Source organism: Mesocricetus auratus, unplaced genomic scaffold (genome assembly GCF_017639785.1).
Source record: "Mesocricetus auratus isolate SY011 unplaced genomic scaffold, BCM_Maur_2.0 Super-Scaffold_100007, whole genome shotgun sequence".
Lineage (NCBI taxonomy): Eukaryota > Metazoa > Chordata > Mammalia > Rodentia > Cricetidae > Mesocricetus > Mesocricetus auratus.
This window is the reverse complement of record NW_024429191.1, coordinates 50,674,532-50,745,944: the sequence shown is the minus strand read 5'-3', so window position 1 is coordinate 50,745,944 and position 71,413 is coordinate 50,674,532. Positions and strand designations below refer to the sequence as shown.

At 47.9% G+C, this 71,413-nt stretch overlaps 1 protein-coding gene and 2 long non-coding RNA genes across 6 annotated transcripts; 2 read left to right on the top strand and 1 right to left on the bottom strand.

Moving 5' to 3' along the window:
• Positions 1-23,112: 23,112 nt before the first annotated feature.
• Wscd1 (WSC domain containing 1) lies at positions 23,113-64,200 on the bottom strand. 4 transcript variants are annotated; one of them, XM_040749063.1, is made up of 9 exons: positions 64,183-64,200; positions 53,320-54,003; positions 47,053-47,167; positions 45,148-45,332; positions 41,881-42,002; positions 30,481-30,640; positions 29,290-29,454; positions 26,563-26,763; positions 23,113-24,103 (listed from the first exon to the last, which is right to left on the bottom strand). In XM_040749063.1, exons 2-9 carry the CDS (start codon positions 53,735-53,737, stop codon positions 23,751-23,753), a joined length of 1,719 nt encoding a protein of 572 aa, XP_040604997.1. In that variant the 5' UTR covers positions 53,738-54,003; positions 64,183-64,200; the 3' UTR covers positions 23,113-23,750. The 4 variants fall into 4 exon arrangements, with proteins under 4 accessions (XP_040604997.1, XP_012967218.1, XP_040604996.1 ...); XM_013111764.3 differs by lacking the exon at positions 64,183-64,200 and adding an exon at positions 62,776-63,035; XM_040749062.1 differs by lacking the exon at positions 64,183-64,200 and adding an exon at positions 62,450-62,470.
• Positions 37,906-40,578, top strand: LOC121141394. Its single transcript, XR_005878288.1, has 2 exons — positions 37,906-38,263; positions 39,073-40,578. It is a non-coding gene; the product is annotated as an uncharacterized LOC121141394 (long non-coding RNA).
• LOC121141395 lies at positions 42,145-44,361 on the top strand. The gene is made up of 2 exons (XR_005878289.1): positions 42,145-42,458; positions 43,720-44,361. It is a non-coding gene; the product is annotated as an uncharacterized LOC121141395 (long non-coding RNA).
• Positions 64,201-71,413: the final 7,213 nt, after the last annotated feature.

Genomic DNA, 71,413 nt, shown 5'->3' with positions numbered 1-71,413 from the left:
GTCATACCAAAAATATGGCTTTGTTCTCACCTTCACATGCTGGCAAACTCTTCCATACATATATTTCTAGAGAGAAGACAGAAGTATCTCATGAAGCCTTGTCCTCCATTCTTGATGTGATTCCTTCACCAACAGTCCTATCTTCCTCCTGTTGGCCAGAAATGAATGTGGACACATGGCTGCTCATCTCAGCAAGGGAGTCTGGAGAGAACTTTTTTCCAACCTGTATTACCACCCCAGTGGAATCCATGGGTGCTGGGTAGCAACTGGCTATATCTGCATAGCATCAATTAGCTTCTTTGATTCTTAGAATAAGCCCACATTTTACTTGTGACTAATGTACTTTTATGAATGAGGGATTAGTGGGACAAATGGGTTTAGTTTCTTTTAAAAAAGTTTATATATCCATTGATTAGAGTAGCTGGGGATAGCATGCTTGTCTGTGACTCTCATGGGTCCATTAGAAGCCTGAGGGCAGGACTATGTTTGTATCATTTTGCTTGTCTTCCTGAATTTGCATCACTAGGTGACCCAGGATGATTAAGTGCTTTCTTGACATTCTAATGAGAATCTAAACCTGTCTGTCTCCATCTCAATACAGAATGGAGGTCAGAATGACCACTGTCCTGGCATGATATCCCTCTTGGCCCAAGGTATCTGGGACTTGGGTTCTTGGATTCATTTTTGTTGATTGCCAGCTTGGCCATGCTGAGTTGAGCACAAGCAGACTCCACAGGTCTGTTTGGGGGAGTGTCTTTGGGAAGTTGTGAATGTGTTTCACTGGGTCCCATTGCTGGGTGTGACTGATGCAGATGATGTAAGACCAAGTGATTCCCCAGTCAGTCCTACCCTATTACAAGTGTGTTTCATTCACACCTTCCAGGATGGTGCCCAAAGCACACTTATTACAGGAAAATAAATTTGGAAAATGTATTTGATGTCAACATATGGTAAAACTGTCTTTCAGTCCACTTCTTTGCTGGCTCATATAATCTGCAAAAGAGAAAAAGGCAAGTTTGTAATTACTATAGATTTTAAAAACATACACAGATAATTGCTTCTGATGATAAACAAGGGCAGTTGCTAGAATGATCATCTCATCTATACTTGTTTTGCTTTGGGATAAGAACTACGGCAGGCATCTTGGTATGTAATTACTTGTGCACACATCTTTTGCTCTCATTTAAAGGGACAGAACATGCCTCATCCCACCTGACAGCCAAACTTAACCTGTCATGGTGTCTTTGCTAAGTCTTAGCACAAGTGCTCTTCATCAAACGTGTGAATAAATGCAGGAAGGAAGACCAGAAGCTTCTGGAGGAGATAGTTTAAAATTCTGAAGGGAAAGTATTCCTTGTTTGTGGTTACTGTATATGGTTAACTATCAGTCTCAGTTGACATTTGGACTTGAAAGGGTGAGGGTTTAAGCACCTAAAGTAGTAAAGTTGTATTAGTTAGTAGAAGTGTTGGTAATGTTGCATAACAAACATCTCCCAAACTCAGTGATGTGAGTAAAACAGGTGTATACTGTAAGAAAAGGTTGATGTAGATGTTGCCTGGTGTAGCTGGGCTTGGCATCCTTGCCTCCAGGGTCAAGGCAGGTTCAGTCCTATTCTGTGAGCTCCTTCTGGGGTCTAGTATGAGTGCCAGTGCCTTACTGGCAGATGATTTCTAGTGGATCATTAGAGCATGGTCTGAGAAAACTCAGTTGCATCTAGACATTTCACATCCCTGATTACATTGCATTTGCCAGCTTATGGCTGGTATAAACAAGCTGTACAGACTCTGTGAAAGTCAAGTCAGAAAAAGGCTATTCTGTAGATTACTAGACTTGGACTGAGTGTGAAGTAAAAATCCGCAAGACAGAGAAGAGGCTGGGGAGATAGCTCACTTGGTACAGTGACCTGAGTCTGATCTCCTGAGAGCCAGTGGGGCACCATATACTTGTAATCCTTGAAGGAGACTGGAGAATTTCTGGGACTTGCTGATCAGCAAGAGTAGCATAATCTATGAGCTTCAGATTTAGTGAGAGACCTTGTCTCAAAAAATATAGTGAGGAGTGATTGAGGAAGACACCAAACATTACGCACGCATGCACACACGCATGCACACATGCATGCACGCACACACAGGCATACTTGCATGCACACACACAGAGAATAATTGAACTCTATCACAAGGGAACCTCTAGAGACAAAGAGAGGGGAAGTGGGGAAGCTCCATCTAGGTTACAGGTTACTGGGTTAGGGGTCTTAATATCATGAAAGGGTAAGACCCAGCCTAAACCATCACAAAGCTCCCTCAATGTAAAACTGCCACAGAAGCATTAGAATGTACTCATTAAAAAATCAGAGGCACAATTTCCTGAGTCACTAGCTCTGTTGATGAGAGCGAGAGCAGAGGTGTGGTTGATGGGCACTGATGAGATACCCACTCTAGCTCTGAGACTCCATCTACCTCAGACCAGCTCATCCCTTATGCTGATGGTCCTGCCCCAGATCATGCCATCCAACTAAGATTTTCTTCATGGACACTTACCACATTTTGGTTCTAATTGTCTGCGATCTGTGCCAGTCAGCCAGCCTCTTTCTGAAATAATCCTGTGTTCTTGGATCCTACCTCCTGGTCCATATCTGTGTTTCCCTCCTATTTCCCTGAGCATTTCTTTTCAGCATTATTTCTAGGTTCATTCAGATGTCATGAAGGAAAATGTTGATGACTGAATGAAAGAAAAGATGCACTTGGCAGTCAATGGTCCAAGAACCCTTGCCTTGGAAACAACCAGGTCTCCGTGCTGACCATGCCTGCTGTGGAATGGGATATAGTGAACTCATCTACACTGACAGCCCTGTGGAAACAGTGACACCAGGCCCCAACCTGAGTTACAGCACTGACATAATGTTCAAGCCAGCACCAGCTTCAGTGTCATCTCCACTCCCTTCAGAGTTTCTGGGTGGCTTTGTGCCTGACTCATCTGGGTCTCTCACAGGGACCCAGCTAGGGTCTGGCAAGCTGGTGTGCTGTACTGATGCTTACAAGCCTCTTCTCTGTGTAGAGAGGAAGATAGGTATGACCTTGACCTATAAGTTTAAGCTATGCTTTCTGCATCCTGGTCAGGACTTCAGACCTGTCCTTCCTCCCCATCTCTCACCACCCTTCACCTGCCTGCCTCACAATAAAGTCACTCCCATGTTAGTCTGAATGAGTCTATCTCTTAAAATAGCTGCCTTCCTCCCTGCTAGTCCCATCCCTTTCATCATTCAGGGTTCAGCTCAATGCTACTTTGTACAGAGAGTCTCTGATTTCCCACCAGGAAGCAACTCACCTCTGCACTTCTGGAGCCCGAGCGCGGTTACTGTCAGCCTGAGCTACTATCATCACTGCCTGCTCCTTGTCTGCTCACTTGATGGATTTCCAGGTCATACAGTTGGGATTTGTTTCAAATTTTGATTTATCCTCAGAATTTAGCCCGTGATTCAAATTGAACAGGTTTTTTAAATGAACCAGTAAATACTTGGTCAACAAATTGGGGTAGAGGGTTGGTGGGGAAAAAAATACCTGCCTATCCCAAGCTTGTACTTTGGGGAAAGAGAAGGGAGAACTCATGTTTGTTGAATCCAACTCTTTGCAGAATTATTTTGTGGTCTCTTTCATTGGGCCAATTACATTTATGAAGATAAATTATGACAGGCTAGAACCCACTTGCATGGATTACTGTGTGCTAACTACATAATTAGCGGCCTCGTCTAGGAAGGGAGTTTGTTAGATATTTCCATAAGAAAAAAAGACATTATGATCCATAAAAACAATGAGCAATGATAATTTCATTTTTATTGGTCATTTAAAAACATTCACTGATAATTCTCCCCATGCTTAATAGGCATATGTTTGCTTCCTTCAGAATACACCCATAAACGCGTCGCAAAAACACTCTTACATAATCGTTCAGCCTCGCTTCCATCATCAAAGTCTTTCAAAGACAGAGAGCATGGGGTTCATCAAGGGCATTTGAACAGGTGGTTCCCATTACCCTGAATCAGAGCCTAGAATCTGGGCTAGGCCCAGCACCAGCAACCACATTGTTGTCAAGCCAGAGGCGCTGCACACCTGAAAGCTCTTATCCCCTGGCTTTCATTTGAATTAGCAAACAGCCAGGAGCTAGAAACTCTCCTGTTCTATGATAATCCTAAGGCCTCTGAATCCTTTCAGAAGGCCTGGAACCCTATGCCAAGACAGAGGCAGGTATGATATACTGCTTGACTCAAGAACCAGAGGCTGGCAAGTGAATGAATGAGGGTGCTCGGAGGCTGCATGGACCCAGTTGGACTGGCTGAGACCTCTCAAATCCTATCCCTTGAGATTCTGGCAGAGACTTCAAACCCACTGCCACTACTTCTTGGCTCTTTTGGAAAGAGGACCTGATTGTTGGCACCCTGGGAGCTAGTTAGCAGCCTCTCGTGTTCAGAAAAACAACGACAAAAGATGCTTTCATGTGTTTCCAAAAACACTTCAAGACACGGTTTCTATATTCCTAATGAAAATTAGATTCTCCACATGAAGTGTGTGTGTGTGTGTGTGTGTGTGTGTGTGTGTGTGTGTGTGTGACTGCTGGACTCAAGATACACTTTCCCATCATTACAAGGCCAGCAAACTATGGAGGATAAGGGCATAGAGTTGCAAACTGGCAGTTCCTCAGAAGGGCTCACTGGCCTTGGCTTTGGGAACATGCTGATTTCGTTCTAGAAATGATATTTATCCATCAATTATGCTTTGAAGTGTTTAGTTCTCCCCCTCCTCCCCGTGTATGGTAAGGGTATGTGTGCAGACACCCATGAATTGTGTGTGTGTGTGTGTGTGTACACGCACGCACAGAGATATCTTATATGTAAATGTATGTATTTGAGAACCTATCTAAGTGAAGCAGAAATTCTGTGTCTGTATCTCTGTATGTGTGCACATGTCCACACACTAGTGTATATGCATGTCTGTGTTTGTATGTGAATGTGCATATGTGTGAACGTGTGGGTTTGTGTGTGAGACTAAAGGGTTTGTGTGTATATGTAAGTGCATATGTGTGTGTCTTTATGTTGCTTGTCAGTCTCAGTGTTTCTATTACCATGTCACCAGAATTCTCCCTTTGCAGAGCAAGTGGGGCAGAGGGCACATGGGTGACACTCCTGAGGCCTACTCCGAATATCAGATGCCTGGCGCTTGTTTTTGTGTTGCCCCTGGATAAGCCCCAGGTAGTGTCTACTTCCTGATCTAAGTGTGTCTGACAGTTTTCTGTGGGACTTGAAGTTTTACAGATTGTTGTCATGGTTTTATCTCCCTAATTCCTGCATCAATGTCCTTGTTTCCACCAGTGCCCATGGTCCCTTGCTTCAGAGGAAGGTTTGCTCACCATCCACCCTTTCTGTTCTCCTCTGCATCCTATTAGATTCCTGACTTTACTATCTTCTGATATTGTGTAACAGTCTTGGGTGACTTTGCCCTGGAGGATAGTGTAGCATAACCTAATGGAATCCAGGTAACCCACCTCTGCTGGAGCCAACACAAGAATGAAATACCCCTCTCCATATCCCTTGGAGTGCTTTTAAAGTGATACCCACTGGTGTGGCTGTGAGGGTGAGTGCCTCCATGGAACTGCTCCTAATCAAAGAGAAGACTCACCTTCATTGCCTGGATTCCAGAAAACCTCTTACTATAGTGAGTAGTACAGATGGCTTCTCTAGCTGGTGACTTTTGTCTTATTACTTTCTTTGATTGTTAACATGTGTCTTATTCACCAAAGGGTGAGTAGCAACAAATGAAGGCCAATGGTTACTATGAAAGCTGCTATTTTCAATGGGACCACTGGGCATTCCGTTCCTTAGCAGTTCCTTATCAAAGTCTGTCTGATATCTGCCTCATGGGATTGGGTTGAGGACCAAGGACATTCACATCCTAACTCTCCATAAATGCCATCTGTTATTATTGCAGTTGATGTTGTCACTGTTCCTGAGTGACAATAGGGGTGAACAGCATGTGTCCTGCCCGTGAGGAATTCATAGTCTAATTGCCAAGGCAGATATGGAGCTAGAGGCGTAATGATGGAAATGAGACTGTGGGGATACCACCGGAGACCTTCAATTCTGCCTGAGAGAGAAGAGGCTCTGGGGGGGGGGAGGGGAGGTAGGTCCATTCGGTTCAGACTGTGAAGGGTGTTTAAGACTCAAATGGTCCCAGAGGGGAAAAGGGCATTCTAAGCAGATAAGAGATTCTAAGAGAGCTGCCATCTAGACTGACTGACTAAACAGACTGACAAAGAATACATGGGGAGTTACGGTCATGAATAGGAGGCTTATGTGGTCTTCTTACAGAAGGTCTCCAGTGCCAAGCCAAGTGGACCTCTGAGTTTTATTCTACAGGCCATGGCAGTGGCTCTAGCATCTTAAGCAAGGGACTCTGGTCACTGCCGATGGTGAAACCTGTCATTATAAAAACTAAACACATTTACTTAATACTGAGAAATACTTGCAGGATTGAGGCCAATTTGTTAGTCCTTCGGTTAGGTGGGTTGCTGTCTAGCAAGGGTCAAGAAGGATGTCATTACAGGGGCTGTGGGACCTTCATGTCCAGAGCAGGCAGCAAACTCAAGCTTAACAAGGACCGCGAAGAAGAAAGAATTTAACATCACTTAAGATTTCTCCTATTTCTACAGCTCTGGTAGGGGTGGAGGGGTGGGTCTGAGGGATAAATTACAGTAAAAAAACTGAGGCACATGAGGTGACTCATAGAGGAAGTGACAACCACATGGGTCCGATTTTTGAAGCCCGATTTCCTCATCTGTTAAAAGAGAGACAGTTTCACAGAGCTACAGGAAGGGCCTGTGAAGTAAGGCATAGGAAGTCTCCATCTGGATGCTAGGTATACCACAAATCCTTACTAAATGGCAGCTATTACAAAATCCAATCCACTGAACCTCTTAGAAGAGAAAGTGGGAAGTACCCTTGAACAAATTGGTACAGGAGACTGCTTCCTGAACATAACCAGTAGCACAGACACTGAAACTGACAATTAATAAATGGGACCTCCTGAAACTCAGAAGTTTCTGTAAGGCAAAGGACACAGTCAACAAGACAAAACGGCAGTCCACAGGATGGGAAAAGATGTTCACCAACCCCACATATGACAGAGGGCTGATCTCCAAAATTTACAAAGAACTCAAGAAGCTAGTCTCCCAAACACCAAATAATCCAATTAAAAAGTGGGATACGGAACTAAATAGAGAATTCTCAATAGAGGAGTCTAAAATGCTTGATAGACGCTTAAGAAAGTGCTCAACATCCTTAGGGAAAGGCAAATCAAAACAACTCTGAGATACCATTTACTCCTGTCAGAATGAGTAAAATCAAAAATACCAATGACAGTTCATGCTGGAGAGGATGTGGAGAAAGGGGAACACTCCTCCACTGCGGGTGGGTGTGCCAACTTGTACAGCCACTTTGGAAATCAGTGTGGAGATTCCTCAGGAAAATGGGAATCAGTGTACCACAAGTTCCAGCAATTCCACTCTTAGGCACACACCCAAAAGGTGCACATTCATACAATAAGGACATCTGTTCACCTATGTTCATAGCAGCATTATTTGTAATAGCCAGAACCTGGAAGCAAACCTAGATGCCCCTCAACTGGAGAGTGGATAGAGAAAATGTGGTACATTTACACAATGGAGTACTATTCAGTGGAAAAAAAACAATGGAATCTTGAAATTTTCACGCAAATGGATGGCACTAGAAGAAACCATTCTGAGTGAGGTAATCCAGTCACAAAAGACAAACATGGTATGTACTCACTCATATATGGATTTTAGACGTGGAGCAGGGGATTGCCATTCTACAACCCCACTGCCAGAGAGTCTGGGAAACAGGGAGGACCCCAAGAGAGATATGCATGATACCCTGGAGAAGGGGAATGGGACATAATCTCCTGAGAGTATTGGAAGCATGGGGGGAGGGGAGAGGGAGCTGGGAGAAAGAGATGGGGAGAAGAGGAGGGGAGTGGAGGACATGAGGGAGCAGGAAGGTTGAGTTATGGTGGGGGGTGGAGAATAGAGGAGAGCAGGATGAGAGATACCATAGTAGAGGGAGCCATTATAAGTTTCAGGAGAGATCTGGCACTAGTGATATTTCCAGAGATCTACAAGGATGACACCAACTGGCAATCAAAGCAATAGTGGAGAGGCTACCTTAAATGCCCTTCCCTGATAATGAGATTGAGATTGTATGCCATCCTAGAGTCTTCATCCAGTGGCTGATGGAAGCAGAGGCAGACACCTACAGCTAAACACTGAATTGAACTCCTGGAATCCAGTTGCAGAGAGGGAGGTGTGATGAGCAAAGGGGTCAAGACTGGGCTAGTGAAACCCACAGAAACAGATGACCTGAATAAGGGGGAGCTCAAGAACTTCAGACTGATGGCTGAGAGGCCAGCATGGGACTAATCCAGACCCCCTGAACATGGGTGTCAGTGAGGAGGACTGGTAATCTATGGGGCCTAGGATAGTAGTAGATCAGCATTTATCCCTGGCATCCAGATGGACTTTGGGAGCCCATTCCACATGGAGGGATGCTCTCTCAGCCTGGACACATGGGAGAGGGCCTAGGCCCTGACCTGGATGATATGACAGACCTTAGAGACTCCCCATGGAGGGCCTCACCCGCCTTGGGGAGTGGAGTGGGGATTGGGTGGGGGTTGGGGGGGTTGGGGGGCAGGAGAGGAGGGGAGGGAGAGAGAGCTGGGATTGACATGTGAAGCAAGCTTGTTTCTAATTTTAAAAAAAGAATGCAGCAATTAAAAGACAAACAACCAAACAAAGACTGTTCACACATGCCTTCTAATCCTCCTTGTCCTCACTCTCAGCTATGCTCTGAGCAGGGCATGTCAGGCTGCAGGATGCTCTACAGGACAGAGAGTGCAGCCCCCTGCCAGGGGCTTAGAGTCAGAAGAGACCAAGGGGTGTTACCTATCTTTTAGCACTTCTCCTAAGAGGCCAAGAAGTGTCTTTTCCTTCTCTTGGCCCTTTGAAGTATGTGCTATAAACGGTAACAACACATCAACCACTCTCTCCATGAATATTTATTGAGATAGCACTTTTAATACAGAACCATTTGAAAAGTGAATCTCTGAGGAAAATCATGTCATTTGCAGCCATTGATCTTAAAAATATTTCCGATGAATGCACTTGCACTAGAAATATGATGCCCTGCTCTTTATTATTTATTCTGAGAGAAATCATAGATTTGGCCTCCGTGCTTTTTACAGGCTGAAGACTATTGGCCAAACCATCTCCTGGACCAGATTCAACTTTTGTTCTAGCCTCTGGTCTGTTAGTACCTGTCAGTTTTCCCCACACTGTCTCTGGGACTCGCAACAGCTGGTAGAAGGGAGACTGAATACACACTCCTGACAGGTGACCCCGAGAGCAGGTGGTGAAATCATCTACACAAGAGCCAGAAGGGTTTTGAAAGTCATCTTGTCCAGTACCTATCCTCGAATGTGAGGATGCTTTTAAAGATTCTCTCAAACAGAGTTCGCTTCACCACCCTCCCACTGCACAGGTCAAGGTTAAAAGAGAAAGAGCCATGAGGTCTGTGTGGGGCTATGAATGTCAATAGCGGAAATACAAATGGTTGCAGACATTTCAGCGAACACCACATATTGATTACTTTGAAAACACACATGCCCTTTGAATCTGCAGTTTACTTTCGGGACTCCAGCATTTAAACAACCCTGTGGAGTGAGGCTGGCTGTGGCCTCAATTGTAATGAACCTTATTTCAACATCATATATCAGCCTGGATATACATCCGGACAGAGGTGGTGGGTGACCAAATCGTTCCCCAATTCTGCAGACTAGTGGTCTCAAGCCAGAATTTTTTATTGTGATTTGACGAGAGTGCACACCTCCAAAATACAAATATTTCCTTGCATGTATTATGCACATGATGAACAAACACAAATCAGAAATTTTAAGGAGTTGAGATAAAAGTCAATAGGGGTCAAAGTTTGAATACGTTTCTCCTTGTGCCAGTGGGGTGGCATATCAGAAATCTCATCTGTAGAAGGTTATGTATGGTCATATGTCCCACTAAGTTCTATCAGTATTTGTAGACAGAGGTAGATGCAGACTTACGGCCACTTGTTACCACAAACATGTTATGTGAGTTTGTTTGGCTGCAGAGAATGGAGTGAATGTTACTCCTGCTTATTCTCTTGGGGGCTGAATAGGAAAGTGAGAAAAAGACAAATTTTGAGAAAAGATTTTGAAAGGTTACTGAAAATGAGAAATATTAATAAAAGATTGCTAAATGAAAAGAAGTAGAAACTATGAATAGACAGACTGATGCCTATAATCCCAGCACTTGGGAGGCTGAGGCAGGAAGATTGCCTGGCTCAAGACTAGCCTGGGCTATATACACAGTGAATTCAAGACCAACCTGATCTTCAGAATTTGGCCCTGTTAAAAAACAAAACAGAACAAAACAAAGCATCTATGAATCTATGGGCCATTTTAGCTCATCTTGGTAAACTAAATTAGCATGAAAAGGGATCTGAGAGCAGCGTGGAGAAATGAGGGGACTGACTTGATGAGGTGTCAGTACTTGTCTTATATTGGGATTGTCATTTTAGGATTATAGGTAATGTCTCCTTCTCTCAGCACGGTGACACCATTTATCCTGCAGAGACCTCAGAGTGACCATGTGACAGGCTCCATGCCATGTGTTCATTTCACACAGCTAGAAAACATGTCAGGGTCTCTCAGGTTCAAGCTCATGTTACCAATACTAGAGTCCAGTTGCTTCATCCTAGGCTATAGTGCTCCAATGGTCCCAAGAACTCTGTCCAGGGAGACAAGTCACAAGGTCAAATCCAGTGTCTGGTTACAACCATGTTCTAGTGACAGTCCCAGGGGAAGGGGAGGATGTCTACCAAAGGTGCACAGCCAATTAATGGTAAAGTCGGTTCTAAAACCCAAGGCTCTTGAGCCCCAAGTGGGAAATTTCTCACTCAGTGGAGTTACTTCATTTTGTATGTCCTAGGGCTAGGGATACTACTCTGAGAATAGCTCGCTCATTGATTGATGAGGTCAGGGCAAGCAAGAAGAATTGACATGAGCATCTCTGGGAAAGTGGGAGAATAACTCATTGGGCAAATGTACCTTTCTAAAGAGTGAGAGTAGGTGAAGGTGTCTGTACTGGTTAGTTTTTCTCAACTCCACATAAAAAGTCATCTGGGAAGAGGGACTGCCTCTATCAGCTCAGCCCGTGGGCACCTCTGTGGGAGGTTTTCTTGACTGATGATTGAGGTGTGAAGGCTCAGGCAACTGTAGGTGAGGCCACCCCTGGAAAGGTGGTCTTGGGCTCTAAGAAGTAAGCTGAGCAAGACATTGAAATCAAGCCACTAAACAGCATCCCTCTATAGTTCCTGCCCTGAATTTCCTCAATAATGGACTGTAATTGGGATGTATAAGTCAGATAAACCCATTCTTTCCCAAGTTGTTTTTTGGTGGTGGTATTCATCAGAGCAACAGAAAGCAACCTAGGGCAGAAATAGGAGTGAGACCTATTATCATATTACTGATCTCTGCTGCCCTGACAAGGCAGAGCTACTCGAGACAAGGATGCTGCTTCTATCCTAGCTAGAACAGGATAAGTAAGGTAGCCATATGTAGCCCTAGTGACACCAGCACAGCAGGACGGGCCAACACATAATGTCAGTTACTCATTTCCATCAATTGCTCTTCTGCAATTGAAAATATTTATAAATTTGCATATGGTATCTCTGGGTCAAGATGTTTCTCAAGCTAGAAGATTTGCTCTCTGGCATCCAAGCACAAATTGTCCTTTTCCTGATCCTACAGAACATCACATGAATCTTCATATAGTTCATGACTCTGAACTGCATAGCTAAGTTCAGTTCACTGTGAAGAAGGTGGTGGTGCACAGAGGAGGCCCTGGTGATAGAATGAATATTGGTATCAGCATTCCTGGTACTCAGGGGTGCAGAAGGCAGCACCAGGCCCAGGATGCTACCCTTAACAGAACTCAGCTGTGCCAGAGATGACCCCACTGCCCTTGGCTACTGAGCTGTTTGAGAGGAAAATTGAATTATAATCTTAACATCCTTTGTACATTTGAAAATTTGTCAGAGCAATTAAATGCTAATAAGGCAAGGGAGATTAAATGGATAGTTTTCCTTAAAGATTACCCTCCACCACCCAAGGTCAGGTAGAAATTGGAAGTAATGTAGTGGTGGAGTCCAATCACTCTGGCTGAATAAATGTCACATGAAAGCAAGGAGTCATTCAGTTTTCTATATTTGAACATCTCATTAGAGTCTGTGTCATTTAAAGATGTATTGGGTGGCAGAAAGGTGACATTTAAGGTCTCTCATGATAAGCCAAGCCCTTAATTATCCGATGGGGGTTAATGTGGCCATAGCATTGGGGGAAACCTGGCATAAAGGGGACTAATGTATCAAGAATAGTTTCCATGGTGGGCCAGTAGCATGGGCCATCTACTAGGGTGTCTAGCCAGAGCGATTCTTGCTGGTTTCATGACATGTGAAGGAGACCATGAAAAAACTGATGGCAGGGCTGGGGAGGTAGCTCATTTGTTAAAGTGCTTGCTGTGTGAGCATGAGGACCTGAGTTTAGAGGCCCAGAACTTCCGTAAAGTCAGGCATATAGCAACATATTTGTAGTCCCAGCATTCCTGACAGTGAGAAAGGAGGCAGAGACAATGGAAACTGGCAGAGAGACTAGCCTGGCCTCCATAAGCAAATGTGAAGAGTTTCTGTCTGAAACAAGATGCAGGTCAATATATGAAGCTGTCCTCTGACTTTTACACACATGCTATGGCATGCAATACCTATCCATGTGTTCGTTCTCCCTCTCTCCCTCCCTCCCTCCCTCCTAAGATAAAAAGCATTGACTATGGTTGTAATAGATGAGACTGTAGAAAACCATCTTCATGTCCAACAATGACGAAGGCAGATGTCCAGACTGATTACTTGTCTCCAGAAACTCAGTTAAGGATGCTGAAGGATGTATAAGGGTGATGTGAGGTCCAATGTAAGGAATCTCAGGATGGCCTGTGACTTCAGGGTAGGTCCTGATGTTTACTGCCCTTGGAGGTCTGTGCTTCTCTGCACTCCTGGACTGGGTTGGATGTACTGATAGGTACAGTAATGATCAAAGTGATGTGATACCATTCCCAAGAATTGGTCACAGAAAATGATGGCTCGCGGCATTCTCACTGCCTCTTTGGCGTTATGGATTGAACCTAGAGATTTGTGCAAACAATTTTTACCAACTGAACTATATCCCAAACCCCAGAAGGAAGACTTCTATCAAAAGAAAGAAGTTTTGTAAACTTTGTGGTTGGCTTTAGATAAGGAACTATAGAGCCATGAGAGGTAGGAAAGGTGCCATTCCCCACCTGTCCTGAAAGACCAACACAGACTCTGGTGTAGAACCAAGGGGTGGTGCCTGTTATTAAACTGCCTTTCTGAATATCCATGGTCAGGGATTTTGCCAATTTGTATCCTGTTCTTCTCCAATCGTTAGGAACAGATGGTTGGCCACAAACTACCATGGTGGCTCAAAACAACACTCCAAAATTTAGTGTGTGCCATGCTTCTCTCCTACTCACACCTGCTGCTCTGAGCAGTTAAAACCCGGGCCTAAAACAGTCTCTGAACTATTTAACAAACTGCTGGTGGCAACACTTGGCCAACTCTCTTCCTCAGCATCTCCCAAACGTCAAAAGCACAGTTGTGTTTCCCAGGACAATGTTGTTTTCTCAGAAAACTCCTAAAACCTAAGTGAGCTTAGATTTCCACTAGTTCCTATTTTTATTCTACTTACAGTTCCTGGGCCTCCTGTGTAAACCAGGTGCTATGCTAGTGGCAGAGGTTACAAAGGTAAGTACAAAATACTATACTGTCCTTGGCTCCAGTGACTTAAAATTCTAATGATGGAAACATATAAATGCAGCTTTTCAGGTGAATGAGAAGTGTTGGAGAACATTGAATTGAATTGAAACAAGCAGATAAAAGATAAAGAATGGAAGAGATAAAGAAAAACTATCATTAGTATTATAATTACCATAAAATGATTATTAGGCACTGTCCATTTGAGGAGGCCTGATCAAAATTGAGAAATCAAGCGAGTAACACAGTCCATCTGCTATTTTGTCATTGGTGAAGTCCTGTACTTTCAGTGGGATACAAGAATCTCTCTTCTTCCCGTGATTATGTGGATGAGTTAAGCCAAATTTTAGGATCCACAAGCTAGATGAGGCTTTAGATAATTCTGAAGGTTTAATTATTTTTAAAAGAGGAAACTGAGATTCAGAGAAAGGAGATACTCCCAGATGGGAGTCCAGGTCTTCTGGATCTGAGTCAGCATCTACATAAGGCTCTTAGGATGTCTGAGAGCTTCAAAAAACCTGGTATTTTAGGATTGGCAATAGATTAATCAGCAAGTATCTTCTCTCTGTCTCTGTCTCTGTCTCTGTCTCTCCCTCCCTCCCTCCCTCCCTCCCTCCCTCCCTCCCTCCCTCCCCCCCCTCTCTCTCTCTCTCACACACACACACACACACACACACACATTAGGTGAGATATATGATAGTAGGCCAAGAAAGCACATGTTTCATTCCAAGAGTCAGTGGTGCTTTGGCATTAGCTCACAGAGCTGACATCCCCAGATAATACAGTGGTTCACCCCCACTTTGGAAGGAAGGGCACACATCTAGCGTGCGTCTGGAGGTGGCCCAGTATACTTCCTCTGAGCAGCTTTCCAAGTACTAGGAATGCTTGATCAATGGCTTAAGAAAGGAACTCAAGCAACCACTGTAAAGTATCTTGGCAAAGGATTAGCAGTGAAATAAACAGTGTCGCTTCCAAATTAGCTGATAAGCACACTTATTTAATTTCCATTGAGTTATTTAATTTTTTTATGTTTGTGCGTGTGCTCGTGTGTGGCAGAGGATGACTCATGGGAGCTTGTTTTCTCTTTCTACCATGTGAGTTCCAGGTATTGAACTTTGGTTGTCAGGCTTGGAAGTGAATACCCATGAAACCATCTCTTCAGACCTCCATTAACTTCTTGAAAAGTGACAGGGATGTAGTGTGGTGGTGACGGGATGGTCTAGGGAAAAGAATTACCTTTTAGTCCTCACTGAAACCTCCACCCCACATCGTTTCACCATATACAACACCCTTTCTGAACCTCATTTTTCTCTTCTGTAAAACAAAAGGGCTAAACTTTGATTAATCTCAAAAACAAGAGTTTCACTTTCCCCACATAGAAATAATGTCTTCCTTCTCCAGACATGAGATGATGACCCTTGGAACCAATCTCATTGATCCTCTGTGACTCTACTTTCGAACTGTGAATGCCATCATTGATGTCTGAGCCTGAATAAAAGAGATCTCAGGTACTGAGAGGCCATTGGAAGGTCAATTCATTCACTCATGCTATGCGTACAGCCGCAGTTGGAGTTATTGTCCTTTTTGTTTCATATCAAGAGTCCTCATCTTGTAGAAGTGAACATGGTTGCAACTTAATGTAGATTTGCTCATATTCCCATGGTAGGATTTGGGTTTCTATAATGTTTCCACACCATAGATAATCTTGGAGGGCAGGAAAATCTAGCTTCAACCACAAAGTGTTAACTGTGAACAAGCTTACTCATGTTGATCCCCTGAGATCCTTGCCTTTCTCTATACATCAAAAAGATCTCCACCCTGCCATACTCTAGGACATCTAGACATTCTAAGAAAAACTCAAAGGAAGGGACAAGATATCATTTCTTTTGTCCCTCCAATTTCTAGTCCACAATGGGGTTACAGGGGGCAGGTGGTTTCACTCCACCTTCCCTCCAATGACACCACTCCTGTTCTACCTTAAATGTTTAATTTGGAAAAAAACAAAGTTGGATGGTTCACTATACTGGGTACATTAATTAGTAATTTTGTTTACTGTGACAATATACCTGTCAAAAGTAATTTAAAGCAGGAAGTGTGTACTTTGGTTCACAGTCTGAGGATACAGTTGATCATTAAAAGCATAACAGCTGGAGTATGAGACAGCTAGACATATTACATCAGCAGCCAGGAAGCAAAGAAAGACGAGCATTGGTGCTCAGTTTGCCCCTTCCTCTTTGCAGTCTGAGCCCCCAGCCTATGGAATGGTACTGCTCACAGTCAGCTAGGGTCATCCCACCCAATGAGTCTAATCTAGAAACTTCCTCCTAGACATGCCCTAAAGTTTGTCTCCTAGGTGACTCTGGATCATGTCAACTTGACAATCATTATTAATCATCATGCCTGCCTTCCTTTGGAAGGCAGTTTAGGGCACATGCTGTTACTATCATCAGTTACTTCTTGAAGTGGGCCTCACCTGCAATCTAAGTCAATTACCAAGAATGCCTTCTAACACCACAGATTTTCTCCACAAAAGAATTGTGGAAAACACAACAGGGCCATGCTTTTACAGTCATTATAGTGGTTGTACTGGTCTTCTTTTCTGTCAGGCAGACACAGTAATCAAATATTAATGACTTCAAAGGATTGATGAGGACTGAGACAATGGACAGTTTAGCTCAAGTGTCCAGTAGGAATTCTTTCTTTCTTTTTTTTGTTTTTGTTTTTGTTTTATGAGACAGGATTTCTCTGTATTGTTTTGGAGGCTATCAGTCCAGCCTGGCCTCGAAATCACAGAGATCTGCCTGCCTCTGCCTCCTGAGTGCTGGGATTAAAGGTGTGCACCACCACTGCCCGGCTGGAATTCTTTCTTAAGGATATCCTGGTCACCTTCACGCACTGACTTAAACATGTCACCTGTCTTGGCACAGCTTCCCACTAAATCTCTCCCATCTAGCATCACACTGAAGAAAAGTGACGTTCCAATCCTAGGAGCTTTCTCCTTCCCTTAGGGAGAAAGACACCATCATGGTTTCAAGTCATCTGGCCACTCTGGAAACCCAGGATTAACTGTCTAATATAAGTGCTACCCAATGTTCCCAGAAAAGTCTACAAACTTGGCTCACATGGCTGCACAAGGACGAGTCACTGCAGCCAGTGAGGTGGACCATGTTGCTGAAATACACCCAGGCAAAGTGTTCTATCCGATGAAGGTAAGACTCAGATTATATGAAAGTCCAGAAGAAATGATGGGCTGTGGAGGCAGAGGTAGGGGCAAAAAGATATTGGGAATAGAACCAAAATCCACCACACCTCTCATCTTTTGGATGAGAGACTGAAACCAGAGATGGAAAAGCCTAGAAATTACCCTGGCCATCACACTCCCCATTACTTAAAAGTCCCCCGTTTTTGTTCAGAACAACACAACCAATACCAGTGACAATCAACACAGGATCAGAGCAATCAGCTCCTCCCTAGCTCTCCATGGGCTGCTTTGGATACACTTACACTGGATTTTAACATCCCATTTTCTGACTCTAAAGGAAAGCTGGGCCCTAAGGCTTTTTGCAGCCACAAGAATAACCTTCACTTCTTCCTCCCCTTGCTCTTGGGACCACCATGAAAACCAAGGAGCTCTTGCTACTTTTAAGAGGAAAAACTGCATTCTGATGTGCAAATATGCTCGCATATTCATGCCCTCAAAATCTAATTTTAGCTACAAGAAGCTTCATTATAAGATGTTCACATAATTAAGCAGTTTTCTTCCCAGGGCCTGGGAGCCTGTCTATTCTTCTCCCTCATTTACACATCACTGAGATTATCAGAATGTGTTTTAGTTCTTTAAAATTATATATTTTGGTTTTTCCAAATTGATCCACAACAGGAGATAAAATCCAGGAAAATTACATGTTTTAAACACAGGTCTGTGCCACTTCACAGCCTTGCAACTAGAGTTGGAATCTGTAGACGGTTAGGGTTTTGCTGTTCTGTTCTAATTGGGTCCCGATGCAGTTGTCACACGCCTGCTTTCCAGACAGATTGGCTTTTATGATTTGGCTAGTGGGTACAGCAGCATCCTCTCTAGTGAGAAGCTGACAGCCACAGATGAGTCAAATGGACTTCTCCAAAAGGCTGGGCAGATCCTTCCTCCTAACAAGGCTGATTGGGCTGACCTGTTGAAGGTCAGCCACCACCACAGGACCTTTGCACTGCTTTATTCATGCAACACAATATACCTTGGGGTCATATGAATTGGTAGCACTTCATCTGACAGGAGGCAAGGCCTTTGGGCACCTGGCAGCTGTGAACATATTACCCAACTACCCAGACAATCTCTCTGGGACTGCTACTCTCCTAGAAAGGCAGGGGAAGAGCAGGGGTATCATTCCTGGCTGCAGACCCTGCCAGGTCTCTCTCCACACTTTGCACTTCCAAGCCTTCCTTTGGGGATCTATTGGGTGACCAGCAGGAAGCCATGGCTTATCTCAGGAGGACTCTAGCTCCCTGCTCTCCAAAGTCTGACATCATGTCTGCTGCTTACTTGAGGCTCTGGGATGCAGCTGTTTTCTGTCTCCCCTTCAAGGCATCATGGACACTCCTGGGATGGAGCCTCAACTGCTCCTTCAGACTGAACAGTGGAGCTATCCTAAACCTGAGCAGATTGACGGAGACTCTAGTCTCCCCAGATTTATGGTGAACTGAGTGATCCTGAGAGAGGACCAAGAATAGGTTCCTTAGATTTGGTCTTTGCATAGTGCCTTAAATATCCTGCATGTTCCATTTGTGTGATTTAAAAAAGTTATTATTCCCTTTAAGTAATTCATTTCTCTACTTGGTCTTCAAACCCCTAAACTCTGTTTCCTATGTGATCAATTTTGTTGGCAAGGCTTTCCACTGAGATTCTTATTTGATTTATTGGCTTTTTTCATTTCAAGTTTGATTTCAGTTTGGGTTTTCTTTAGAATTTCCACCTATTCATTGAATTCTACTTCCATATCCTAAATTGTCTTCTGCCTTTTATTTAGCAGCTTCTTTTTCCACACTTCAAATGCTTTATTCCCATCGTCTTTGAGTTCATTCAGGTGTTTATGTGTGTCTTATTTGAATATTTTGGAACATGTTTATAATAGTTGTTTGAACTCTTGGTCTTACTTTTTTTTTTTTTTTTGTTTCATTTCCTATGTTGTTCTCATCAGGGATGATTATTACGGGGTTGGCAATTCTTGTGGGAAACAGATTGTCTTAGATTCTTGTATTGCTTATGTTAGTTCAGTGAGACTTGGGAATCTTAAGTTAGGTTAAAGGGTGATCACCTGCATGACTGAATAATGCTGACCCTAATAGCTTGTGCTAGGTATGGGAATACCTCCATATGAGTTGTTGGCCATTGTCTTCTTAGTTAGGGTTTCTATTGATGTAACAAAATGCCATGACCAAAAGCAACTTGGGGAGGAAAGGGTTTATTTTACCTTACAGCTTGTAAGTCCAGCACTTAGGGAAGTTAGCACAGGAACCTAGAGCAACAATCAAGAGGCAGGAACTGAAACGGAAGCCGTGGAGGAGTGCTCCTAATTGTCTTGATCCTCATAGTATGTTCAGTCTTCTCTATCTATCATACTATCTAGAACCACATACCCAATGATGGCTCTGTCCCCAATGATCTGGGTCCACTAAGAACAATCATTAATCAAGAAAATATACTACAGAGCTACCTACGAGAAAATATGGTTGGGGAATTTTCTCAGTTGAGATCCTCTCTTCCAAAATGACTCTAATTTATGTCAAATGACAACACAAAACAAAAAAACTAGCCAGGACAGCCATGGAGGCCCCACAGTAATGGAAAACCAAAACAAGATAAGCTAATCTTCTTGGATGGCCACCAGAACTAGTTGATAAGACATAATTGCTAAAGGTATCACACAATATACATAGAAATTAAACTGTAACTGAGTTGGTATCCTCTTCCCTGATGGTCAGCTTTCACAGTACTGCAAGGTGCATGGCAAACTAGTGGGGGAGAAAAGACTTTGTCATAGTTAGCTTCAATTGTCAACCTGACATTCCTGGGAAGAGGGAACTTCAATTGAATTTTCCCCATAAGATTAGCATATGGTCACATTCCTGGGGCATTTTCTTGATTGGTAATTGATGTGGGAGTGCTCAGACTATGGTGGGTGGCACTACCCATAGGCAGGTGGTCCTGAGAAGGTTCAGGAAAACAAGGCAGTAAGCAATGCTCTTCCACAGTCTCTTACTTCAGTTTCTGCCTCCAGGTTCCTCCTGAATTCCTGTCCTCATTTCCCTCAATGATGGATTACAATGTATAAGACAAAACAAGCTCTTTCTAATCAAGCTTCTTTGGTCATGGTGTTTACCATAGTAACAGGAAAGCAAATAAGGACAGGCATTGATGGCTTTTACCTAACTGAGAACTCTACAGACTATGGTATCAACCTTCCAGGAGATATGGACCTACTGGTATAATAGTGGTATGGCTGTTATGGGGGCAACCACTCTATGATTAGGGAATCCATATCTGGGATGTTTAAAAACCCATGGCTAGGATGGTCTTAGGCTATAGGAAGAACTTACTGGTGTTGTTAACCTAAGTTGACACAGAACCATACTGCTTTCTAAATGTTTTTACACTCACAGACAGATGCTACTCTTGGTTTTGACTGGGGGAAACTTCTCTGAAAGGTGATGAATAAAGAGACTCATGGATGCTCAAGATACTAACAATAAGTGATGGTCATGTGTTCAGCCCTAAGGAGGATATTCAAATTACCATCTCTGAGGATCAAACAACAATTTAAAAGAGGAGGTGGTAAGAATATAAGAACTGGGCTGGAGAGATGGCGCTGAGGTTAAGAGTACTGGCTGCTCTTCTGAGGTCCTGAGTTCTATTCCCAGCAACCACATGGTGGCTCACAACCATTTGTAATGAGATCTGGTGCCCTCTTCTGACCTGCAGGAATATATGCTGCAGACAGAACACTGTATACATAATAAATAACTCTTTAAAAAATAATATAAGAACTGCAAGATAGAACTACAGAGCTATGCAATGGTGTCTTCTGGCCATGGCACTGACAATGGAATCACGGCCTCACAGTAGCAGTGGTTGCTTACAGTGGACCGGTTAATAGTCAATCACAGATGGGGGTATGTGTCCCAAATGGCTCTACTCCTCCCTGCTGAACAATGGGATACTGATGGATTCTGGGCATAGGGCAGATATTGTCTTCAGTTGTGTACCCAATGATGAGCTCACCATGCCCCCAATAAATAGTTTCAAACCTGTGGTTTCACAGATGGCCCTGATTAAACTTAGTGGGTTACAAAGAAAAATACAAAAAAGACATTGTGTGGGAAGAGGACTTGTAGGCAGGAGGTGGGGGATTAAAAAGAATAGACTCTACAGGAAGGACATGGAAGCTTAGGAGCAGATATGCAGCTGGGGAGGCATTTCCGTGGTACATATTACCACCCTATACCCCCAAATAGGGACTCCAGCCCCCATGCCCAGGCCAGGTTGGGGCCTCCCTAGGATCATCCTCTCAACAGTTTGCATTGCTTCTCCCTCTATACAGATTTGCTTGGGCTGAGGGATGTCTCCATGATGGCATTCCAAGGGCAAGACCCTACACCCTTCAGGGGGGGGTTCACCTTCCATGGAGAAGCTCTCCAGAATTCAGGTCCACCCTGTTCTTCACCCTTGCCAGGGCCCACCAATCCTCACTCCTCACTCCTTCTCTGTTCCTCGTTCCCAAACAACACCCATTTCTGAGCATGAGACACAGCAAAGGTGACCCAAGAAGGCTGTGAGCATAAACAGTTCTTTTGGTCTCAGGCTGGCAGGCTGGGCTGAACACTAAAAGGCTGTGAGAGCAGAGTCCATTTCTATGTCCCTCCTCTGTCCTGACCTACACACTCCATCCTCCCCCTGCTTAGGAAAAGGGACCTGCACTTGAGGCTAACCCATCGTGGCTTCACAAGCACACCAGGCGTTCTAGGCTTCTGAATCTCTGCACAAGTGTGTGCCTGTCCTCCCTTTCTTAGCAGAGGCCATTCTCATTCAGAACCACCTCGAGACTGCCATGAAGCATTCCCAGAAGATCCTGGGGATGTAGCTTAGCCCTTTTTGAGATACATTCTCAAATGTATCTTTGAGATACTAGTTCTCCATGCTCACTGGGACAATCCCACAGCTGGTGAGATTGACAGGAAAGGGGCAAGAGGGAGTTGTCACACCCATCTTCCCCTTGTGAGCAGCACAGAGGGCAGAGTGGGGGTGACTGTAGAAGACTATATCAGTGTCTTACTGCCCTTTGATGGAGGAAATGGACCAAGGATGGGGAACAATGTTGGCTACAGAAATACAGCCAGAGGGTGTGGCAGAGGCAGTGACATGGCAGCAGTGACAGGCAGTGTCAAAGCAAATGCAGTATCAGGGAGGGCTCTGTCATGGGAGGGGGTGGGGGCAGAGGTTTTGCCAAGCCACCTCACAGAACACATAGCACTTTGTGGTGCGTGCGTGTGTGTGTGTGTGTGTGTGTGTGTGTGTGTGTGTGTGTGTGTGCGCGCGCGCGCGCGCGCCCAGGCTAGCTTCAGATTCACTATGTAGCTGAAGATGAGTCCAAGTGCTTGATTCTATTGTTTTCACTCCGAAGTGCTGAGAAGGAAGATGGATGTCTCTATACATGGTTTGCATAGAACTTTCTGTGTGACCCCTATAGAGCATGGGCTGACTGATGTGTGGGACAACTGCTGGTCCTAGTGGTCCCTGAGACACACCACCTAGGGCCTCTTTTACCCACCACAAACCCCTCCTGCTGGCATATGGTCTCCCTTGAGTCTGGAGGTCCCCTGGAGGCCAAGCTGCTGTCCCATCCTCTGGCCCTCCTCCTCACGGGAAGGGTTTGATTCCCAGCTTCCGAAGACAGTTGAACAGAGAAGCAAGTGGGCTACTCTCAGATGCCTTGGTGTTGTTAGCTGAAAAAGCGTAACAGGGCTGTGCTGAATAGTAGCGGCTGTTCTAAGGTCAGCATGTATACTTGCAGGGGTGGGGGGGCAGCAGTGAACCCCATGCTGACACAGTGTTGGCATCCACAGAGAAGAGAGAGGCAGAGACACGGTGTTTGCAGTGCCTGGATGTCACAGCACACACATTTATGGGATGTCAGACACGCAGCTAGGGTCACACAGTGCCCATCAGCCACAGTCTGTCTGTGCACCTCCATCCCCCAAGTCCCCACTGTACTGCTCGGAACAATAATGCCTGCCCAGTACACTATTCCAGAGCCAAGGACCTCAAAAGGCCAGTCTATGCCCAGCTGGACCCAGGAAGCCAAGGGCCTCCCACAGCCTTCAGTGTGTGCACATGTGTACAGATGAGGCAGATAGACAGTTTCTGTAAGCATACAGCCTGGCACCTGTGCCGTATCTGGCTGTGTGTGCAAAGCTGGGAGTGTCTGGCCCACCCTACTCAAGTGGCTTAGGCACATTAAAATGGGCACTGTGGATGTTGAATGATGTCTATGTGTGTCTGAGGATGTGTAAGTGTCTGGCAAGGAGTGTCCTGTGATGTGCATCTGTCTGGGTAGGCTTGGTGCTGTTCAGCATCCTCTGCACATGGAGCAGTACCCGAAAGGACACCTTGCTGACTGTGTGCCGGCAGCCATGCATCCCAGGGGTCCACAGATCGGTGCCCTAGAGCAGTGTTCAGCCGTCAGTGTAACTGCATCTCAGCAGGAGCAGGTATCCGGGGCGGGCCTATCATCTGGGTACATACTCCCTGGGCAGCCCAGCCCAGTTGTGGTCACGTAAAGCCTGGTCCACTGTCCGGATATAGCCATTGATCAAGTCCTTCATCTCCGGGGTGAAGGGCTCCGGGTCATGAGGGCGCCGGCCACGCCGCCTGAAGCTGCCCTCTTTGTTGTTCTCCACACAGAGAAGCCGTTCCTCGCTCACAGAGACGTTGAGGAAGGCCACCATCTCCCGCAGTGTGGGCACCAGGCTGTGCCGCAGCTCCTCATAGTGCACAACCAGCAGCCGCTTCCCGTACTTGAGCCAGTCTAGGACGTGTGAGGACCACCAGGAGGCATAGCTGTTCACAAAGTCCGGCCACTCTGGAACAGGGAGAGAAGAACTGAAGTCAGGGTTGCCCCCCAGGGCTACTGGCTCTGTAGGGCCTGCCTAGGAGAGGGCTGCTGCCAGTTTTTGACTTCTCGCTATCCAGGGCTGACCCACTTGGGAGTCCAGTGTGAATGAAGGGTTCCTGTCAGGTTCGACTTGGAAGAGTCCTAGGTCTGCCTGGAAGGCAGTGATCTTGGGTACCAAGTTAAACACAGCCTGTCATGTGCCACGTGAAAACTGCCCCTTTCCTGTGTGAAGTGAATTCTTTGACTTTTGGGACTATGCTGGACACGGAGTGTGGATGGGCCTGTAGGCCTTGGGGCATGATAAAAGGGTCAAAATCAGGAGGAAACCCAAGCAATCCGTCTTTGTGCAGATGATCCCATGAGTACCTTGACCTTGGCACATCAGATTTTAAGGAGAGGGCAACAGTCAGGGTTCTCCTCTAGGGCAGTGGTTCTCAACATGTGGGTCATGATGCCTTTGGGGGAATTGAATGACCCTTTCACAGGGGTTGCCTAAGATGATCAGAAAACACAGATATTTATGTTATGATTCATAACAGTAACAAAATTACAGTTATGAAGTAGCAATGAAAATATCTTTATGGTTGGAGGTCACCACAACATGAGGAACTATATTAAAAGGTTGCAGCATTAGGAAGGGTGACAACCACTGCTCTAAGATGACTAATGGTTAATGTATGCCACCAGCTTCTGGATCCCACTGAGATGAGGATGCCAAACAGCTAAGTCTGTTGTGCTAAGAGGATGCGGTGTGTGAAGTATGCACACGGGGGCCTTGTCATCATGATAGCAGATTTGACCCCATGACATTGCTGGGAGGCAGGATGCAGAATGAAGCCATAGACAAGGGGGCTGCCTCAAGCTTTTGCAGATCTATACCAGGAGATGCCCTTTTTTTACAACATAAAGAAATTATTTTTGGAGGGTGCAGGGTATGAAAACAAAAATGGTCCCAGTTAAGAATTTCCAATTAGGTGCAGCAGAGCTATTACATACCTATAATCCCAACACTTCAGAAGCTGAAGCAGAGAATCGTGAGGTCAAAGCCAGCCTGGGCTACATAGAAAGTTCCAGAACAGTCTAAGTGGAATAATATTTTGTCTAAAATATTTCCTTATTGTCTAAATATTTCCATAGTTGAGATATTGGTATGCCTGGTATACTATGGCTTGCTTCCTGTCAACTTCAAAATCATCCTGTGAGATCGGACAATCCTGGTCCCGGAGATGAAAAAACCTGATCTCTGGGGAAAAGACTGAAGCTTGCTCAGGGTTTTAAGGCTTGGAAGAACCAGTGGAGGGATCTGAGCTCAGCATGAGTATTGTAGGCTGCCACTGTCCCTGCATGCCTAAAAGCAGAGAAGGATGGCTGTTGGGGTCTGGCCAAGGCAGAAGGTGATAGGGAATGGCATGACTGAAAGTTATCAGGTCACCAGTCAACTCTGGAAGCATAGGTTCAGCTGGCCCTGGCCCTGTAGCATCTCCTCCCAGCGCTGCCCTGGGTAGTTTTATTCATGGCTTAACTGAGATTGTCACCTCCAGATGTACACCTCTATCAAATACCATCGCACTGGGACAAGGACCAGGCTGTCGTGCTTCAAGGGCAGGCTCTTCAGCTAGGGCTTGACAAATGGTAGAATTTTAGGAGCTGAGGTCAGCAGGGGGAGTCTATGAAGAGAGCTATTGGCCCAAATCAGGAAACCAGGGTGCTATGACTAAATGTAACATATATGAAAGTCCCTAGACCTCAATATGATGGTGTGTATAGAAGAGGCTTTTGGAAGACAATCTAGGTTAGATGAGGTTGCAAGGGTTTGGCCCTTGAGATGGGATTAGTGTCCCTACAAGGAGAGGGTCTCTGCCATATGGCCATGGAGTGCTGTCTGAAACCTGGGAGAAGGGTCTCTCCAGACACTGACTCATTCAGCTTCTAGGACCATGAAGAACAAAGAACTGTTGTTTAAGCCCCCATCTCTGGTGCCTTGTTATGATTAGTCCAAGCTGTTATGATAGGAAGCAGGGATTAAGACCCAGCTCTGCCTCCCACCAGGCAGGTACCCTGGACAAATTAAGTTATCTTCCCATTGCTGAATGGCATGTGAATATGGCCTCCTTTTCTAAAGGAGAACTTGTTGATTCAGGCAGAGGGGCAGACAGAGCCATGTGCATCTAGAGCTGTCTGAACTCTGTGCAAGCCCTAGGCCTATAGGACCTCATCACCCACCTGAGAGTGGAGAGAGGAAAAGTTTGGCTTGCCATTTGAATGACAGTCACATAAAGCACCACACTGAATGGACAAAGCAAGCTTGGAGAAGATGGGGAGGAAGTGAATGAAACCAGGCCTTTCCACAGCCAGGAATGTGTATTCCGATCCTGCACCACCCTGCTGCACCTGTCAGTCCCCTGCCCAAGCAATCCGACCCTCACCTTTGCTCTTCCAGTTACGGTCAGGGGCATAGCCCAGGTGTCCAGCACATTTCCTATTGAACTCGGCAACTAGAGATCTGTAGGGGTTCCGGATTAGCAGGATGGCGGAGTCGAACATCTCAATCTCCCTCCGACCACTCTCATGTGTCTTCACACAGATGGTGCGCCGGCTCCGCCAATGGTCCTTCTCACCCTTGAACCCTGCTCAGGAGGAATGAGAGGGTCTCTGTGGAGGAAGGTACCCTCACTGTCACTTGGGGTGATCCCATTTCCACAATAGCACAAGAACTGATGGCATCTGAAGGGATACTGGGATCTATGGATGGGGACAGGAGAGGCCTTTGTAGGGCCTTTGTAGGAGTGACTCCTGTCTCAGGTAAAGTGTGAGCAGGAGGTGTCTCCTAGTAGGGAAAATGAAGCATGAAGCAAATTACCTCCTGCAGTCCCCGGTAGTCAAAAAGGCAGGGTCCTGACTATAGATACAGAAGGTGATACACATGTTGGACTTTCCAAGGAGATAATTTCAGAGGAGCATTTTAAAGAATTTTGTGCCCCCCTCAAAAAAATAAAACTAAAAAAAAAAAAAGAATTTTGGCCCAGATGAAGACTGAGGCTCAGAGTGGCTGTGTGACCTACACAGTGTCACACTGCATCCTGACACATGAGCTAGAGCTCTGTCCATGTTCCCTTGAGTGTTCCTGTGAAGCCCCTATCCTCGAGCCACCACTCTAGTAGAGACAAGACAGCCATCATTGGTCAGAGGCTGTAAACAATAGTAGCCTCTCTATGACCCTATATATCTTATCATAGGTCCCCGAACTATCACATGAGTAGAGATTTTCTACTATGGGAACCAGGGCAGGTCTGGTGAAGGCCTCACCCACAATATTTCAGGACCTATAACCCTGTTTCCATATATACAGAGTTGTCTCTCAAACCAATATCTCTTGCTACCCACATTGTCCTGTGGCTCCTTGGTAAAACTGTGTGAACTCAGAATTTGAGTGAAATCTGATTAAAAAGAAAGATCAGACTGGACTAATTGGTCCCCAGAGTCCCAGGATTCCATAAGGACCTTGGGGCTCCTTGTGCTGGACTTAGAATCAGTTGGTAGCTGGTGCTGTCAACTTGGTAAGATTGGCCTCAGCTAGGCGACAAGCCTCTGGGCACGCTGTGAGGGATGTGGCACTGGCCTCTGGGCACATATGTGAGGGATGTGGCATTGACCATGCCCACTGGGGACTATCTTGATTGGGTTAACTGATCCAGGCAGACCCCTGAACTGGGGTCCTGGACCACATAAGAGGGGGAAGCTGGCTGAGTACAAGCATTCATTGATTTTTTTTCTTGATGATCACGGAGGGAACTAGTGTGACCAGCCACCTCAGCCTCTTGCTTCCTGACCTCCCTGGTGGATTCCATCCAAACTGTGAGACAAATGAACCCTTCCTTCCTTGAGTTGCTTTTGAAGCAAGTGTATTTTGTCCTGGCAACAGGAGGAATAAATACAACAGCAATAAAGGAGCAAAAGCAGACCCTGACCTTAAGGCTGTGGACTAGAAGGCGGTGTGGCCCAAGTGCAGAGTCCCAGGGCTTCAGGGAACAGAGCAGGAGAGTTCACAAAGTGGGATGCTTTGGAGGCTTTCCAGAACGTTGCCTGGAGTCCCTAGCCCATCGGTCAGCTTCATCCAGGACACCCAGCTCAGAAAAAAGACTCCTTAAATCTCCACAAGCTTGTCTTGGGGTTTGGGAAACAAAATTCCAGTGCCTCCCACTTTGGTAGTGGTTGCAAAGCATCCATATCTACAGAGGCATCAGCGCTTCCCTAGTGCCCGGAACATGCAACTCTCAAACCCAGAATTGTGGGGTTACCCACCAAAGCTTGCCACTACCATGGGTCAAACACCGGAGTGTTTGCCTTGACTGATCTTACCAAACAGGTAGGATGCCATCAGAGGAAGATCCAAACTATCGCTAAATGAATGCCAGGCAGTGTCTGAGGGCCCACAGCCCAGGTGCCTCTTGGCAACCCTGAAGCTGGCTATGCTACTCTTTTGGCCACTTATCCACAAGTCTATCCAGGCAGCTGGTACAGGCCTTCTAGGCAAACACTGTAGGTCACTGCAGCCTGGGGAGAGGGGCCAGCCAGAGAAGGCAGGCCCACATGCTTATAGGCCAGCTGTGTCCCCCACCTGCAGGTGCCCTTAGCATCTCAACAGAGATGGGCCGGGCTACATATGCACCCAGTTTTAAGAACTTGCTGCCCAACACACTAGGTTGTTTTGCTTCTGACAGTATCAGCTCTTTTTTTTCCAAACCAAACTCTGGTTCAGAAACCCAGAGCAAATTCTGTGCCACTTGACAACTGAGAAATACATTTTGCCAAATTTAGATGCCACTTGACTTGTCTGAGGGTCTTCGTTCTTGAGCAGCGTGCAAACTTGAGCTATTTAAGTTAATTTACTCAGCCAAACGAGACCTCTTATTTTTACAAGGGAAAGATTAGAAATCATGAAGTTCTTGAGCATTTCTGGATCAATTTAAAGAAAGAAAAAAAACACTGAATTTCGATGAACTACCCCTTTGCCTGGAAAAAAAGAGGAATGAACAGATTAACTTTCACCCTTAAAGGCTGGGGAGATGTGGGGAATTCTAGAGCTTTGAGGAGGGCTGGCTTGTGAGGGGACCGTGTGGGGCTCGCCCTTCTCCCCCGCATCCCTGGCTTACCCTTGTTGTACAGGGCTCCATCGAAGTAGTAGCTTCCCGTGTAGAAGCCAGTGGCGTGCTCGATCAGGTGCCTGGCCCACGTGTTCCCAGCTCCCGGGAAGCTCGACAGAGCCACAAACACCTTAGCCTTGTTGGGCAGGAACCTCCTGTCTGTGCACCGGGTGTCTGAAAGTCCGTAAGTCACCAGGGAGTCACTCACCCGCACTGTGATCTCAGATTCGTCACTGAAGTCCTCTGGACAGGGACTGGTGGCTAAGTGATTTGTCACCTGCACCTTGTTATGCAGGTGAGTGGCTAGTGATGTGAGAGAGCCTCCCATCTCTGGTGGCTGGGAATTGGGTGTTCCGAGGACACTCACCCCACTCTGTCTTTATGGGACAGCCAAAGCCTCTTGGCATAACACAGAGAACTCCAGATTCTGCTAGAGGAGGCAGAGCTGTGTCTGAACCAGGCCACGCTACTGCAATGCCATGAATTGAAGCTGATTTCAGGCCAACAACTGTGTTTCTTATGTTCCCTCCCCAGGGCTGCTGAAAGAAGTACAAGTCACTAGGGGACAATCCCTGGAGACACTGGGCAACAGTGAGGATGTTTCTCCCTATGAGCTAGTTTCCCCCATAAGTCCCTAGGACCAGCGGAGGCCAGTGTGGTGATGCTCACTCCAGGGAAGCTGCTAGCACACGGAGGCTCCTAAGTGCCCTTCCTGTGTCTGAGTCTCGTGTTATCCCCTGAGCCACCCTACCCCACCCTCTCTGCCTCTTATACTACCATCCCCAATGGCTCACATTTTCAAAAGAAGCCTGGCCTCACCCTACCTTTCGTCTCCCCTACCCACTAAGAAGAGACACAGGGAACTCCACATACCCTTCACCCTGAGGCTTCACAGTCAGGCATTCCTAGTTTTTCTAGCCTCGGCAACTCTTTGCACCCAGACCAGAAGTTCTCAACCTGTAGGTTCCGACCCCGTTGAGCTTTGAATGACCCTTTCGTGGGTGTCACTTAAGACCATTGGGAATATCAGATATTCACATTAAAATTCATAATAGTAGAAAATTACAGTTACAAAGTAGCAATGACATAATTTTCTGGTTGGGGATCACCATAACATGTATTAAAGGGTCATAGCATTAGGAAGGTTGAGAACCACTGCTCCAGACCAATGCCACAGTCCAGGAGGTATGCAGAGCTCACCTTGTACAGGTGTCTGGTAGACCTCACAGTAGCCAGGTAAGCCCTGAGCTTCAGGGACCTGGCTGCATAATGCTCCATCCACAGCATCCCGCAGGCTGAACTGGGGGGTAGGGTAGGCACAGTAGCAGTCCCAGCCCCGGAGGATGGCCAGAGGAAACTCCTGTGGGGAAGGAGAGGAGGAGTGTGAGGTGAAGGAGTGAGCGGCTTGTACCTGCAGTTCAGCTGTGAGCTGCCCTCTGTGGGGGTGCTGCCACTCATACAGGGTCAGCAGGTATGACCACCAGTCTCTGTGTCTAAACCTGGGGTAGTCACAGAAGTGAGATGTGACTTCTGCCCTGCAGCAGCTCAGAGTGGACGGGTGACAAACTGTCACCACCCTGCATGGGCGTCACTGTGGGAGAAGATGAACAAGGCACAGAACTGGGCAGGCCCTGGACCAGGGCCCTGGATTGGCAGGAGCTGTAGAGTGGGTGAGGACATCAGGAAGAGACTCACAAACGTGAACTTGTGAGGCCAGGAAGCCAGCTCCCATTAGACAACAGACCACGAGCCCAGAGAGGGGGCCCGATTCCCTTGGCTAGCTGTGCTCCACTGGAAGGGGACAAAAGGCAACCCTTGGCCTGGTGTTCCCCCAACAGAGTGGGGACAGACCCTATAGTCGTTTTGCAGAGGTTGCAGAGTATAGAGAAACACAAACCTTGTTCCTTCCTGACATGCTCAGAGAATGGGGGGCCTTTCTGAAAATGACTGTCTCCACCAGAGACTGGACACACCTCTTTTTGAGGGCTCAGCCAGCTCTCAAGAGGCTTTTGTTCCTATTTGGAGTGTCCACATCCTACAGCAGAATGAAAACCCTGAACCCTGGATGTGAATTCTGGCTCACTTGTGCAACAATGGGCAAGATGCTTGACCACTCAGAATCTCACCATTGATAAAAGATAGTAGAATATGCTACATAGGTTGATGGCTAGTAAAGTTGGGCCGCAGTGGTTCAGCATGGTGCCTGGCATCCAGTAGGAATTCCACTTAGGCTTCCTTACCCTTTTGAGTGTTTACTATGGTTCTTTCAAAAATGCATCCAATCGCTTCCCCTAATACATGCCTGTGAGTACCCACTATGTGCCAGGCATTAGGTCGGGTATTCAGCCCCACCCCCATTTCTCCCAAGGGGAACGGCAGGCTTCTTAGGCACAGAGCCCATGTGACAGAGGGAGGCAGCCAGTGGAGGATGGTGTTTGCTGCGAAGGGAGCCGCTGAACAAACCTTTTTATTTTTTGCCCACAGCAAGAAATCTCATAAATAAATAAGGAAAATCAATAGCGTTTTCTGTGCGTGGCTTGGTAAAGCTGAGGAGCTATGCACTCGTGTTAGACAAGAGATAGTGTCGCAGCCAGGGGAGGTGAAGCAGAGCCTGGGGGACGCAGTCAGGAAGAAACGCCAATCGCTGAATCCCAGGGCACCTTAGACCCTCTCCGGTGAGTCCAGAAGTCCCTGTCCCCACATCCCATCCTTCTTCATAGTAGAGTAGCACTGTGCTCACTGACTGACAGGCCTCTGTGTCTTTAAGTAGGTGCCACACCGTGGCCCCATGCTACTTTACTTTGGTGGCTGGACTAGCCAGCTTTTCTGGAAGTAAGATTCCCTGTGACTATGAACTGGTGAAAAGTGGCATGGCCCCTGCAATTCTACCCCCTCTTTCCACCAGTGTCCTGCCTTGTCCCTCAGTAGAACCTTCATCCTCTCAGGGGATCCCAGGCCCCCATGTTGCCCTTTGGGAGCACACAGTGGCTTGGCAGTGTGCTCATTCCAGCCCACACATCCTGTGGTGGTGGAGTCTCAGAGTGGACCTTATTTAGAGATAGGGTATTTATAGAGATAATTAAAATGAAGCCATTAGGTTGGGATGACCCTTCCCTGTGACTGGTGTTCTCACAGGAAGAGCTGGCCAATCTAAGCATCTAACAACACTGAAAGATATGGGTAAAGGAGAGTCTTTAGGAAAAACCAAAGCTGCTAGTTCCTCCAAGTTATGATTCCGGCTTTAGCCTCCAGAACTACGTGAAGGTCAATGCCTGCTGTTTAATCTCCCCAGCCCGTGGTGTTGATGCGGCAGCCTGAGTCAGCTAAGACAACAGCTCTCTCTCTTCCTTGGCTACTGAGTCAGGCTCCCAACCCAGGGCCTTTGCACTGCTATTTCAACTGCCTGGACTGTTCTCCCCACACACCCTCTTCACTTCCTTCTAGCCACTCTCTCAGTGAGGTCTCCTCTGCCTGTCCCTTTCCAAACTGCAGCACCCTCCCACCTTCTCCTTTACTATGTGTGAATACCACTTATTAAGTTCCCGATGAAATACTCCCGACTCCAAATCCATAGCTTGGTCGGTCAGCTGTGATGAGCACACACTGAGGCAGGTGGCATTCCATCCACTTAGAGGTTCTCTTGTCTTTTCTCCAACATCTCTACCCCTCTTCAACCTAAGAAACTGCTATCCTGCTTCTGTCTGATCGCTGTGGATCAGCGGTATCCATTCTAGAGTGTCATATAAATAGAATCGCGGGGAGTGTATTTTTGCGAGCCTGGCCTCTTTCATTCAGAAAACCATTTGTTTCATCTGTCCCCATCGCTTTACACGTCCACAGCTTGTTCCTTCTGTCACATAGCATTCCATGTGTGAATGGACTGTGCGCTGACCAAACCACTTCTTGACAGTGACTGAAGCTGCTTTGAAACATCTAAGGATGAATGTCTCTTGTGTAAGCACCTACTACCTTTCCTGCCTTTTTCTTCATGGCGGTACTCACCACCGTACAGCACACTGTATACTTTCTTTTCCTGGTTTGTTGTCTGCCCTGTTCACCAGAATGTAAACAGGCAACGGATTTCTGTGTCCTGTGTGTTGCCGCATCCTTGGGATCTAAAACAGTGTCTAATGTGTGGCAGACTTTTAGTAAGTATTTGACAGATGAAAAAACAAACGGATGGATGGATGGATGGATGAACATCCTTTCTAGATTCCACCACCATAAAAAGCTGTTGGCAAAAAGCATGCCATATTCCTGCTAGCTAAGGTCAAGAGCATCAAAGGCTCTGAGGGAGGAGAAAGTGACTACTTCTGAGCCAGCCCTCCCTGCGGACACCAACCGTCTCCCCAGCCTGAGTAGTCTGCTGAGGCCCCAGGGCTCTGGGCTGTCTCCAGTGGCACTGGTGCTGCTGAAGTTGAGCCTTCCATTCTCATATCCCAGGGCTGCCCGTCTCAAATGCCTGTCCTTGCTCCCATCAGTGACCCAAACCTTTTTGCTTCCCTGAGTGGATTAAACTGTCAAGTTTCCGGGTGTTTGCAGAGCAACGGGAGAGCTGCACACAGTAATGCAGTTTTATTTACAACATAACCGGCTCGGCAACATCACTGGATCCTGAAAACACAGAACAATTTTCAGCCCCATGGGATTTCGAGGATAGGATTTCCATAAAAATTAAATATTGATGAATCTTATCTCCCTTCCAACTTTCAGCTCTCCCATGCCCCTGTCCCCACTCCAACCTTCAGTGAGAGAAAAAGACAGAGAGAAAGGGGTGGGGGAGGGGAACAAGTTGAAAAAAGCCAGGCAGAAAGGCAAGCGGAAAGCCTGATCATGGTGTGGGGTTGTCAGAAAGTGAGGAGAGCTACTTAGGCCTGCATCCTAGAATAGGATGGATGCATCGCCTGGTCTTGAGCCTACACCTGCCTGGGATGCAGACCTGGGAGGATAGGACTGAGCCTGACCTAGGAGTGGGCATCAGGAAAGGACCAGGTCTTGATACAGAGACTATGGCTCTGTGGCGTGCAGGGAGTCATGAGCAAAGGCCTGGCCTGGGGCTGTGGATGTGTATATTCATGGGAGTGGGATCTAGGGATCTCCTCTCTTTGAGAGAGAACTCAACAGCTGTGATCATGGAAATGTGGGGAAGGCTCAAAGAACTGGCTAGCGCCTTCATCTGCAACACCTCCAGCACCCACTCGGTGTAAATTTCTCACTTAACAGGCCCTTTCCACACATCCAGCCTCAAAATGCCAGCAGCTCACACTAAACATCCATCTTGTGGTCACAAGAAATGTCCAAACGTGATGGCTTGGGGGAAAAATCAGTGTCTCCAGGAGATTTATGGTTATCAGTAGTGGCGGTATGGTTTTGGGAAGACTTGAGTCCAGGGGCAGCAGACCAACTAGACCAGCTTCCCAGAGAGTACCTTTCATGAAATCCAAATACCATTAGACAGAAGAACTGGTGAAGTCCCACCCAACCAGTAGGAGCCAAGGGCTTGACATCCACACACAAAGAACCAGCTTCTCAAACATGTCCCACCAGCAAAGGAGTCAGGGTATGCGGAGAAATAACCATTGTCACAATCACCGTCTGGACAATGAGCTACTCAAGAGGCACCACAAAACATAAATTGTGACATCACTGGATCTGGGCCACACTCTTGTAGGCATTCTTACCACATTCAGCACAAAAGCTGGAGGATGGGGGTGACAGGACTAGCCAGCATCACAAATGGAAAAAAAATTAGCAGGCAGGGACTAGGACTCAAATGATCACAAATTTAAGTCCTTCTTTGGACTAACCTGAGAAAGACAAGATGCAGTTGGAAAGTTCATTATGTAAGCCTACATAGGAAAGCACAGATCCTTAGCTCCCTTGACAACACAGCTCAAGGAAACAATTACCAGTGTGCTCACAGGTAAGAAAAGAAAACGAAGAGTACAAAGGAAATACGGAAGTGAGTCGAGATAGCTCCATTCGCAAAGCGCTTGCCTTGTAAGCATGAGGGCCTGAGTTCCAGAACCCGCATTTAAAAAGGGCGGATGTGGTGGTGCACACTTGGGATTCTGGTACTATGGTGGTAGAGTCTGCTTGATCCCTGAGGCTTATAGGCCAGCAAGCCTAGCCTATTTAGAGAGTTCCAGGCTAATGAGAGACCCTGACTTAATAAAACCCAAGCTGGGTGACTTCTGAGGAATGACACTTAAGGTTGTCCTCGGGTCACCACATGCATATGTATGTGTGAACTCTTGCACATGCGTACTTGCTTGTGAGCACACACATGCACACACATAGAAGACACGAGAAAGAAGGAGAGAATGGAGGGAGAGATCGGAGAAATGATGGAAAGAAGAAGGAGGGCAGAGAAAAGGGAGGGGAAGGGAAGAGAGGGGAAGGGAGGAAAGGAGAGCAGAGGGGAGGAGAGGGGAGGGGAGGAGAGGAGAGCAGAGGGGAGGAGAGGGGAGGGGAGGAGAGGAGAGCAGAGGGGAGGAGAGGAGAGGAGAGCAGAGGGGAGGGGAGGATGGAAAGCCACAGAGCCACAAAAATCACAGCACAACAACAGAAATGTGCAGGCCATATTAAAGAAGAGGATGGATGTAAGATGCCATGACCCAGTGTTCATATTAGAAACAAAGCCCTTGCACACATACCTAGAATAAGGTCAAAAGGCTGCTATGTGTTTAGCTGTTTTCTTTTCTGATGCAGTAAAGTTACAGGTTAAGTTTTATTTCTATTTTTGTACCTTCAAATTTTCTGTAACAGATGTTTTTACATTTGCAGCCCTCTAAAACAATGAGTGTTTTATAAGCACATGCAGAGTTCAATATCACAGGTTCTGTATGGGTTTTTAAATGACTCTGCTGTGTGCCACACTAGGGATGGGGCCAGGGTCTCATGCATGCTAAGCAAGAGCTAAGTGAGCCACATCCATGGTCCTTGCTTTTTTGAGATCAAGTCTATTGTGTAGTCCAGGCTAGTCTCAAACTCACAATCATCCGGTCCCTATGCTTCCCAAGTGCTAGGGTTGCAGGCATATGCCACCATGTCTGGCCTACAGCACCGGTCCTGAGCTGCTCCTGGAAAGCACACATACAGCCCAACAAAAGAAAACTCTCTATGTCAAGGGTCACAGGTCCCAGACTCCCACAGAACCCACCACTGGCACAGATGTGAGTGCTGCAAGGTTGTTGGGGGTCTCCCTGGGGTAGAACTCTCCCATCCACTGGGACTCAGGGGGATTTAGTCAGAGCAAGTAAACTGGGGGGAAACACGGGCTCAGGGGTCATGCTTTCCTTTCCAGTTCGCCAGGCATTATGACCGGGGACAGACATACCTTATTAACCTGCCTGCAGACAGTGTCAGACTTCACTGTTTCCCATTTTAGAATCCTCACTCCCACAACAGTCTCTGCTCTTGCACAAATATCAGTCTTCAAATTAATTACCCTAAACGGAACCAGAGCGATGAAAGTATCTAACCCCCACCCGGCCGCTTCCCACCTTGCACGGAATGAAGGAGGCGTCAGGATCTTGAAGGGGACTGAAAAGGAGCAAGCTTCTTTCTGTCTCCAACGTTGAATATCAGAAATTATACAAGACCATTTTACAGGGCTTTGAGAATGCATTTTTTGGGGGAGGGGCAGCTGGAGAGATGGTTGAGTAGTTTAGAGCCCTTGAGACTGTTCCAGAGGTCCCAAGTTCAGTTCCCAGCTTCCATGTTGGGTGGCTCACAACTGCCCAGCAGGGGTTCTAATGTCCTCTTCTGGCTTCTGCAGGTACTGCATTCACTGGACATATCTGTCTCATACATAACCTTAAAAAATGCATTATTTTTCTTCTGTGGTGTAGCCACTGGTAAGGAGCCTATGCTACTGAAAGCAATCCTTCACCCAGGATCCTGTAGTGATCCTAATGAACTTCATGTCAACATAAAGATGTGACAGTGGAAGAGACACTAAGTGGGAAGAGAAAGGGGAGCAGCAGAAAAGAGGGGGGAACGGAGAAAGTGATGGGGTGCCTATGACAAAAATATGCTACCTGTCCTGTGAAAACACCAGAGTAAAATCCATTATTATATAGAATTAACATATGCTAGGAAAAACGGATCATTGCAGGCTGAGTTTTGCTCCCAAGTGTTCTTTGTTGTTCAGTTACCTTCCTGGAGTGTCTTAAATCTGTGCTGGCTAACTGATCTGAAACTAGGGAACTTTCTTTCTGAGCACAAAAAGAATCTTTAGCTAGTACCTGGGAAGCAGTGGTGCCGAGGGAGGGTCTCTCTCTCTCTCTCTCTGTCTCTCTCTCTGTCTCTGTCTCTGTCTCTGTCTCTGTCTCTCTCTCTCTCTCTCTCTCTCTCTCTCTCTCTCCTGCTTCCAAGCACCACCTCTCACATCTCCTGCTATGGGCTCACACCCTCAGGCTTAGCTCTGCCCCCCTGAACACCCTCCCCCCAATGTCTGGACAAGTTCTCGATGTCTGCATTACAGTGTACTGTATAGTTATGGCCATTCCCACTGCGTGTGGCATCTAAACTTATTTTCTGGCCCAGTGAAGATAGTGAAGATGTGATGAGGCTGGCACTGGTCAGCCCTGCGGTGACACTGCCACTGGCCTTTCTAGGGGAGGAAGCACTTGGACTGGGGACAAGAAAGTACAGCCAAGTGTTCTGCCGCTGCTGTCCCAGCACCCACTCACTTTGTACAGGAAGGACGTCAGGAAACTACTCCCTGCAGAGGCCATGGGCAGGCCAACTTCCAGTGCATTCTCCACTCCAATGCACTGAGGAGACTTTACTGGCTCTGTTCTGGACACAACTGGACTCCCTTACTCCAGAGCCATATCATAGGTTGGCTTCTGTGGCAGTTTTGTCAAGTGTCTCCAAGGCTGACCCTGAAGAATGCTGCCTCCTAGGAGGATCTATGGAGAACTCTACTGGCCAGATTCACTCTCTACCCACCCAGAATTTGTCACCCTCCCCCCAGGTGGGTACCCCATCCTCTCAAGTGGATTTATCTCATGCAGCACCTCTCAGCTTGATTCACTCTCTACCCACCCAGAATTTGTCACCCTCCTCCCAGGTGGGTACCCCATCCTCTCAAGTGGATTTATCTCATGCAGCACCTCTCAGCTTGAGCCCCTCCTCCATCAGCTCCACTCTTCTCTGTGGTCAAAAGCATCCTGCCTACAGATGGAGAGTGTCCTGCTACTCATAGCACCCCTCCCGACTACACCATCAGTAGCTTCCTGTTTCCTGTCGGGGAATATTAAAACAAAAAAGAAAACCACAACCGGCTCAGCATTAAGTCAGACACCCAAGGATCTTTGCAACTTTTCCACACCCTACCTTTCAAACAGACTTCCAGCTGCTTCTTCTTCCAATGGACCGTCGTGGTCATCACAGAGTGGCTATCACACAGTGACCATCAAAGTCCATTTCCCGTATCCATCTGCTCACACTGCCTCAGGTGCTCCAGCTCGTCTCCTCTAAGTTACCTCCATCTCCTTTAACCACTAGCCTCACTAAGCCGTGCATCTTGGCTCCTCCCCAGCCATAACTTAACTTTGCAGTATGCTAAGTCTCACCCATTGCTGGGTTCTGCTGGCACCCAGGACACGGTTTTACCTCTGCAAACATCAACCTATGCAACTGAACCAAATCTTGCTGAATATATTTTGCTAAAAGCCACTTTTAACTTAAACACCGTAGAGGGTGACTCTTTCACAGCTGCAAACCCCTGCAGCTCTCAACAATGGGACTCAAGGAAATGTCCCCTCCTGCTCCATCCTACAGGGGTCTTGGACAAGAAATGAGTGATCTGATTCCCACACTTGATGCTCTGAGGATACGGGACACATCTGAGAAGCCCAGGCACCTTTTCCATGCGACTCCGATGAGCCATGACTGATGCAAACGGTAGAACTAAGCTGGTAACTCGCCCTTGAGATGCATCTGCAGGGGAGTCAGACAAGGTGCTAAGGTGCCAAATGGCTTATGATACTGAGAGCCTGCGGGGATCTTCTGGCACACTTCACTGTAAAACTGTAGCGATGTGGATTTGTGCCAGTAAATATGAAGGAGAGCTGAAAATAGCAAGGGGTTTCTCGTCTTTAAGTTATTGTCTGCAACCACCAGGCAGAACTCTCTGGGCTCTACAAGGCAGTCCAGGGGGAGTCACATCTAGAATACTGGAACATTTTCCTAGGACGCCCCCTCCCTAAAGAAGGAGAACCCTCCAGGAGTGGTTATGCCCCCTCCTACATCTCTGTTAAGAGGTATAAAGTTAGTACAACCTTTGCCAAGGGCAATCTGGCAGCAGAGACTGAACAACAAAGATACCTCCTGAACCCAGCATTGCCTGGGAGAGATTTTTGATTTTTTTCTGCTTTCTTTTCCTTACAGATTCACTCATACAAAATGACCTAAACACAGTCATTGCAGCACTGTTTGTAAAAGCAAATGACTAAACACAATCTAAAAGCTGAACAGTAGGAGATCGGTTAAATAAATTATAGGACATCTGTGAGGCTGGGAAAGATTGGAGTTAGCTTTCTAAACCCATATGGAGTGATCTCTAAGGCGGGTGGTCTGGTAGAACAGGGCCAGTTCAGCAGAGTGCAGGGCCTGTGTTACCGGCAGCTGTGAGATCTGTAATGGACCAGTCTAGGTTGCAACTGATTGAATATTCAGTTTTTGAAAGTGGCTAAGGAAATGAGCCGCCTCCTAGGGAGGAAACTGGGTGGGAGAGAGGCAGGAGTGAGCTGACCTGCCTTGGTATCTCTACTGTGTTTACTTACAGTATGACTTACTCAAAGCTAAGCAGAGGGGTCCAAGCCTGCAGTCATGGCGACCGCATTTGCTCTTTTTCCCATTCCTTTTCTTGTCTCTGCCTCACCTTCTGTCACAAGGAGAGGTTGCAGTGTCTGAGAGCACAGATGGTGGAGTCAGGAGCCCTGGCTATGCCTGTGTACAAGCTTATCCCTCTGCAAACCTGAGCTGAATCCTATAGCCACCAGGGAGAAGAGGAGGCCTCCTGCTGAGAAGACTGAAGCAGATCGTCTTTGGAAAGGCCACGGCCCCTCCAAAGCTGCTGGGAAGTCTGCCTTTACCTGCTCTAGGCCTGGCATTCTACATTCAGAAGGAAGTTGGGGTAGGGGGGCCATGGTGAAACAGCTCAAACTTCAGATGCATCATTTCCCTGTAGCTCAGGCAGGGCTGGCAGTTGTGTGGGTGTCCTTATTTTCTCCCCACCGTATTCTGTTCCCGCCATAAGGATGCAAAGTGATTTCCCAGGCTAGATGCCCGCAAGTCGATAAAGTGGGGTGACTGCTCTGTGACCTATGGGCCCTGGTGGCAGCAGCTTAAACAGGGGAAGTGCGTCAACACTGTGCTCAGGCGAGAGGAAGGGGCCTATGAAAGCTTTGTTCTCCCTCCACCTTGCGAGAGAAGCGTTTCCAGGGAGCAGAGGAAGCAGGAAAAGGGCAGCACCCAGTTGGGCTGTAGGGGTGGGGGTGAGACGGAGGATGAATGTGACAATCACGTCACCCCAGCTGCCCCTGCTCCATCCAACCCCACAGTGGGCCATGCAGCTGTCACCTGTGCTACATGAGCACGTGCAGACAGCTTGAGTGCTCTGCCTCAGTTTCCTTAACTGCCAAATGTAGGCCATCACCACATCTATCCCATCAGGCCTTAGGAAGGCTGAATGATGACTCAACACAGGTAAAGTGCTTGAATTAGTTAGTACCTTGCATGGTATGTGTGTTCAGTGTGAGTTTCTGCTCACAGTCATTGTCGTCATCATCATCGTCATCATCATCACAGGCAATGCCCTCTTCCCCTTGGCTCTGTTCTGTTATACTGTCAAACACCACAGAGCATTGAGGCTACTGAGCCCCAACACACAACTGCATCGGCTGCAGCCCAGGGTCACTTGCAGAGATGCGGCATCCACCACAGTGTAAGATGGCTGAATCGCAGCCTAGAACCTCTGTGCTCTGTGGACTCAGAGCTCCCCACCACACCTAAGACACCTCTGACTTGGAACCTTGCAGTCCCCACCTGCCTCTGCCCCCTGCTCATCCTGCCACAGAGCAAGTACATAGTGTAGGGACAATTGCTTTGGTGCCTTGCCCAGCTCAGCTCTAGCCGAGTTCCACTCCCTGCCCCCCAAGTCTGGACTGAGCCACAGGAGTGGTTGTGGCGTGGCCCCTGCAGCCAGTCACAGCCCTCAGCACAGAAAATGGAAGAGCCATCAGCTATCCCGAAGGACTGAGCTGGCATCTCTGAGTCTAAACAAGGTCAATTTAACATGTGACACTTGCGTCAAGAGCTTCCATGCAGAAAGGTACGCAGGCACGTTCTTTTTTAGCTTTACACCCTTCCCTATCCTGTCTCAAATCATAGAGGGTGTGACCTGTGAACTATGCAACACACCCCGTGTGACTCTGCACACATGACCTGGCCCTGCTCTCTACTCCTTGGCTCCCCCCGGGCTGTCAGGAGTGGATGTGTGTGGCCCAGCATGGGCCCTGGCCCTGCTCTGAAGACCACCAAGCACACTGTATGACCCAAGAACCACACAACGGTAAAAGTTCTTACTTTCTGGGAACAAAATCCAGAGCATGTCTCCACAGTCATGTTGGCCTGTGTCAGGGAGGACGAGAAGGTGTGGGTGACATTTTCTGGCAGCGGGAAGCACCCTCGGTAAGTGGCAGTCCGCCCTGTAGGGAAGGAAATGGGGTTTGGATGAGAAGTGGTATCTGTGGTTGGGTTTGGGTCCTGAGATGTATGTGAATAGACTCAGGGGGGCAGATATCATGAGAGAGAGAGAGAGAGAGAGAGAGAGAGAGAGAGAGAGAGAGAGAGAGAGAGAGAGAGAGAGAGAGAGAGAGAGAGAGAGAGAGAATTGATATGGGGCCGAGGCAAGCACCTGAGAAACACCTGCCGTGGGAACCATGGTCACCCAAGTCTCTGACAAAGGTCACCTGGCTGTAATGCTGACTTAAGGGGCCACTTTTCCTGCCATATCTCTGGGGGTGGGAATGGGAGTGAAGGGATTCGGTAGCTGTTTTCTTTCCCTCATTTTACATTTATTTCATGCTAGCTTACACAGTAGGTGATCTGGCAGGCTGATGATCTGGAAAGTTCTGACTCTGGAGAATATGCATTAAAAAAAAGTAAGTGGACTTGGGTATCTGGACTGCCCATTGCCTCTTGCTGTGCTGGGGCAGACAAGGCACTCCTGGGCTTCCTAGCAAGACTTCCCTCACTCTCGTCTTGAACTCCTGCCCAGGTTCCAGGGCTACCCCCAATCCCATGTCACGAAGGAATTTTCTTGCCAAGTTGTTCTTCAACCTTCTGGTGGAAAAGCTCAGCTTGCTTTTTGGTTCCCGTGGTACTGAGCAAACCTTCTGGAATGTTCCAGTACCAGCTGCTTAGGGATAAGTGTCTTGAGATAGCATCTGATTCCCATCCCACACTCCTTTTCATATAAGGTCTCCTGAGGCTTGACATCTGCCCTCATGCTTTCTCTACCTGCCACATCTCCTACTCAGCAGCACAAACTCTCAGAAGCCTCGGTCAGGGCAGGAATTCTTCGTTATAAACTGTTAAGTCATGCCAAGTTCTGGACCTGGAAGCCCATCCTGATTGACCACAGAACCAGGGTCCTGGAAATCAATTCATAGAGCTAGGAAGGAAGGCCACCTCCTGCAGAGGAAACAGCCATCTTCCAGTCCTCAGGACCTAGGCTGTCCAGCCTGTGACAAGCCCTGTGTCACAGACTCAAGGACTCTTCCTCCCTGACAGCTCTGAGGACTGTTATGGAGGCACTGTGTGTCCCAGTATCAGCTCCTACAGCTGTATCCTCCTGCCTCACATACACCTGCTCAGGACTGTGGTGCAATAGCCAAGGCCAGCCTAGTCCTGCCCACAAGACTACGCCATCCTGTGGCAAGGCCAGGCCACAAAGACTTAGCTCAAGAACAAAGAAAGAACTCAATCACAGACATGGGACAGATGCTGAGGATACAGGCTAAGGGGCATGAGGGAAGGGAGGGTCATTAAGGAAGGCAAAGCATAGGAGAAGGAGAGTAACCAGCATCCCAGGGAGTCCAAGCCATGGCAGGGCTGGGGGGACAATGGGGGTTATGAGACTCCAGAATGGAGCTCCCAGAGGAGGCTTCTGTGTGTGGTTCCCTTGGCTCCCTGCAACCAGCCTCAACACTGAAAAACAGGAGATGCCAAGGGTGCTGAGTGAGTGAAAGAATGGAATGAGGTATGGTATCTGGGGGCGTGGCTTAGCATAATCTAGAACAGGGAAGCAACCCGTGTGTCTTGGTGGTCACAGAAAAGGTCTGTGCACCTCACTGATATGACTGTTTGTGGATAATGCCATTAAGTGTAGAGTACTCTACAGCCCTCACTCTTTATTCCCAGACGCGAGAACTGAGGCCATGCAGGGCAGAAGAGCATTGTCAAGGGAAGACACCGATGAAGTGTTATGACTGACCCTGATGCCAACTTGAAGGCAAGGGCAAACCTGTGATTTTGTCCTAGCAACCGCAAGCTGCAATTTACAAAGGATGGCCACCTGATCACCTCTGAAAGCCTGTTAGCATAGCTCCTGGAGAGGGGAGCAGAATGCAAGGGTCAGCCACACAGCTGGCTGCAGAAATGGCATTGACACCACCGCCAACATGAACCATGACAGCAGCTCTGGCCCACTCCAGATCAGAGGCTGGCCTGAAAGACCGGACCAGCTGTCCCCCAGCCAATCAGAAGCAGAGGAAAACAGCTGTCTCTAAGTCCCTGACTGAGATGGAAGTTGGTAGGGTGGCCTAGAGTTCACCTCAGGCCTGATCCTGCTGGAGCTCAGGGGTAAGGGATCAGGGATCAGGCTAATAAATTATCTAAGGTGAAAGAAATAAAAGACCCAAGAAGTGAGTATGGGACAGTCCAGTCCTCAGAAAGCCTATGCAAGTGTCCAAGTGACAAGGTAAATGTCACATCTGGCACACACTAGGTGTTAGTGGCTTTCTGTTGAATTAATGTACTCATTAGCAAATCCTTGAGCTCGTATATAAGTGTCAGTGTCTTCATTACAAGCTATCTAGACTTCTTGGCTCCCAGACACATCTATCAGATGCAGGAAGGATCTGAATATCTCTAGCAGTCAGAAAAGAGTTACTTTTCCCGACCTCTGGCCCTATGCACAGTGGCTGTCACCCACCACTGTCCTCAGGGCTGGGCTATTTCTTCTCAAGTTTGTACTTTTGAAGTGTATGCTCAACTTTGGTGAGAATTTATCTATGGGAACACTTAGACCCTTGGTTTGTTGGCATAGCTCTCCAGAGAGAGATTTTGTACTTGTTTCTGAAAGATCCTCCAAAAAACTCCAGAACCAACTTTCATGTTAGAGCTCGCAAGGCTAAGTAGATAGTATAAAGCTGACCCCCAAATACACACAAATGTGGAGCTGTAGTTATATTTTTCAAGTCTTATTTTATCTCCTCAAACCAGTTTCATCCCCTCAAATATACCACCTTAGTGCTAGACACCTAACTCTATTCAAAGAAGTTAGAGAATGTACTGGAAACCAGCGAAGAGAAGTGAGTCATTTGTGACCACATGGCAAGTCTAGGCTTCCTTTTCAGCTTATTCTGAAAGGGACAAGGGAAAGTGTGCCTAGTCATGAACCCAGCCAGTGACAGTCTTTGATGACCCTCGCTCCCTGTGTCTGCAGCATGCCAGGAACCAGTAAGCGCAGGTGGCAGGGAAGGGGAGCTCCGATTCTGCCCTACGGGCTGAGGGTAGGGTGAGTGGGACATGGGTGACATAAAGCTCGGGGTGGTGCTGTGCACTCACGCTTCCTGGAGCCCTGCTGCTGCAGCCCCGCGCTGTACACGGACAGCCGACGAACAGCCCCGCAGACGGTGCCCTTCTCCCCCTTGCACTCATGGTTACATTCCTTCAGGTTGACACGTGTGGCTGGTAGCCGGTTCCCACAGTAGCACTCTGCACCAGCCTCCAAGCCAGCATAGACATAGGACCTGCAGGGACACAGAGTGTGAGTGAGTCCAAGCTGGGTCTGGAGCTAAGGCTGGAGTCCAAAATATGGAAAGGTCAGAGTCAGGTGATGGTAGCTGGGTCTTAGGAGTGGACTTGAAACTGCGATGAGGTCTGAGAGAGTAGGCAGGGGTATGGCCATCAGTATGGCCTAGGGCAGTGGTTCTCAACCTGTGGGTCCCTACCCCTTTGGGTTCAAATGACCTTTCATAGGGCTCAAATGTCATATATCCTGCATATCATAAATTTACATTATAGTTCATAACAGCAGCAAAATGACAGTTATGAAGTAGCAACCAAATAATTTTATGGTTGGGGGTCACCACAACATGAGGAACTGCATTAAAGGGTCACAGCATTAGGAAGGTTGAGAACCACTGGCCTAGGGAATCAGGCTCCATCCAGAACTAAATGTTATCTAAGTACAGGGAATAATGTTTTCTTTGGAAGAAACTATTAAGCCCCATGGATTTGTCTTGTCAGTTTTAAGACTGAACTTCAGTTTCATGTATGGTCTCAAGTTACAAGGGATTACATGAGTGCTGTGTGGGGGTGTGATTCTTAGTAGATGTGCAGAGTTCTAGTGCATAGTGTTTGCCAACCGCTGTGGTGTAAACACTCAACAGACGACCTCAAGCTGCTAACTACAGGTTCACAGGTGGAGATTAAAGTGTGCCCAGCTCCAGCCCTGCACTGGCCTGAAGCCCATGCAACAAGTGACACTCCAGAGCCCTGCTGCCCAGCCACCTTCTCCCCCTCCTTACCCACAGGCCCCACTACAGCAAGATAGAGTAACACAGGTGAAACAGACCCCACAGGGTATTACATAGGGTCACAGCTAGAGAAAGTGGACCATGTATTCACTGAAATCCCTTTCTGGTGTGAAAAGCCTAGAAGGAAAACTCCACAGAGTGATGAAGTCCCATTTGCCTGCTTATGAGATGGTAGATGCTTCCACTTGGTACCTGTGAGCCTCAGTTCCCTTAAATACGAAGGGACTAAAATGAGACATTGGCATCCTCATGTTCAGCCTCACCTTTCTCTGAGCTACCAAGCATGGGAAAGGTGGGTCCTGTCTTCGCTTTCTCTAGGTATAAAATGGGGGGTGGGTACTTCATGACTACCTAAAAGAATGGGGTTGGGCTCGACTTACAGCAAACAATGTAAAGAATCTAAAGTGATCGAGATAGGCAAAGAGTGCTGTGTGTTCCCACTGCTCTGCCTGTCCTGATGGTAGAGGCCACTCCCTGGCTCATGACAAATGTCTGATAGTCTCAAGGAAATTATCTAGCAGTATCTAGAAAAGCAAATTTTGTTGTAAACACAAGTAGAAATGGTTTTCCTAACTGTGAAACTGGACCTCAATATTCCTTTATTTTACTTTCTAAACAGATGAAGAAACTGAGGCCAGGGACTTGAGTATCTGAGTTTTTGATGGGCCTTTACCCTCCTCTATAGCCTACTCATGGAACTCCCCCAGGTCACAGGGAGAGTTCCTAGCAGAGCCGGAATAGAAGCCAAATCTCCAGATACTTCCCAGCACTTTGGTCATATGCTGACAAACTTTCTCCTGGAGACCAGGTCTGATGAATTGAGGTTGTAATGATATCAGGGACAGCCAACCAGCAACCATGATGCCCCCTGGTTTTGAGTCTGTCTTTTAGCCTTGTCCAAGTGCAGTCAACAGCCTGGCTCATCACTCACCGCTCAGCACAGGCCTCCTGGCAGTGGGACACGGTCATCTTCCTCAGGTCATAAAACACTGCCCCCTTCAGAGTCCTCTCCTGGCCCTCCTCACTGAAGCATCCCAGGTAAGTGCCTGCAAAGAGGGAGCGCAACTGAAATCACAGGCCCAGGAGTCAGGGAGGTCCTCTAGGCCTGGACTCTGGGAAAGTCGGCTTGCCTGAAACCAGTGAGGAAAAGGAGGGATCGCCAGCCCTGCCTGGCCCACGTGCTTCTCTAACGAGTAGAGGAGACGAAAGCTGCTCTTCAGCTTCCCCTCAGCACAAGAGCCAAGTGGGCGGCTGGGCAGCTTTCTGCTCCTTTGCTCGGTTAGTGGCCTACTATGTACCCAGGTAATGACCTACTGTGCACCCAAAGACAGTGCCAGAAACCTGGAGCCAGCCTGACTGCAGCTTTTCTTCACCATTCCTCTTCCTTGTGCCTGATCTGATAAATATGTATATGGGTACACTGTGATGATCAAATATATGTGTGCAATGATCCAATCAGGGTCGTTGAGAGAGACCTTGTAAACACTGCTGGTTTAATTGCCTCACCTTTCTCTTCCCTTCCTAGGCTCTACTATGGGCCCTGCCAAGACACAGTTCTATCACATTCACATGAGCCAGAGAGAGGACAGGACCCAGGGGAAGTCTGGAATTAGTTAACCTAAGACTTCATAAGCAGGGGCCTCTTTAAAACAACCAATCTGCAGTGTGTTGCTAGCACATGTAAACAGTCTGTCAGTTTTGAGACAGGTGATCACGTAGGAACTGATGTAACCAAGAGACCATGGAGCCCTCTGACATACTCTCAACACTTCCCTGGTCAGGGACACTTGGGGATGACTTCATAGGGCAGTGGCACAACAGACCCAAGCATGCACACACAGTTAGGAGTTGCTGATAGCCCTGCCTGTCCCTGGCAGGAAGGAGATGCCTCCCAGACTTGCAGAGAAACTTGGAGAATGCAAGTGCAGTCCCAGGTATGTAAATGTCACACATATCACAGTGTTTTGAAGAAATGGCATTTGGGAATTTGCAAACATACTCTCACATGGTCCCCAAACTGGGAAGGCACATCCACAGCTGCTATGTTGGGAACTGGATAGGACAATGTACACTGTCTGAGTGTGCGTGTTCTGCTGCTCAGGACCTCAGAAATGTCACCTGGAGTCTGCACCAGAAACACGTGTCAGGTTTCCCATGGCTTCCCAGGCCAGAGAAGAGGGAGGTCATGGTCCTTCACAAGGAATGATGGCTTCTTCTGAGCAGTGTGGGGAAGGGCTCCATGCCCATTCATTCCTGAAGCAGGGAGGGCCCTTCAGTCTGTGGGTTCTGCCACAGTAAAGGTTCCTTTGGGCTCTGCTGGATCATCCTGATAGGCCATGCCTCGGTCTCCCCAACTGTCAGGTGGATGCGTGCCCACCTTTGCTCGGGATCAGTTTCCCCTTCCCATCTAGTCAGAGCTCTTCATCTGTCCTAAGGCCAGGACGGTTTCCCTGTCACTCCAGCTCTCCACAGGGCCTCGGGACTCAAAGATGTTACAAAAATACAGGCAAATTAATGACTGGGGTTGTCAGCCAAAGCCCAGTCATTCACTTGATGTTAAAATCTAAACCTAAACCCTCTTAGAGGCCAGGGACAACATCTTTACCCCAAGTGACTCACCAGGGTTCGTCACAGTGTCAGTGTTATCACCTAAAACAGTGGGTCACAGCTCCAACAAACCACACTGGTAGTCCCAAAGCCTCAGATATAAAGCAGAGGAGCCTGGTACAAGAAGGGTGACCCAGCTGACCATACCTGGCTCTAAGTTCCAGGGGCCTAAATTCTTAGAGCAGATGACAGCCATGACAGCAGGAAGCTGCACTTTCACCATCTAGAGCTCCAGGGAATCTCAGGTCAGAAGATGCCAGGAAGAGGAAGCCAACAGCCACCCTCTTGGATATGGCTGGCCCCTTCTCAATTCCATGCCTCCTGAGGCCACCCCATGGAGGGTTTGACATCAACACATGTGGCCAACCCAGTACGCCAATCACAGGCACCTATTCCCTGGTGGGGGCTATTTCCCTGGTATGGATCCTTGCAAACTTCTCTCTCAATTGCTTCAGGACTCCCAAATTCATCATATATGGCTGCAGAAAACACCTACCCAGAGCAGCCAGCGTGAATTATTCTCTGTTTGCCTACTTAGTAAAAGAAAGGCCAGGTCTGAGAAATTTCCTATGTGTTGGTTGGCACAGAAGAAAAAAGTTCATCGCAGCGTTTGATTAAACATTCCAAGCACAAGTCCTGTAGCTGAATGAAGCACAAAGCTCAGAAGGCACCTGGTAAAGACCTGCCGATGCTAAAATGGTTCATCCATGTTTCTGAGAATGGGATAATGGAGGTTTGCATTCCTGCTCCTCCAGGATGAGGCTGTGTGACCGGGGATGCTCAGAACTCCCTCCCTAAGGTCTAGGCTCCCTATCTGCAAAACTGAGACACAGTACCAGTTCCAGAAGCGGATTGACAGAATTCCACATGATAACACATGTCCAATGTCTAGCACAAGCCCTGGAATGTAGATCCCCGGAGTGACTATTTTATTTTTAAGAGTTCATTTTTAATAACGAGGAATTCTCAATTACTTCCCTGGAACTTACATTCTTCATTGTTAAAGTGGTGAGAGCACTGATTACATCAGTGGGCTCTTTGAAGATTAAATTAAACAAGATGACAGATGGACATCTACACAAAAATGATGCTTCATACATAACAGATGTTCAAATAAATAACATCTATTATTATTCTGATCCTATACTCTAACCTGGGACCTAGTGGGACAATGGATCAGTAAATATTAGTTGAATAATTAGCACATTAGTAGAAGAGAGGAAAGCAATGGTTTCAGCAGCCAGGCTGGCGTTCTAAGACTAGAAGTGGCTGAGTACTGAGCAGCTGGGCTCTGTGTCTGACCAACATGCAGAGGAAGCCCCGCCCCCTGCCTTTGGGCCCAGCAGCCCCATCTTGGGGTGAAGCCAGGGCTTGAGACACAGATGGCCCCTGTGGGTTGTGGGGGAGCAGAGGAGCTCTTTGTCACTTAACATAACAAATGGCTTCTCTAAATCCCTGACAGAGGCAAGAATGTGTAGAAAAGCAAGAACTTTCGAGGGATGTGCTGGGACGGTCCTGAGGCGGATTTATTACTTTGGGCTGAAATGAAGGCGATGCATTACCGCCTGTGACTCTGCATCTGTTCATTTGCACATCAGAATGGACAAGTCGTGAGGCTATTAACGATGGCTTTGGAGATATTGGAATGTCTTTGGAAATTACTATCAATAAAAAACAAACTGGCTATGGAGAAGTTACTATTTTTCCCCTAGTAAACTTACTGACATTTTATTCCATTATGGATGTTGTCCAAGGTATAATGAAATGCTCAGTGATTGATGGAGACTCCTGCAGCTTCCGTGGCTTGCAGGATCCCTTTCAGGGGATGGCGGGATGCCCGGGCTGCAAAGAGATGCTTGCTTTGTCTGCAGCCCCAGCAGCTGGCCGAGGGCTACACTATGGGCCACTCTCTAGACCAAGGAGACCTTCTTGGCCATGCAGGGCCAGAGAATCATATCAGAGGCATGGGCTCCCAGGCCAGCGTTCTGCCTTCCTCTGCATTGTCTGATGACTCCCAGCGTGTCACCACACCTCCCTCAGACACTCCTTTTTCAAGACGGGGTGACCAACTTTATCTTTAAAGTCTTACAGAAGATTCAGAATATTTAATCACCTATGGGGTGGTGATACCCATTTGAACAATCCGAGTCCTTACTGCTAAGTCCTAGAACTGGACCTTGGATGCCACACTGTACCCTGATGTGGCCAGAGTTAACTTTTTCTCTGGTAACAGGAGCACTCCAGAGGGCAGGGACAAGGACTATCAACAGATAAGGAGGTATGCCATCTTTATTCAAACCCCAAACCATATTTTTGGATAGCAGTTGATGACTATCTTGCTTACATCTAACTGTGATGTCTCCTGCTTTTATGGAAGCCCTTCCATCACTACTGTGCCTTTGGGCATAACTAAATGGTCCTCTTGGACATATGTATGGCCAGAACCAGACAGCCAGTCCCTTCTTAGTTCCCTACTATGCAGAGATGCAATAACATGTCTGCTCTGTCTCAAACTCCATGCTATGCTTTAATCATCCTTCAGTAAGTCTGTGCAGTGATTATTTGGACACAGAGCTGACTCCACCTCAGACAGAGCACTCAAGAGCCCAATGCAAAACACATATGGGGACTAATGCAGTAGGCCTTCAATAAATGAGCATGGAAAGAAATGAAGATAAGACTCCAGGTCAATTTGTTGAAGGTCACAGAGTCATGAAGTGGTAACAGCAAGGGAGGAACTCAGCTCTGTCCTCAGCAAGTATGCACTTCACAAAACTTCCTCTCAAGAAACCCATGGGGCCCTCTCCTGGTCATTTGCACTTTAAGTCTAAATTAATTGCCCTGGTAATGCCTGCATAGAGACCCCGTTTCTTGGTGCACTGGAGAGATTACAGAAGGCACACATATATAAAATGAGCTGGTCCACCAGTCTCTCTGTCTCCTCTTACAGGCACGCTGTGCTAAAGAACCCACCTGTGATGAACACTGGCTGGATGATGTCTGAAAATCATTCTTCCCTGGGGACAAGAACCCACAGCCTTCTAGTCTTCACTCTGTGGGGCCCACTGAGTCATCTCCCTAAGGAAGAGATGCTGGGGCTCCTTTCATGCCTCTGGAACCTCCTCATTCTCAGAATAAATCAAGGGCTGGGGGTGCGACTCAACAGTGGAATGTGTAAGTATCCCATAGCTTGGGATCTGAGTTTCAGCAACACAAAAAAGATCTATCGATCGATCCATCCATCCATCCCAAATGTTAGGTTTGGCACTGTCTCATGCCTTCCCTCACCTGAGTTTGATGCCCCACTTGCCTTATCTCCTTTTACAGATTTCCACTTAGTACTCTAGGCTAAGAACTCTGTATACTATGCTTATGCGCTATGCTTAGTACTCTATGCACTACTATGCTTATTGCTTTCCTAGGTACTCTATAGACTATGCTCAAATATCCATGTTTAGCAATCTATGAACTCTATTTTAGGGACAGGAGCACCTGGTGACTTAGAGCACAGGACCAAATAAGGTGATAATAGGATGATCAGAGCTGACTGAGCTTCATTTCATTCATGCACAACTTCATGTTCCTGGGGGCAGCCAGCACGTTCCCTGGGCTGTGTACAGAGAATCTAAGGAGCTCAGTGCAAAGAACAACAGGCCAGAGTGGATCATCTTGACTTGGGACTCCCAGAAGTGCGATGGCTGCCTGGTCTCCTTGCCACTCCCCAGGAAGGGTTTCCTGAGGTCACTGCCCAGAGCTACTCTACATTTGAGTTCTAGAGACCCCAAACTATGGGAATGACCTTGGCCATACCCTCAACTTTCTCATGCTTCATTTCTTCATTGTGAATTGGGGAAATAATAGTGCCAGATACAGTGGCTTCACAGAAGAGTGATACTGTACAGACGAGCCACTTTTACTAAAGTAGTAACAGCTTCCAGTAAGAAGGCCAAGTAATTTGTGAGGGACCCTTGACAAGTGACTCAGGATGACATAGAACAGCAGTTCTCACCCTGTGGGTAGTGAACCCCTCCCAGGGGTCAAATATCCAGCTTAGATATTTACAAGATATCCTGTGTATCAGATATTTATAATTCATAACAGTAGCAAAATTACAGTTGTGAAGTAGCAATGAATATAATTTTCTATTGGGAGTCACCACAGCATGAGGAACTGTACTAAAGGGTCACAGGATTAGGGAGGCTGAGAACCACTGGTCTGGGGAGTAGGTAGGGGGATTTCTGGTGGCAACCTAAGGGGGAGATTCTGCTTTGTTAGATGCATGAGAACCTGAGACTGTGCTAGTCACCAGTTCCCAAGGACAGCAGCTGCTCCTGCTCTGAGACCACCCTTGATACCCAATGGCACACTGTTCCAGGTCATCCCAATACATCTGTGCAGTAACCCTGGAGTTAATGACTCAATTTCCACCTTCAAGGACCCAGAAACAAGTCAAGGTCACCCAGCTAGGTGTGACTGAGTCAAAATCAAAGTCTAAGATCTGAGTACTGCACCCCTCAGCTGCCACAGGGTCAAGAAAAGGGACAATACATGGATCCCTGAGCAGGTTTCTTGGCAGCAGCAAAGCACCTACCTTGGCTGCGACTTGCTGGTCCAGGGGCCTCAGGGCCTGGGGTGGGTGGCACCTGGGGGTCACTGGTGAGGTGGTGGAGCCAGCGCCGCCGCAGTGAGCTTCGGTTCCTCCGAGGCCAGCGGATTCCAGGCTGCAGTCGGGCCAGAGGACTCCTTAGTGTGTCCACATCAAGTACTAGGTCAGGGCTACTGTGGGGGTCATGAAGGTTCCTGCCATCCAGAAGGCCCACACCCAGTGCCACAGTGGCCACTGGCAAGGCCTGTAGGCTGCCAGGAGCCCGGAGGGCCTGTGGGAGGGTCACTCTGGCTCTCTGCAGGAGCAGCACACTGCCTGTCATCAGGTAGGCGGCTGTGAGGAAGAGTAGCAGGAACTGTGTTCTGCGGAGAAACTTCTGGAGTCTGAAGAAAGGTTTGGCCATGCCCCTGGGCAGCAGGGCTCCCGGCTGGAGCCTGGGGACGGCTCCTAGCACCTGGGCAGGAGGGATGCCAGGGCTTCCAGAGGTGTCATCCCAACATCCTGGCTCTTGACACCTGTCAGCACAGTACTGCTCTGCTGTCCCTGCAGGTTTCAAATGTCACAGTCACTTTTCCCCAGCAGCCACAAGCCCAGTGTTGGTAGCTTCTGCCCAAGGGTCACCATCTCCCCCATCCCTCAACTCTCCTTGCCCTCGTCAGTCTCAGGAACCTAGGAAAGTAGAGAAATAACATCAAGATGCAATAGGGTCCATTGCTCCCTTCCTGGCCCAGGGTATTCCCCAGGCCTATGACTGATTTAACAAAGGGGTGACCTATATGTCAGGAACACTGGATAGAATGTTCAGATACCAGCTCTTTTGATGGCCAGCTGTGTGACACTGGAGAAGTTGCTGAACCTCTCTGGGCTTCAGCTTCCTCATTTGTGACATGAGGTTGATACTGTTTTGGACAGTGGCAGTGAAGATCCAGTAATGACAACAGCTATAAGTAGGAGGAAGGCAAGCAACCATGGCCTCCATTGACTCCTCAGTAGTGCCAGGCACTCAGCTCAATGAGTTATGTATTCATCTCAGTTAACGTCCCCCAATCTAATGAGTTAGATACTGTAATGTCCCCACTACACAGATGAAGAAAAAAAGGAAAAGTAATTTCCTGAAGCCACACAACTGGGGAGCTCAAGAGCCAATGTTCCAAAATCTCTCTCCACATCCGTTTTCTCAACTGCTACACAGCCCAGCCTGAAACACACAGCTTTACTATAGCACAAACAGGCATATACTGAAGACACTTAATAAATACACAGAGGGACCTGCCTCCCTGTGATGCAGTGAAGATGAGACCTGGATCCTAGAAGCAGCTTCTGCAGAGGGTGGTCACTGACTCTCACTGAGACAGAGACCCAAGGGAGGAAGTGGAGTATGGCAGACTCCTTGCTAGGGTTCCAAAGGACAGGGTAGCACCAAGAGGCTGGTGCGGAGGAGGGAAGGTCCACAGGGCAAGCTTGCATGGTGTTCATCGCTGCCCAGGCCATAGTGTTCATGTTAAGCTGTGGTTCCCATTGGCGGCATCTCTAAAGTGGCTATTAGGGTTGGTGGGGGGCTCTGCAGCTGCCACGAGCTGGGCTGCTGTGTGAGAAGGGCCCTGAGCACAAGGACAGGCTTGTCCCAGAAGAAAGGACCCTGGAAGCATGACTAAGCCGCTGGCCGTAACTAACATGGCGAGGGCAGCGCTTCAATGGCTGTTCTGTGCACAGACACGGCCTGCTGGGTGTGAGAAGAAAGACAATGTTTTGGCTCTGGGGCCCAGCATTCCAGGCTGCAAGGAGGCTGGGGGCCCAGGAGACCATCCAAAGGGGCCCAGACCAGCCTGAGCCTTCCGGATTAAGTTCGGAGAGCCTCCAGGATGACAGAGGTATGGGAACACAGGTCCTCATCAGCAAATGACGGTGGAATCCAGCTGAGCGGGGAAGCCTTTGCAGATGGTCTCTGAGCCTTTCTTTTCTGTCTAAGCTGGTGTGTCGCCAGACCCACCCCTGCCAGCCTCAGATTTGTAAAACCACAGAGAAAATCCCATGAAATCCGGACTGATCTGTCTGCCCCCAGCCTGGGCTCCTCCAATCCACAGTGCACAGGCTGCCTGGGTGAGCCTCCTTAACACGCGAATCTGATCATGGCTGGTGTTCCCCTGCTTAAAAACCTCTTTTCAATAGCTCCCCAGAGCTTAGGGATAAACTGCAAGCTCCTTAGCATGGCACACAAGGTCTCCTTGTGATATAGCCCACCGAGGCCCATTCCTATGCTTCGGTGTGTCCACTATGCAGGCACAGACATACGCTATGATGGCAGCAGGCCCTCCCGTAATCATAGTATGCCAGCCCCTATTTCCTCCCTCTGCCTGTCGAATCTCTGTATGGCCCCCAGGCTTAGCATAAAGGTCACATCCTCCAAGTTTTCCCTTATCACATCTACCCACAGAGATAGATAGACTTCCTGGTCCCCAACAGCCTGTGCTGAGCCCATCCCAGCATGCACCACTTTGGTGCAATTAGCATTGTCTATCCACTTTTCAACCATCCCCAAAGAACTCTGATCAACCCTAGTAGACACCATCCCCTATTCACCTTTGTCACTGTCCCCCGCATGAAGCCTGGCACAAAGTGACACCTCAGTGGGCTTTGCCAGTAGAGACTGCTTTTCCCCCTTTCCTTATGAATTAAAGGGTGGCTAAGTGGACAGGAGAAGCCTACTCCTGTGCTAAACGTCAAACTCCCTTCATCCAGAGCTGGGTGGAAGCCTGAACTGGAGAGATGCCGAGTGACATGTGGGCAACCAGAGTCTCAGCACCACAGCGTTGAGGTGTGAGATGCACAAGGATTATCAACCTAAACACTGAAATGTTGGATTTTTTGTGTGCTGTAAGAAGGTTCCCAGGTATGTTTGCAGAAGGGTTCTGGAGGCAGAAAGTTAGGATCCTACTGGTGTAAAACTCCCAAAACCAAAATAACTGGCAAAAGGTGGCACATCTGCTTTGGGAAGAAAGTTTCTGGTGAGATGGAGCAGATGGGTGGGTGATGCCCCACCCCTGCACCCAAGGTGTTCTGGGACTTCCATCTTGTGTTACAGATAGGACCTGCATATATGAGACAGGTAGAGTGGGGAGGTTTCAGCAGGAACCCACCAGAATTCACTCACTCAAGCTCTCCGAGACCTTGCAAGTCTTCTTAGAGCCCCCAGATCAGTTCTTGGAGTGGTCTCTCTAATGTGGGTGGTGTCGAAAGTTGCATGCAGGACAGAGTTCTACAACCCAGGGTCCCAGAAACAGGCTTTCATTCTCAAATCTTAAAAGGCAAAGCTGATTCCCAGGCCAGAACCCTGGATGAGTGTGGGCATGGGGCTACACAATCAGAGCATCAGGAACTTGTCCTGTCCTGATTATCCACCATACTTTACCACCAAAACTGCATTTGCTAGCGCACACCCCACTCACCTGTCAGGCTGATGAACCCCTCCGGGTCACAGATATACCTGGCCTATTTCCAAACATATCCCCAGATCCTCACATACAGCTAGTTGAGTAGCAACAACAAGAACTTGCTAACTCATGAGTAGCCGAGTTGGGACTGGGAGAATTGCAGCATGCATAGAGATCACAGACAGACGAGCTTAGAGGTGTAAGATAGCAGGTCAGCTGAGACCCGGCAGGAATCTGGCCACTTTTCATATGTACTGGACCTGGGAGGCTATTGGTTGACCTGCTATACCCCTAAGTCAGCAGAACCTTTATTATAGCAAACCCAATGCCAGGGCAGGACCTCAGGCTCTTTGTCTGTGAATGGGCAAGTAGGTAAGGTTGTAGACCACATTCTAGTTGCCTAGACTGTGGCACACCCTGGTTCTGAATACCAAAGAGGTACACAGGAGCTTCTGGAGGACAGGCCCACAGCAGGTGTTCCTGGGAAACTGTCTCCTTCCCTTCTGACCTCATACTCCCAGGATGGACCCAACAACTTTCTCCAGCTTGAAGTTGATCTGACTGCTGTTGGCAACTGCTTAATTTTCAGTGACACCATTTATTAAGCTCCTGCAGGGTGAATAAATAGATTAGATGGCCTATGTATCTCATGGGTCCCTAGGTCCTCATGGGAGGCAGAGGGCCTGCTTCTTGTCAGTTGAGAACTGTCCCCACACCTGCCTAGATGATCCCAGTCAGTATTCACACCCAAACCATCTGCTCCTGGAACGTGTGACCAATAAGCTCCCTGCCCCTTTCCTCACTTCAGTTCTGACTCTGTACATGGCAAAGTGTATTCTTTAAAATTTAGTGTGTCTCCATCACAGGTTTGAAACTATGCCAAACCTAACAGGCACAGCCATGGGCAGGCTGGATGGCTGCCTTTGAGCCCTTCCCCCTTTTCGGGAAGTCTCTAACATCTCTCCTGAGGCTTGTTTCACTGTTGCTTTTCCTGATCTGGAACCCACCAGTACTTGGGGGTGAGGGATCATTGGGAACCTCCGAAACCCCCATTTGAGGCTAATCCAGGTTGGACAAATGCCCACCTGCCATCTTTGGAATTATTTTAGGGCTTAGGGAAGGAGTCCCTGAGATTCCCCAGGAATCAGAGGAAAATAATTGACCCACGAGGTTTCAAGGAATCTCAGGGAAGAAAAGCAGACTCCTAGAGCAAAGGGAATTCAGAAAACCTGGGCTCTGGAAGATGGCAGGTGGCGCCTACCCGTGAGCCAGATTGGGGTTGGAGCCCTAGGAGTAGCAGCAGAAAGAGGAAGGGAAAAGACAGGAGAGGAGAAGAGAGGAGATGAGAGGAAAGGAGAGGAGAGGAGAGAATCACCAAGGCTAGCCAGTTCTGACCCCTGAGGTTCAGTCATGTGACTCCACCTCCCTTCTACCTCCTGGCTAGAGATGAGAAGCATTAGTGCAAGAGCAAATGACCAGTGACCCCTCCACATGGATCTTAACCACTGTGGCCACCAAGAAAGAGTGACTCAAAGCTAAGTGCACATAGGAGGGCAGCATTCTAAAGACAAAGCGCAGGGGCTAGTGGGTTGTTCCCCAGTCAACATGAGGACCTAAAAACGCCAGCTGCTCAGAGCCTCAGATCACTGACCAACTGGAAGTTAGTGGCTCTATGCCTTGGGACCTCAGTAAAGCGTAGGACTGGGCTCCAGTGTTCTCCATCCTCTAATTTCCCCTCCTCCATTCTCTGCTGCCCTAATCAATACTTGTCATCTGAGTCCCACACCTCTCCCAGAGACTGCGTCCTGCCAGCATTCCAAGAAAGCAGTCATCCCAATGTATACAGTGATGCTATAGCTTTCAGGATTCCCAGGGCTTGGAGGAACTGGTCCAAACTCCTCCATTGCCACTCATTGTCCTGTCTTGGTCTCACTCACAGAACCCTCCCTCCATCCCTCCAACTATTGCTTGCAGAACCCAATGTCCCAACCAGTGTTCCTGGCCAGCCTGAAATGTTTCAAGCCTCCCTATGGTGCATGTTCTTCAGACAGCAAGGGATGTTCTGCCCAATTCACAGATCTGAAATACTTTCCTGCCCTCAAGGCTCAGCCCAATAATAGTTTCTCCATAAAACCGCATCAACCCCTGGAGCAGAGTAGCTCTGCAGCACGGACACAGAGACAGGATGCACAGTGAGCTGTGGCCGGGTTTGGGTTCTACTTGGAGAGCAGCCTCTTGTCAGTATCCCTACATCCCCTCCCAGCCTGATAGACACTCCCGGGTATAGTCAATACCCCTGCCTGCTTTTGAGAATACTTCCCTCATTCCTGAACTTCTGGCCTGAGGCTGCAAAGAGGTGTAAGTTATCCACAAACCACAGACCTGCTGGGCCCTTGCAGGAATGGGGGAAAGACTGCATCTTTGAAAAGGCAAAACTCTTTGAACTTCAGCACCCAGGAGAAATAATTCAGATAAGCTGGGCTTGCTCTGAAGGCACAGGATCCTGAGTTCACATCCCCAGCATCCAGGCAGAAGCCAGGCATGGCTGTGCTTCTGTAATCCCAGTGTTGGTGAGGTGCAGCCAGGCAGAAGCCAGGCATGGTTGTGCTTCTGTAATCCCAGTGTTGGTGAGGTGCAGCCAGGCAGAAGCCAGGCATGGCTGTGCTTCTGTAATCCCAGTGTTGGTGAGGTGCAGCCAGGCAGAAACCAGGCATGGTTGTGCTTCTGTAACCCCATGTTGGTGAGTTGCAGATAGGCAGATCCCACAGATTTTTTGCTGACCAGACAGAATAGCTAAAGAAGCAAGCTCTAGGCTCAGTGAGACACTTTGGCTTGTAAAATAACGTGGAGACCAGACGTGGTGGTACACGCCTTTAATCTCAGCATTCGAGAGGCAGAGGCTAGCCTGGTCTGCAAAATGAGTTCTCAGCTAGCCAGAATTGGATAGCAAGACCCTGTCTCAAAACAAAACAAAACAAAACCCAAATAACAATCATAGTGTGGAGAATAGAATAAAACCACTTGACATCAACTTCTGGCCTCTGCAGGTGCTTGAATACACAGATGCACACCCACATACTCCACACCCACACACAGTGTTTCTTTAAAAGTATAAAGCACAATAGCTAATTAGCTTAATCAGATCATATTACATACATAGGTCCAATGTCACACGGTAGCCTGTTAAAACATACACTTATGATTTGTCAGTCACAAATAGTAAGACTAGTCCTACTAAGGTCAAAACTCCACTCAATGTAAATGAAGTATATAGCCTTCGGTAAACTCATGGCTGAAGTTCATATGAACAGTGAAGTTTTGGGTGTCACTTTAGTGTTACAAATGCTTTCACATACTACCAAGTGTGTGGCATGAATAAGCAGATGAACAAACGAATGAGGGATCTTCACACAGACTCATGACATTATTTTATGAGTCATTATCCCTGCTATATAGAGGCAGAATGTGAAACATTGGGGTCAATTCATTCAAACAGAAATAAACAGCTAATGCTAGACAGAATTCCAGCTTTTTGTTTCCAAGTGTATGGCATCACTTGCCCCATCACATGGTCTTCATCTACCCAACATCGGATAGGGACCCTTCTATACATTGCTGGGTGCCACACTCACAGCTGTGGTTTCTCTTTCTATTTGATCGACCCAGGGCCCAATCCTACATGGCACGGCCAATCACAACCTCTCCTGAGTTAGCGCCCTCACCCTAATTTGTTCATCTGTTCCCGTGCTTATTTCACTGGTGGTCTTGGGCCTCGCACAGAATGTAACAGGTGAGATGGGTGTTACAGCCCCTTTGAGGGACTTGGATAAATCTGGACAGATGAGTCAGTCATCCCTATCTTTCTCTGGCTCTACTTCTGCCAGAGGACAAGGACTCAAGCTGTGGGAGATGGCCCAGGACACCTTGCGCATCTCTGTCCTTACTCATGGTCCCTTGACCTTCTGGGAGGGAGTTTACATCTATGCAGAGAGGAGGGGCCTTAATGCCTACAAAGAGGCACACAGACACAGGTTCTCAGAGGAGGACATGAGGATAGCGTTTTAGATACAGCTCTACACAGCGGTTATTAAAGTCAAGATGCCGAGAAATTAGGGAAGAGAGGGAGAAAGCTAGATTAAGAGGTCCGGGGAAAGATTAGGTCATGCTCCCCAAATAAGCAGGGTTTCCCTCCAGATCAGCCTGGGATCAGCTATCAGGACCCCGCCCTTTGAGTAGGACTACCACTCATGCCACAGAGATACGGATCCCCAAAGGTTAAATGCTGAGCTGCCTCCAAGCCCTTCACAGGGGGCTGGTCTCAGGACGACTGGCCAGGATGGAGCCAACTGGGAGTACAAGCTGGGAGTTTCTGCAAAGAGAAGTGCATGTATCCTGCTAGGCCCTGCTCACATATGTCTCAGTCTGGGTCTGGAGGCTGTGGGTTCCGAGGTTCTATTCAGCGACTCTACAAGAACTACCAGAGAGACTCAATTAACTTGTGCTGCAGTTTCCAGGTTGAACTGGCTGAGACTCATGGTTAGCAGCAGGCCATTGGCCCAGAATGTGCCCTCTGCAGGGGGAGGCAGGAAGGAGAAAGGGACAGGGGTCCTATATTATGTCTAAATCCAAGTTGCTCTCCACTTCTGGTCAGGACACAGTGCAGTACTGCCTATGCTAGGACTTCAGTGCCCACCGAAAGGAGGAATTTCCTCGCCCCAAGATTAGTTTCCTCCAAAGCTCTATGGGAACAATTTTGGAATGGGAGCATGATGTCAGGGAGATAAGGAGAAAAGGGTCAGTTGCCACAGTACCCCAGTCCAGCAGCTGGCCAAGCTGCCTTCAACCCCTGAACCTGGGGACTTGGCAGTCTCTCCAACAGACATTTTATGGAATTTCAGCTAAGACATGCTTGGGAGAAACGAAACCTGCTCCGACACCAAGGAAGCTCTCTCTCCCGAGCACTTATAGCCATGGAGTGTGGCGGCTATCAAGTGGGGGCACTGTAGATAGAGCAGGGCCACCCAGCTTAAGGCTCCTAATTCGCCTACTCCTACAGCCCTCACTTCCTGTGTCTGATGGGATCCTAAACCCAGCTATGGGTCACCACACAGGCTGGCTGATTGCCTTCCATACAGAAGTATGCTGTATTGGTAAGAGGGGAGACGAGGTGACAAAACTCCAGTGGTGTCCCGAGTTTGTCCATTCTGTCTGGAAAGTAGCCTGAGATGGAGAGTGAGGGCGGTGTCCCAGGTAAGTCTGTAGGGCTGGAAACTGCCCACTTGCCAGAAAGGAGATGAGGCATGGGTCCTCTCCCCAACTCTAACCTCCCACTGACTAGCTGGTACGACTAAGTACCATCCGCGGAGCACAGACGCCCAGGAAAGCAGTTGGACAGGCTACCCTGAAGCAGCTGATCCAGCCAGGGATTCTGACTAGCAGAGAAAAAGGCCACACACAGCATCCAGCCACCAGTCTCCATCCACACCTTAGGAAGATGCAACGAGCGACACCGGTACATTTCCCAACAAAATACATACGTTTCGGTTTTGTCTCTGCCTGTGTTCAAGTTCACCAAGAGACTGGAGAAAACCCTGCACTGACCGGAAGCCTGGCTTGGGAACGGAACGAGAGAGAGGGAGCAGCTTCTGGCGAATATTTCCACCTAGGAGGGAGGCAGTGCCCACCTCAAACAAATCCTGCGCTCAGTCCCACCGGGTCTCCGACCCGATGTACCCTGGCTCTTGGCGGAGACGCGGCTGGTGCAACTGCCTGTGCACCCTCAGCCAACCCCAGACGTGGTTAAGGCGCTCCCCACGCATCCGCCACGGTCCTGGCGCGCCAAGCGCCGGCCCCGAGTAGGCGCCCCACCAGCGCGCCCGGAGCCCCAGCAGGTGCAGCCCCGCGCGCTCCCAGTCGTGTCTACACAAACTTGTTTGCCCGCGGCTGGGGTAGATCCAGGTCGCAGCCTGAGCAGGGGTCCTGGCTCGGGGACCCCGGAGACAGGACTCACCCCGCGATCGTGGCCGGCTGGGACGCCCGCCTTCCGGGGCGCCGAGCCCGCAGCCCCGCAGTGCCCGGAGCCCAGACGCCCGCACGACCCCGGCGCCAGTGGCGACCACACCAACGCTCCCAGGCCCACGCCGTACAGCTTCCCCGGGCTGCAGACTTCCCTGCTGATCAGTGGCGGAGCCGGCGGGCGCCACGCTGAGCCGCGGGCGCGGAGTGGAGCGGGTGGCGGGCGCGGAGCGGGCGAACGGGCGCCCGGTCTGCACATGCTCACTCGCGCGGTCCGGGGACAGCGGCCGGCCTCCGCCGGGTCCTAGAGGCTCCGGCGTCCGGCGTCCGCTCTTTGGCTCCCTGGAAGGGTCGTGGCTTCAAAGCTCCTGGAGGGGGAGGGCGTGCTCTGTCCTGGCCTGCGAGACAACGCACACACCGCGGGTCACACCCGCTACTCTCCACTGCCAAGAGAAGACGCTGCACCCGCCCAGTCTAGTATTGCAGCCTCGCTGACTCTAGCACGCACCATGGTGCTCACACCACACACACACACACACACACACACACACACACACACACACACACACACACACACACACACACGAACACGTTGGGCATTGCCACTCACAGCAGTACGCCACCACACTCAGATGCAGACGTGGTGGCAGACGCACAGTGGCTGATACAAATACACACTGAATCACCAGACACCCACACTCACGTACTCTGTGGGCTCTGCTCCACTCGCTCAGAAACAAGCTAGAACACCGGCAGGTGCACACACATACACAACCACGCAGTTTTTACCACTCTAACACACACACACACACACACACACACACATGCACGCAGGCACACACGCACACACTGGATGACTGTCCCATGTAGAGGTAAGCACATTCACCTCACCCACCATGTCACACTCCACTCAGAAATGAGCACACACACACACACACACACACACACACAATTTGAGTCACAACCCTAATGACAAGGATGCTCATACTATCTCCATACATCCATACACACCTGGGCTTCTGCCAGCAGCTTATCATCTTGCCCACACTGACACATGGCGACAGATCTGCTTCTTGATATAGTGTGTAGAGGGACACTGCCACAGAGAGAGAGACAGAGAGAGAGAGAGAGACAGAGAGACAGAGAGACAGAGAGACAGAGAGACAGAGACAGACACACACACAGAGACAGACAGAGACAGACAGACACACACACACACAGAGACAGAGAGAGACAGAGACAGCGACACACAGGTCTATACACAGTCCTCTCTTTAAATAAAGTCTGGGCCCAACCTTAAAGGCTTCCTTACCCCCACTGAGAAGTCCCATTGCCCCCTCCAAGCCCCCAAGTCACAGCATTTACCCTGCTCTGATAGGAACAGCCCTGACCCAGTTCTCACCCAGGACCACAGCTAAGATGCTGCTGGAGGCTGAGGACAGGATGAAAAGAGGCAGCAGAAGCAGGTGGCAGTGTCTCTACCGACTTCCTGAATGGAATTTTCATGCTTCCAACTTCCACTAGGGGCAGCACTGCTTGGCCACTCAGAGAAGTGCGCTTTCAACAGGTGCAGAGCAGCAGCAGGGCTTAGAAGGGGATTAGCAAAAAGCGTCTGGAAGGTCAGTGTCAAGGTACCCTGATGAAGAAAGGACTCGCTGAAGTTTGCACAGAAGAATCTTGGGTCTGGGGATGATGGCTGAGCTCTCTGGAGCCCTGGGAGTCTTGGATGAGAGTGCAGGGAGGGAGGAATTCTGCCCTATCTCAGCATTAGAGGCCTGAAAAGAAAAGAGTCCTCTCCACAGCCTTTAATAATTGTTATCAACAGTAACTCACTGTGCCCTTTTACACTGTTGTTTTGTGTTTAAACCCCCTCCAGAACTGGCTACATAATTTATAGAGTCCAGTGAAAAAGGAAAATATAGGCTCTGTGCTAAAAGCTATTAGAGCTTTAAGACGTGAGGCTATGATTTTTGAACACAGTTCAGGGGCACTGGGAAGCACAGACTCCTGGGTCTTGTACAGGCCTTAGGCATGAAGTAACTCACGACCATCTTATGTCCTCTGTCCCACCTAATACTTATGATAGACTAACTTCATATGCATCCACTTCAAGGTGATGCTCTTGATGCACAAAGGGAGTTGATTATGCAAGCAAGGGTTGTGACAAGGACAGCCCTGGGGATGTCTAAATCAGCTCTTTAGGATTCCGGACACCCCCTTGTAGCTGCTGCTTGGAACAAGATGCCACCCCAAGCAGCAGCAACTTGGAACGATGGAGTTGAGTGGTCTGTGCGACTTCTCTGAAAGACAGAGTGGATATTAAGGGAAGAGCTCCGTGTCTGACTGCACCTGCAATGCGCAGCACTCCAGGAAGGGCCTTCTGCTCTCTGTGTAGAGACGCTTGTGTAGGCATGCCTGCTGACTCTGACAAGAGACGCTGAGAAAGGAGCTATGAGAAGCAACCCATTGAGTAGTTAGCTGAGGAGGCTTGGGAAAGGCAGTTTGGGTGTTTCTGTGCTTGAATGAAGCCTTCCCTTTTACCGTTGGTTGCAGATAAGGGTTCAAGAAGCCACATTGGATAGGCTTGATAACGAAGTCCCCTTCAAACCATGCCAACTCTCTCCCTGTGCCTAGAGTCTTATTCTACGTAGCTAAGATCCACTGGCAGTCATCTCCATATCACCTGTTCCCAGGTGGCAAAGACATCCTAATGTCTCAGGGACTTCTAAGGTGGTCCTACCTCAGTGTTGACTCAGGTCCAGCTACTCCCGAGTAATGCAGTCACCTCTGCTTCCCTTGCAAGTCTGAGACCAGGAATTAAAACAGTCTCAGCTCATCCTACCCCTGTCTCTCTGTGTTTGCCTCTTTACTCGATTTGCTCCTCTTTATGGACTTTAATCATTAGATCCCAAGTATATGCATTTCCTCCTAACTTAATGTCATCTTCTCCTGGGTTTTCCCTCTTCTCTCCTCCTCTTCCCCTGCCCTCCTCCCCTCTCCTTCCCCTTCCTTTCCCTCCTTCCTTTCATGCTGTGCTTTCTTTTACTCACTAAGATGCCCATCCTGTGTTAGATCCCTGTTGATTACTGGAGCCTGTGGAGCCAGCCCACTAAAGAAGCATCCGGCATGGACAGCTGGACAAGAAAACAAACTCTAAATCTGGGCCAATATGTGTGTAAATAAAACAGCACCGGACACAGCATGTGATCTATTGTTGTAAATATCCCATGCAGGGGTTTTTCCTGGTGACCAGAAATGCAGCAGCTATTCAGTGTTCTCCAGGCCCACCAGTTTGTAGTGTTTGCTCCTTCTCAAAATGGCATGTTGCCCAGGAGGCCTGTCCTGCAGGGAAGTCCAGCTAGAGCACCTGCCTACCGTCCACTCCCCAATCCTTATAGGACAGAGCACTACCTTCACCTTGCATCCTTGCTGGTTCATCGTCCTTTCTTTAACCTTCACAGGCCGCACAGCTAGAATTTGAGCTCCCGGATAACTAGGGGGATTTCTCTCACAAAGAGCTATTCCATGCATAATCCTTGCTACATAGGCATGCTCACTCAATATTCATTAACTTTTATTTATTCATTCACTCATTTATTCATTTGGCTTTTGAAACAGTTTTACTTCATATGCCAGATTAGCTGGGAACTTATTAATAACCCAAGCTAGACTTGAATTCACTAAGGTGGTGGTTCCAACCTGTGGGGGTCAGAAAACCCTTTCACAGGAATTCCATATCAGTTATCCTGCATATCACATATTTACAGTACTGTTTGTAACAGTCACAACAGTAACAGAATTACAGTTATGAAATAGCAACAAAATAATTTTATGGTTGGGGGTCACCGCAACATGAGGAAGTGTATTAAAGAGTCACAGATTTAGGAAGGTCGAGAACCACTGCACTAAGGTTACAGGTGTGAACCAGTTTGATGGTTAACATTGTCAATTTGATAAGTTTCAGAGTCACCTAGGAGATAAATCTTTGAGCATACCTGTGAGGAATTATCTAGATCAAGTTAGTCTCTGGACCTGGGTGTGAAGAATTATTAGGGTTGATTAATTGAGATGAGAAGATACACACTGAATATGGGTGATATCATTCTACCAGCTAGAACAGGGGTGCAGAAAGGAGGAAGCTATCTAAGCCCTGTATTCAGTGATTTTTGCTACCTAAAATAGATACAATGTATCCATATGCCTCAGGTTCCCACTGCCAGGGCTTCTCCATCGTGAAGAACTGTGCCCTAATAATATGAGCTCAAACAAACACCCCTTTCCTTGAGTTGCTTTAGTGATTATTTGGTCTAAGCAACAAGATAAGCCTCCATGCTGGGATTAAGCATAATCAACTTGTAAGGTGCAATGAGTCTAACATGACACTTTCCATAAACCCAGGTATGTCAGTGTCAGTCCCTAATGGATGTTGTATTTCTTCTGAAGAACTCAGGACACTGCTTACTCTTGCTGTGGTCACAGACATCCCTGTCAGTTTGTAAGCAGCCAGTGAAGGTTGCCTTTCACTCTTGTACCTTTCCTGAGGATGTGACCTTTAAGGCCAGGGAGAACCTTTGACAACATCTGCAAAGAGGAGACACAGCCTCCTTTCTCCCTGCACACTTCTCACATGGTGTTACGAACACTTCATGTTTGTGTGTACAGTGAGGCTGGAGGCTGGGTTCGGCACTTCGCTGGCTTGTATTTATTTGCTTTCTCCTGTGAGTGCTGCAGTGACTGAAATGTGCTCTGTGAAGATGCCAGCTACACAGATGGTAATTGCACCCCTGTTGTGCTGGGGTATAGAACACAGGCTGTGGGGATGTGGAACAGGGCAGGAAGCCTGTGCCTGCCTGGGACCAGGTAGTTTCTTTGAGTGCTGATGTGGCTTGGGAGAAGCTGGACTCCCCAGGCAAGGACCAGAGACACCCAGAAAATTGCAGGAATCCAGAGGTGGCAAAAGGGCACAGTGTAAAAAGACTTGTTTTGGTGGCAAGACCTGAGAAGGCTGGGTGCAAACTTGTGTCCCTGAATCCCTGTGTCTCACTGAGGAAAGCACGTCACTTCCCTCAGAGGCAATGTTCTAGTTTAGTTTAGTTTGAATTTCATACCCACTAACACAATCTCTGCAGCTCATAGATCTAGGAGCAATTTCAACTTTCAGTCTTACCAGCCAAGAATACTTTTTCTGAGGCTTTGACTGCTCTTGCTACTATTGCCTCTTATGAGTCTGGAAAAAGTCATCTGGGAACCTTCTATAAAGGATTAGGCATTCTAGACCCCATTGAGAATGTTAACAATTCACAGAAGAGGTCGGAATTGTACCAACAGCTGGAGTTTGGAAGGAGTGGGTGTGTACCATGGAGGAGTTTAAGACATCAGTAGCTGGAGCTGTGGTGGGAAAAAGCTGGAGCCAGACAACAAGAACTGGAGCTGGAGGGTGGGGCAGAGGTTTCTGGAGATGGAATAATCTGCTCTGGTGAAGATGCTGTGAACACTGCTGAAATGACCCAGGGTCTAGAATGTGACATCACTTTGGCTGACAAGCAGAGGTGGCATTAGAGGGGACTTGTTAGATTTGGATGGAAATTCTGCCATGGTAAAAAAAAAAACTAGAGCACCACGGTTCAGGCTGAAAAGTAGCAGAATATTTGATGCCCAGGTTGCGCTTTGAGAAGAGCACAGAAGTAATAAGTCATATATATCTCTGATGATCCACCTCTGACACCATTGAGTCTAACACGTACTGAATGAGGGTCCTTGGAAGAGGGTTATAGCTGTCTGGTTCCATCTCTAATTGGTGCAAAAGTTGCAAATTGGTGATTCAGAGGAAGAGAAAGCCACAAAGAACCTCAACATGCCTGCATGAGCATGAAGTCCGTGGTGCTGGCTGACAGCTGTAATGTGTAAGGCTTGCAAGCAAGCCATGGAGCAAGAGGACGCTGGAAGCTCCTCCACCCTGCTTTACTCTCTCCGCCTATCTGGTCCACACCCACCAGACACTGATGCCTAAAGAGGCAGCAGCTCAGCTTTGCCCCACTTTTACAAATCTCCCTGTAGGTCTGTCACCAAAGGTCATGAACTTGCTAATGATCTAAATTAAGCTACTGGCATACTTCATGCGTATAGCACTGACATAAAAAATCACTTTCGTTTTAGAATAAGTTAAAGCTCACAGTCAAGTTTCAAAGAGAATGGGTTCTCCCATACCTCCATTCATTTCTCGCATGGCCAGCATCTTATATTCCTACAATACTTTCATCAAAACTAAGACCTTGGCTGACATTGGCACACGCGTGGCTAGTAGCTAAACTCCAGACTTAATTTGGATCTCACCAGTTTCCCCATTAACATCCTTTCTCTGCCCCAGGGTGCCATGCAGGGTTACAGAGTACATTGAGTTGTCTAGTCTGCCCAGTGTCCTCTGGGTTGTGATGGTTTCTCCTGGTGCCTGGGCTTTAGTTGACCTTAACAGTTTCAATAGTACTGTCAAGGTATAATATCCTTTAAGCTCATTTCAAATCCCTGGGCATCTTAAACTAGCATGGTTGTTGAAGCTCCTGGCATTACATGTCTATAGACACTCCAGGACATAAGGCTCACTGTCCAGAAAGGGAGATCTTGGCAGTGTCTTGAAGACACGCAGGAAGAGAGGCTTCCATGGAAGAGGTTCTAACAGAAGCAGGGCTAAGAGATGACTGGAGGATGGAATAATATTCTGGAGGCAAGTTCTGAATGTGCCACTGGCAGATATCCAGAAACACCCATGATACAAGGATCACTTCTTTGTTCCCCATGCCTCCTGCATCCCAGGTATCTCCAGGACACGGGGGGGGGCACTCATTCTTGCCCAGTGTTGTGTGCACCCTAGGTGACCCAAGGGTCCTGGTGGGACTTTGTGAGAGGAAGAGAAGCTCTTCCCAACTTCCATGTCTGGCTTTAACCCTTCACTCCCCACGGGCAGATTAATCCATTTCCTCAGTGACTGTGGTTCTTCCTTCCTGTTCACCCTCCTGTATCTCTAGTCTCCTTCCCCACACATTCCTTCCCATGGAAGACACCCCAAGGTGGACCAGTGAGGAGCCCTCCCCCACTTCTTCTCGAATATCTAATCAGTTATGACAGGCTAGCCACTCCTTCCGGACGCTCGTCTAAGGGTGGCTTCCACATCCCTCCCTGTACTCTGCAGACGGTCACTCCTCACTCTGCAGCCACATGAGGCTCCACTATCCCCCAGTCCCACCTTGTTCTCTGTCTCATCCATAGGTTTCTCTTCGCTTTCTCATCAGTAAGGGTGATCCTGAAAGTTCAGTCCCCAGCCCTCTTCTCTGTTTGCTCCTCTCCACTAGACCTCCTCTCTTCTCCACTTTGACCTCCACGCTCAGTCACAGCTGTCTACCCAGGATCTCTTCCGGGTGGCTGACTGGCTCCTAATACCCCTCATCCCTAACGTGGCAGCGATCCTCCTTTCCTGCCCCTGATCCTCTTCTGTCCCCTGTACACCTTCCTTGACTCATGGCTCTGACACCCTCTGATGATCCGAGCTTCCTTCTCTTTTGCCGGTTTCATTGAAAACCCTCATTCATCCCACACACCTAAGTCACGTTTGGATGGCTGTCTGCTTCTCAGACCTTCTCCACAGTGCTACCTGTCCTGCATGGATGGAGACTTGACAAGTCTCATGTCCCTTGATGGTGTTCTTGCTGTGTACACAATAAGCTCACACTCTGGGGTTGGTCATCTAAGGCCTTTCAGACCCAGACCATCTTTAGTCCTATACCATGGAGTCCTGTGTTCTTTTCCACCCTTTTTCAATAAGCTCATGATGCATGCTATTCATTTTTCACATTAAAACCCCCCCCCGTTCTTTCTGCCTGGAATCCCATATCTCTGTACTGTATTGATCTCTGAGATTTTCATTTTTCAGGGTCCCAGGACAAATTTCTACCTCAGTTCTATACATAATCCTTCCACTATTCTACACCTGTAATTAAATCTCTGCCTCTCTGTCAGGGTTTCCATAGTTTTATTCTCAGGCTAAAAACCAAGATGGAGAGACACAGGTGTCAAAGCAGGCAGAAACAGAGTGTATGTGCGCATCTGTGTGGTTTATGTATTCAGTGTGTGTGTATGTATGTGGGTATATATATATATATATGTGTGTGTATATGTGTTGTTGTGTGTGGCATGTCCATATGTGAATGTGTGAGTGTGCATGCATGTGTGTATGTGTATGTTTATATGCGTGTGTGTGTGTATATGTGTGTGTGTGTGTGTGCACTATCGCTGGTGCTGGTCCTTACTGTCCAGAAAGTACTGATTTCTCCTCAGTCAAGAAGGCAGGAGATGTATTAGCACTTAGGAAGAATCTGTGGGTTGCTGGGTCCCATGAGAGGTGTTTGTGTGTCATTTTAGTTAACTGTCCCCAAAGTTTTGTGCAGAGGATACTGTTTGAGCTCTTTTTCTTTGCAGATGAGAAAATTGTGACTCAGAGGGACTAAGTGACTAAGCCACTACCACATGTCTAAAAAGTAGAAGTGCTGGGACTAGAGCTTTGTGTATTTGGATCCAAAGGATCCTTTCCCCATGTGCCCAACCTTAGTTTCCATGTTCACCCACCTGCTTACTCCCAGTCC

Bases quoted from the DNA above. Each gene is read 5' to 3' on its own strand.
- Wscd1 (XM_040749063.1), bottom strand. From the start codon at position 53,737: ATGGCCAAACCTTTCTTCAGACTCCAGAAGTTTCTCCGCAGAACACAG. The intron at 45,333-47,052 runs GTGAGTGATGAG...GTGTCCCTGCAG, and splicing joins CAGGAGGCCTGTGCTGAGCG to GTCCTATGTCTATGCTGGCT. The intron at 29,455-30,480 runs GTGAGCTCTGCA...ACGGACTTTCAG, and splicing joins CTACCAGACACCTGTACAAG to ACACCCGGTGCACAGACAGG.